This window comes from Cryptomeria japonica, chromosome 3 (assembly GCF_030272615.1).
Source record: "Cryptomeria japonica chromosome 3, Sugi_1.0, whole genome shotgun sequence".
NCBI lineage: Eukaryota > Viridiplantae > Streptophyta > Pinopsida > Cupressales > Cupressaceae > Cryptomeria > Cryptomeria japonica.
This window is the reverse complement of record NC_081407.1, coordinates 909,835,855-909,907,943: the sequence shown is the minus strand read 5'-3', so window position 1 is coordinate 909,907,943 and position 72,089 is coordinate 909,835,855.

The window sequence follows — 72,089 nt, the reverse complement described above, 5'->3', positions numbered from 1 at the left end:
CAAATAATAGGAAAAGACTAATTAATTTTCAACAATTCATAAATTGATTTGTTTTAATTAATTAGGGTGTAATGCCCCTACCCTAGTCGGACTTGTAAAAACCCATTTGACCTTGATTGACTTCCTATGTGGCATTCTTGAATGGTAGGTTAACCATGATGCAATGTGTAGTTTAGATAATATAAATAATTGTGCATACTTATTATTGTGTTTTTGCATCGATTCTTGCGTAAATGTAATTGTTTCCTAACCCTTGTGATAAATCTTGAGCTAACGCCTTCATTGAAAATGTATATGTATATGTATGCTTGTGTGATTCATGGGTGCAGGAGATTTCAGGTACGACACCACCTAAGGCGAGGTTCATCTCCTTCGAGGTTCGCAGGTTTGAGTAAACCTCCTCCATCCTTAGAATTCGGATTTGGGGGTCATTAAACTCTCGTCTTGCCTTAGCCATGGTCAGGTGAGCATTGTGTGTGGATTCGTGGGGCTTTTCTTGCATTGGGTTGCGTGTCATGTGATTTGGTGAACTTCCTCAGTTTGCATGCCTTGCGCGGGGTAAGTGGAGTTTGTTACCCTAAGTATTTAATTCAATTTAATGAGTAGAAGTACGCACTAGTATTTTGGAAATTTAAAATAGGTAGTTTCTTTTATATGAATAATCGTTAATTTAAAAAGAGATCACTTTAATTATAATTGTAGCAAGCTTAAAGCATTTTAATTGAAATAATGTGTTCATTTATGCATTAAAAGTTGAGGAATTAAAATAAATAGATTTCTTTCATAAGATTAGTCATTTATTAAAAAGGTCGCTTTATTATGTTATAGGGAGTTAATTTAATAGCTAATTTTAAAATAACGAATTTAATGAGTTATGCGTATTAGAAAGGAAAGATTTAAAGTCATTTGGGAAATAGAAATAAATTCATCATTTTCGCATTTTGGAATAGAAAGGATAAATTTTATTATTTAAAAGAAAATTATTATTCTTTTTACTTGCAAAATTGATATAGTATAAAGGATTGATTTTTGAAGTTTAAATTAATTTAAATACCTAACCCTTGTTAGTAGTTCAAAATATAAAGTGTTGGCTAAATTAATATGAAGGAATTTAAAATTAGAATTAAATGAGAAATAGAAGCATGTTAATTTTAATTAGAATAAAACAAGTTAGATTTATTGAGTAGTGGAAAATAATGATTTCCATTTTCATGTTTCTTTTATTTTCAAAAAAAAATAAATGCTTAAATTCGAAATTGAAAATTAGGGCAAAAAGAGAGGTTTCTCATTTTTAACCTAGTTTTTGAATATTTTTGGGGGAATTCTTTTCTGGGGAGCTTTTTTTTTGGAAAAAATGGGAGATTGGCTTGGAGTTGCAGGTGGAGCTCTTCGTCAAAAATCTCTTCCCGGAATGCGTTTGGAGGTAGGATTCCAATCTACCCTTTTGTTTATTGTTATGTTCTTCATGAAATGCTAGAAAAATAGAAAGGAATACTACCCATGAGTGATCTTAAGATTTAGTTTTCAGTTTTGTTGAAGGCTTGGTTGTTCTTGGTTTAAGATAGACCATGGTTTCTTGGGCTTTTTGGAAAGAAGAAAAAAAAATCTTCCTCAAATCTATTGCTTAAATAATCTGGAAAATATTTGTGGCTGTGGAAAAAAAGGGGTATGAGGTTTTTATGTATTTTTTTTATCAGTCCATTTAGTTTCATTCAAAGTTGTTTTTAAAAAAAAAAAAGAAAACCGAAACTAGAAACTGGATCAAAAGAATGCATACAAAAAATAAAATAAAATAAACAAAAAAAAAATATGAATTTGGGGTTAGGGTTTGGCGGGCGGAGGAGCCGAAGCTCAGCTCGCACCGCCACCCCCTCCCCCATTTCTTCCCCACGTCGTGGCCCACAGGGAATCCCCTACGTCCACAGCGGCCGCAGGGAACCCTATGTTCACTGTGGCCGCAGGGTAAAACCTGCGACCACAGTGGCCACAGAGAAGCCCTGCGTGCACTGTGAGTGCAGGGGGGAAACCCTGTGTCACAACAGGGCCGCGCGGGAGCTGCGGGACTCCCGCCTCTCTCGTGTTGGAAGGTGGGCCTGTAGCGTCCCCTCTTTTTTTTATTTAATTTAATTTTTAGTTTTTTTTTTTTTTTTTTTAAATTATAAAAAAAGAAATAAAATATGATAGTGCAATAAAATAAAATGAAAAAACAAGGAGAATTGATTTTAATAACAGTGTTTTTTTTTAAATATAACTTTTTTTAGTTAATAATTAATTTGTTTTATTGATGCATATATTTAACATGAAGGTGAATTTTCGTGTCAATAAATAAGTAATTTGAAATCGTACGTTTTTGAACAATACAATTAAGATATATATTTTTAAAGGGATTTTTTATATATACATTAAATAAATGAAGATTGCATAATCTTTTTATTAAAATTGTAGATTAAATAAACTTTATTAATCATGGATTAGTGAATTCATATTAATGAACATTTAAATTTGGAATCCCAGTTCTAATGGGAAGTAATTTTTGGAAATGAGGTTAAATAGTGCCTTTATTTGAAGATCCTTGAAATAAAACACTTTTGTTAACGTTAGATAATATATTTTTTAATATGAAGTTTTTCTTTCAGGTATAAGTATTGTCTTTCGATTTGAATGATTATGTTCATTCGGAAATTTTAGAATGAAAAACTAAAGTATAGGAGTGTATGGAATAGGAATCTAAAATTATCTTCGTATATTTTGTTGTTTTTTCTTCGGTATGCTAGTAGAATGAATGGAAGTTTGGTAACGTATCGATTTGGAAAGTTTGTAAGGTTAAGTGTTGTATTTGCTTTGTTAAAGTGATGGCAATCCTTGATGTATTAGTTTTGGAACCTGTTGTTGTGGAAAATGGGGCACCTGTTAAGTCTTAGGCCTCTAAATAGAGTACTGTTGGGCAATGAACCTTGTATTTCCTCTTTAGGATGCTCAGTTGGTTCTGCCTCTATGTGGAAATCAATTAGGATTTGTGGGTCAAGTGGTCACTTGTATATTGGTTGTGTTCGCCTAAGTGGCAAAAATGTAAAAGACATATTATTTATGTATTTCTAACTATATTAAATGCCAGAGGGGTCTTGCAGTTGAGCAAACCCGGAGATGTAGCCCTTTAGGGGTGAACTCCGAGATCATACCTGTGTTTTGCAATGTTTTAGCTTCCTTTGTTTCATGCTTTAAGTTATCATGTATGGTTGTTATCTTGTAGAAGTGTATGTTGGGAAACTAACGAATTTAAATCAAAGAGCATAAAATTATTCATCTTGACAAATGTAGTATTCAGGCTCATAGAAGATTGTAATTAAGCTTATGGAAAAGTATTTTGATAATGTAAATTAAAATTAGTAATAGTGGAAAGAATCTTGCTGGGTTACATCACTGGATTAACTTGTTATTAAGCATGTAAAGTGAACGAATGTGAATGGAGAACAAAGTTAGAATTAATGTTATAATTCCTAGATTGAAATCTAAAGGATGAACATCATATAGGTATATACCTGTCTATCTTAGTAAATGAGTAACGCCATGTTAATTATGTTACACTATATTGGATGAATTTGTTTAGTTATTCCACTTTTTTTTTATATCTCAACAAATAATCCTTACCAAAATTAACTTGAAAATTGGGTTAACTCAACTATTTATCCATCATTATAACCCTAACAAAGAACCTCTTTATGATTGCTAAAATGAACTAAAATGGGAAGTATTCGTATAGTTGATTATATCTAATCTTAGTAAGTGTATCTCTTCATATTAACTTCATTTAACTAAAAAGAGTGACATGCAATAAGATAGTTATATTCAAATCCTAAAGGGAGAACGTCACTATGAACTTATATTTTAATCCTGTAACAATGGGTAACATCTTGCTAACTATATTTTAAATTGAAGGATGAACTCATGTGTTCCTAATACCTTTTCACTTTAATGAATTGAACTCCTTCTATTAGCATTATTAAAACTTCAATGAATGAACCCTATGGCTAATTTCATTTTATCCTCCATAAAAGAACTACAACTCATTGGTTGGTTATGCATAAATTCAAATGAAGGAACCTCACTCTATTAATGGTAGTTTAAATCCTTAATGAATGAATCACATCTTATTAACCATACTTTTAATTATAAAGGAAGATATCAATTGTGGGTGGTTAACTTAAAACCAATGAATGAACTTCATTATATTGAACACTTGAACCTTAAGGGAGGCCTCTTAAATTAAATAGGTGTTAATGTGCATTGAGTAAATAACCTCACAATGACCTCCTAACCACCCAAAGTAAATGAACGCTTCCTAAAAATTATAAGATGTCAAATCATTGAACATATATATAATCATGTCATATGCATTATATCGTAATTAAGTTATCCAGCTTATTAGATCTATTGACGCAAGTTGAGTTAGGTGTAAGGTTACGTAATCGCGTTGGGAGACTCCTTAGGTTCATTTAGCCTTCTGCTGTGTTATCTAAGTTTTAGATAACTCCAAAATATATTAATGTTGTAACTTATTATTAATGCTCTTAACTAATAATATAGAAAAAAAAAATATTTACACTCTATTTGAGTGTTTTTAACTTAAACCCTTAGGGGTTTCCTAGCGGGGCATTACATAGGGGACTAGAAGAATTGTTTGAAATGAGGGGAGGATTAATTAATTTGAATTAATTAATCAAAGGGGACCATTGAAATGAACCTATTAGATAAATCCTTAGATTTATTAATAAGTAGATGAAAGGGATAATTTAATCAAATTGCTAATGAATTCAATTGAATTAGGGAGGAGGATTAATTAAATAATTGCTTATTTAATTAATTATCTTCAGACCATTTTTAGTTGTATACATTTTGCCCCTCTTTGAAGAAAGGTCTGATGATGCATTGATTCAAATAATAATCTCATTGTGATGATGTTGATGTGATATTGGTTCGATAGGATTCCCTTGCCATTGATTGCTAAATTATGATACGATGATGCCCCCTCGAGAGATCAATTGAGATAATTGACCTTTGGATTTTTTGGATCTTTGCAAAATTGATTTCCTGATAGACTATTGGATGATTCTTGCAACAATGGTTGATAAAAATGTGAGTTCTTTGATCACTTTGATGTGGTTCTTGATGTGATGATTGATAGAGTTTGATTGAATTGATAAGATTGATTAGATTGATGAGATCGAGATTTAATCTTGTTTCAGGAATGACACCTCCTGTATAAGACAAAGATGATCAAAGCATCTGGTTTCAGGAATGATATATCTTGTATAAGACTTGATCAGAACATCTGGTTCCAGGAAAGATACATCCTATATAAGATATGATAAAATAGATCAGATGAGATCGATTGATAGAATTGATAAGATTGATTGGATAAAGAACTGACATTTTGTTGATATCTTATTGCAGGAAGATTCAGATAAGCTAATGCTGGCATATTTGAGGGAGTAGCATAAGATTCTGATTGTGTATACACCTATGATGATACATTGATGATTCCTGCAATATATTTGGCCTTGGATAAGATGAGCTTTTGGGATCCCATGCAAGAATGAAATGCAAGCTAAATGCAAATGCAAATGCAAAGCCATGACCAAACCAGTCACTGGGTTATTCTGTTTTGTCATCATTGAGATTTTTTTTAAATGTGGGAACTGAGTGCAAACATCGATGGTATAATTAAACCATGATAACCTGAGCAATACTTTCCTAGATTTTGATATTGCAAGTTAGCACAAGCATCGAGGTATAATTGAACCGAAATGACCCGAGTATTGCTTGCGTAAAACATGCAGTATTAACCATTTCAATATGCAAATCAGAAATGTCTTCAATGATACTCTGATGATCATGTCCTCATATCTATTTACACATATTAATGATCAATTTTCAAATAGCAGACAAGAAAAATATCATGTTCCTTCCTTTTTCCTCTAGTCATAGACATCCTAGAGTCACTCAGAAATTATGATAGCGAAAATCAAAATAGAAAAGTTGAACAAGCATGTTAAAATCATTATCCAAAAGATACCATCCATTGAAAAGTGTGTGATGTGCTTAGACTGACATGTGATAGTTTGATGGTTGACAATTTGATCTTGTGTTCAACATTGGATGCATCTCAATTTCTCTTGTTAAGAGTTGCCTGACTATTGTTCTCCCTGTTTGATAAAAAAAATTGCCCCCAACTAGGTTCAGGATTTTGCCCCCAAGCCATAGAAACAAAGTCATTATGATATACCCAATGATCCAAACCATGACGAGAAATTACCTGGGATGCCTACGTATGTACAAAGGCTTTATTATGGATATGAATAATGCTGATGGAAAAGAAATGCAAGTGGAAGGATGCACGAACTAATAGATGGAAGAGCTAGTAGACAGATAGCGCCTATTTTCCAGGTTTTCACCATCTGTTTTTATTGCACTTTTCCCATATTTGATTTTTTGTTTGATTTTTTTTTTTTTGTATTTTCCTGCTTTTTCACTATTTTTGGATTTTTCTGCTTTTTCATTGTTTTTGGATTTTTTTGCTTTTTCACTATTTTTGAATTTTTTTGTTTTTTCACTGTTTTTGGATTTTTTTGCTTTTCACTGTTTTTGGATTTTTCTACTTTTGCAGACATAGAACTTCTTCAGATGCATGCTATTGATGGGTTCCTCAAGCTAATCTTCATCTTATGTTGATAGCTGATATGGTTTTGACCCAAATACTATTGTGACCACAAACAGACCTAACCGGTTTGGTTCAAACTTTCCTTTCTTTTCTCGATCTAACTGGTTTCATGGATTTTCCTTTAGTACTAGCTCCCCAATTTGACAGACTCATGGCTTGACCTTGTGATCAGAACTTTGGCACATTCTTTTCTGATATGCCTTTAAATGATCAAAGGCATTTTGTCTTTGTTCATGGATCAATTCTAACTCCTGTAATCTAGATACCCATTGTTCTTCATCTGGGATAAGACCTTTTAAAGATACTCATAGAGAAGGTATCTCTACTTCTATTGGTAGAATTGCTTCTGATCCATAGACAAGAGAGAAAGGTGTGGCACCTGTTGGTGTGCGAATATTGGTATGGTAGGCACATAGAGAAGGGTTCAATTGAATATGCCAATATCTTCTAGCATCATTCACAGTCTTTCTGAGGATTTTTCATAATGGTTTTGTTTGATGCCTCTGCTTTCCCATTCCCTTGTGGATAGTAGGGTGTTGAAAATCTTTTTTGGATCTTGAATTTCTCACATAGCTCTTGGACATCTTGGTTCTTGAATGGTCACCCATTATCAATGATAATGGTCATGGGTATTCCATAACGACAGATGATGTAGTTCAAGATAAATGCAACAATTTGTTTTCCTGTGATTTTGATGAGAGGTACTGCCTCAATCCATTTTGTGAAATATTTTGTAGCTACAAGGATGAATTTGTGACCATTGGATGAAGAAGGATTTATCATTCCTACTAGATCAAGACCCCATTGGCAGAAAGCCCAAGATGTTGCCAAAGAATGAAGTTCTTGTGTTGGTGCATGAATCAAATTCCCATGGATCTGACATTGTTTGCATGTTTTAGCTATCTGAAAAGAATCTCATTCCATAGTTGACCAATAATAGCCCAAGCGCATGAGTTTTTTTGAAAGGGTAAGACCACTTGAATGAGTGCCACAAATGTTGTTGTGGACTTGATTTAAGGCCTTCTCAGATTCTTTTTGTTCAAGACATCTTTAAAGAGTATCATCCAGACCTCATTTAAATAGGGTATCTGCGACAAGAGTATAATGGGAGGATTGGCAAATAAAGTTTCTCTTTTATTTTTTTGACAAATCAGGAGGTAGGGTGTTATCTTTCATGTATGTATAAGTTTGGCCATAATGAGAGGAATCATGCCCAACAAGGTGACAAATAGTTTGGGAATCACGACAATTATGAGTAGGGTAAAACAACTCTTCCACCAGGAATTCATAACGCTCTTGATTTTCCTGTGTCTGAAGTAGAGAAGAAAGTGTTGCCATGGCATCTACTGCTTTGTTGTCATTCCTTGGAATTTTCTCAAAAGTTATTTCTAAAAAATACTTCTTGAAATCATCTACCATCTTTTTGTAAGGCATTAGTTTGTCATCCTTTGTTTGGTAATCATCATTAATTTTATTGATGATGAACTGAGAGTCTCTAAAGACTTGGAGTTGTGTAATGTTCCATTCTACAGACATTTTGATACCTGTAACCGAAGCTTCATCTTCTGTTGTATTGTTGGTGCATGGAAAGCTTAATTTGTATGCTTTCAGAATTGTATGACCTTGTGGTGTGATGAATAGAATACCTACTCCTGATCTATGTTGTGTATATGAACCATAAAAGTATAATTTCCATGTTTTTGTGGTGACCGTTAGGATATCAGTATCCGGAAACTCAATGTGTAAAGGACGATCATCTTGAAGTGGTTCCTCGACTAGTTGGTCTACAATGACTTGCCCCTTGATAGATTTTCTATCTACATACCCAATATCAAACTCACTCAGGATCATGATCCATTTTTCTAATCGTCCTGTTAATGTTGCCTTACTGAGCAATTACTTCAATGGATCGATTTTAGCTATCAACTTGATGGAGTGAGATAACAGATAGTGTCTTAATTTTTGAGAAGCAAAAACTACTGCCAAGCATTCTTTTTTCTATTGGGGAATAGTTGAGCTCATATCCCACTAGTGTTCTTCTGATGTAGTAGATGGCCCATTATTTTCCTTCATTGTCTTGCTGTGCGAGCATAACTCCTAATGATACTTCGGTGGTCGATACATAGAGTAACAATGGATTTCTTGGAATTTGTGACATTAGGATAGGTGGTTGCATGAGATAGGAATTGATCTTATTGAATGCGTCCTCATATTGATGGTCCCACTTGAAATGAACATTTTTGTACAATAGATGAGTAAATGGTTGACATTTATCTTCTAGTTGAGAAACAAATCTTCTGATTGACTGGAGTCTTCCTTGGAGTGATCTGAGTTGACTGGTATTGTTGGGAGATTCCATTTCCATGATTGATTTGACCTTAGTTGGATCTACTTTGATACCTCTAATTGAAATAATGTATCCCAATAGTTTGCCTGAAGTGACACCAAAGGCAGATTTCTTAGGATTTAGCCATAGCTTGTACTATTCTAACCGGTCTAATATCTTTTCCAATATCTCTATATGTTCTTCTTTGTTGTATGATTTAGCCAAGATGTCATCCACATAGTCTTCCATGAATGTATGCATCATGTCATGGAATATCATTGTCATAGCTCTCTGATATGTGGAACCTGCATTTTTTAGTCCAAAAGGCATGACGTTCCAACATAAAGTACCCCACTGACATGTGAAAGTTGTCTTTTCTTGATCTTCAGGTGCTATTTTAATCTGATTGTATCTTGAGAAACCATCCATTCGAGAAAACATGAAGTGTCTAGCCGTTAAATCTACAATGATGTCAATGTTAGGAAAAGGAAATTCATCCTTTGGACATGCATTATTAAGATCTCTAAAGTCTATGCATACTCTGATACTTTTGTCTAGTTTTGAAATAGGAATGATGTTTGATACCCATTGAGGATATGCTATAGGTCTGATGAATCCTGCATCCAATAATTTCTTTAGTTCTAATTTGACCAGGAGAGAGATATGTGGATGCATCTTCCTTAATTTTTGTTTAACTGGTTTGGCTTCTAGACTAACATTTAAGTGGTGCATAATAAGCTCTGGATCCAATCCTGACATGTCTGCATATGACTAGACAAAATTGATTTGCCATCATTTGAAGAATTCCATATATTGTTGCATTTCTTGTTTTGACAGAGAAGTTGCTAGATGTAGGATCTTTGGTTGCACTGTTGTCCCAATGTTAACTGCCTTTGTTGGTTCGATAAAAATTGATGACCTTTCTTGATAGTACTCAGGTAAAGTGTCAAATATCCCATCTTTTGGCACCTTGAGGAGGTTTTCACCTTTAGATGCATCCTTTCTTTTTACTTTTTCCTGATCTAATGTTGCCAAGAAATGGTTTTCAGCATTAGACCTGATATTTTTTTCTTTATTTTCCTTTTTGTGACTGGGAGATTTGGCACCCACTTGACTGGAAGATGCATTGTTGGAATTCCTAGTGAAAGTTGTTGTGGGTTCGATTGCATTAAGATATACGGATATGGAATGGTCATTCGGAAAGGTATCAATGGAAGTATGTCCTTCATTTTCCCAATCAATAAGTTTGAGGTGGATTAGAGGTAAGGGGTCCTCAGGTTGAGATGTTTTGAGGGTATCAAGGGTCATGATAGATATGTCAAAGTTTTTGATATGTATGTCAATGTATAGAATGGTACTATCATCAGAATGACCTTGCACAAGGAGCTCCTAATTGTCTTCAATTAAGTCCAAGTCAGTCGAATGAGATTCTAATTCAAGTGGGCTAGCTCCTAATGTTTTTCCTACATACATGTGAACTACATCAACTCCTTCATATTCTTCAAAACAATTTTCTTCAGCTGATTCTTCAGAATGATAGGAATCCCATTCCCATTCATTAGAATCTGTCTCACTTGTAGCTTGCAATCTATAGATTTGTTCATATAGCGTTTGATTTGTTTCTTTTTTTTTTGTTGCTATATCTTTTCTTCTTTCATATTCAACTTCTTCTCGACTGAGATTGATTTCTGTCAACCTTGGTATGAGCTCTCCTTGATTAGTACTAGGTTTGTGCTTGTTTTGATTAAGGTTTAATGCTGCTTGGGAGATATCAGTAGTTTGTTTTGCCTGTTGATTTGAGTCTTTCTTCTTTTCCCATTTCATGTTTGCTTGTGCTTATTTCTTGGCAGATGCTTCTTCCCTTTCAATTGCAAGTTGTTCTTGTTTGTTTTCATATTATTCTTGGTGTTGGCTAGATGATGTGTCTTCTGGTAGAGTAACTTGTCCATAACCTAAGCCTGCTTTGTCTGTAGCCTGCTAAGTATGAGGTTGGATAGGTTTTGAGATACCTTTTTTTTTCCTATAGGACCTGTTCTAGTATATCCCATTTTTTGAACAATGTTAAATCCTTTTCCGTACTTTTCAATAGGTATTCTGACATTATTGATCTTTCGTTGGACTTCTTCATCCTTGTATAGCCACTGTAGCACATCTTTGTCTTTTTTTCCTCTGATAAGGTCCCAACACTAACAAATGCTCCATCAAATATTGGAAGATGTTTCAAAATTGGTTGTTGTTTAGAGTTTGTTGGTTTTCCATAGGACTTAGGAGAGAGTGGTAGTTGTGATATTGAATATTCTCCATTCCCTCGATCTCTTAGCTACATTTATTTTTCCATACTTGACAAAATTGAAGCAAATGATTTTTCTTTGGATTGTGTGTTCGAAGATGGTGCCTCCCTATTATGAGGAACAATGACTTCTTGAACTTGTTTGAGATTACTACAATATTGAGATGGATTTGAATCTGCCAAGATCATGATTTCTTTCCCATTGTAGGGAAACTTTAGGCACTGATGATATGTTGATGGAACAACTTGTATGTCATGTATCCAGGGTCTTCCCAAGAGTATGTTGTATGATAAGTCCAAGTCTATAACTTGGCATGTTGTGTCTTTCTGTAAAGGTCCCACTCTGATGGGTAACATCACAATTTCTTTAGTGGAACGTTCTTCTTCATCATATGCTTTGATGGTGATCTTTTTCTGGGGAACCACTGCATCATCTGAATAACCTAGAGAATGAACAAGAATCAATGAACAAATATTTAAGCCATCTCCTCCATCTATTAGGACACATTTAACTTGTATCTTATGAATGATGACTTCGATATGCAAGGGAGCATTATGGGGATGTTGCAAGGACATGTTGTCTTCTTCGGTGAATGATAAGCAGTGAGGGGTTGTGAGATGTCCCACCATGGTTTGGAATTGATCTATATCAAGATATTTAGACACTATTGTATCTACTAATGCTCATTCAAGAATTTCTTTGTGTGCAGATGAAAGCTTTAAAAGTTATAATATGGATATTTGCACGGGCATTTTCTGCAATTGCTCCATTAGATTATATTATTTTGTAGTGCATGACATGTTAGTGGTAGTACCCGGAAAAACACATTTATCTTTGCTTCTTGTGATAGCATGAGCAGGTTCTTGATTTTGCTTTTCTATAAGTACAATCACATTTACCACATTATCATGTGTATGAGTGTAGTTTACCTTTGCTTTACCCTTACCATTATTTGTTGTTGATGATTCACCCTTCTCATAGTTTGGAAATGGAGTTTTAAAAGTTGTATGCAATTCGTTTGTCATATGTCCATCCATAGTTATTAATCCATTATCAATCTGTAAGGCCCACCCCAACCAAGCTTTGATTAACTTTGTTGACCATGTTTGACCCTACTAATAAGTGCTATAATTCAATAGGATGGGCAATGTTAGATAGATAGATTTGGTGAGAAAAGTAATTGAACCAGGTTACAGAATCATTTCAACTTGAGGTGTACATTTTTATGCATTACGGATTTAGAACTTATAGGATCCCAGGATTTGGATAACATTGACGTATGTTGATGCTTCATTTATATGCATTATGATATAGAACTCTATATGATTCCAAAATAGGATAAATTTCAGATGATATCTGTCATTATTGGATTTGTAGGACTTCACTATGATGATAGAAATAGAATGTATGTTTTATGTATGGATTAAAATTATGAGGATTATGATAACTGCGTATGTGGATTTATTTGGATGTAAGATGTATCAATTTGTTTAAATGTATGTGGTATGCAGAGTGTTTGACGTGTATTCTTATTCATGTGTTTAAATATTATATGAGGTTATTTGGAAGTACTAATGTGTAATTGAGATGTGCAGGAAAATTATCCATGTCACCATAGAAATATTATGGAGAACCAAACCTAGACCTATGTACATTTGTAAAACCAGGGTTTATCTATTTGGAGAGACAACACCCCGTTTGTATAGTATTTTATTTGTGAAAGTGGATGTTGCATGTGTGTTAGATTGAATTTATGTATTTGTATAAATCCAACAAGAGAAAATTTCATGTATAATTTCGTAAAAGTATTTTTATTGTGTCACTTGACACATGTGCTGATTTATGTTTTAATTTTTGAATTGTCTCTTGGAGGGAGTTGTTTAACCATAGCTTTTTCAATTAATTTAATGTGGTTCTATATTTTCCTTGGGAAGATAATCTTTGGGGTGGTCAACTTAAGTTTGACCAGAAAATTAACTTTAGAGGGGTTTAAAAGGGGTTAAATGGACACCTAGGGGTAGTTTAAGAGTGTTTCCTAAAGCCCATAAGATATACCTAAGGGTTAGGAGTAATTTTAGGCATGTTTCGACTCCCATGTGACCATTTAGACACCCTAAAAAGTGGGTTTCCTAAGCTGAGCGAAAATTGAAAATTAGAAGTCATCACCTAAGTTGTTAACTTTCCTTTTTGGATGAGAGATCCTTTTGGATCTTTTTCTGACTTTTCCTTTTTCAATTTTAGAAACCTGTGAGAACTCTCACTGAGGCCTTTTTAGGCAAGAATGAGAGATTTTGCGGGTAATCACCCACTCTCCATTTTTGGAAACAGGGAATTTTGAAAGAAAAAGATAGTTTTGAATTAGGTATTTGGCTAAGCGTAGAGAAACAAGAGGTTGTGGAATTGGGTTGCTCATCCTCAACTAATCTAGCATACCTTTGGGCAGTTTGAAGGTTGGTTTAACTTTTCTTGTAATGTTTTTCATATTGCATGTTATGTAGAAAATAATTGCTTGTGTAAAAAGGCTAGTTTCTTATATGTTTTCCTTGGAAAATTATTTGTGTTGTATGTTTTACTTTTTGTATGCATTTTATGTGCTTTGGGAGTAACCAAGGCCTCCTACTCTTGGGAGAGAGGATGGTCTTGTGGGTGGTAGAAGTTTGACAGCCCTCAAGTGAGAGGCTCTCGTTATGAGAGTGATCACAAGGGATATTTATGTGACCCTTGTTGCATGGCTTGTTTATGCATTTGGGGGTCATAAGGAGGGAAATAAGGCATGAATGCCTTGGGGGGCATAAGGATGTGGGGTTGTTATACTTATGATGTATTTGGTTTTCCATGAGGTGGCTTTGTGTTTTACCATACTTACAGTCTCCTCAGGGTACTTGGTCCACTACCACCCTTGAAAAGACATCACAATGTGTGGTGCAGTGTAGCCTGGGTTGGGAATGTGTATGTGATTGTTTTTCTCGTGTTTATTTTGTTTGCATGTGTGTAACCTGTCTAGGGCTTGGCTCTCCAAGCTCAGGGGTGGCTACTAGTTAGCCTAAGCTGGGAGGTGAGCACTCCATGGTCATAGCTTATGATTTATTTGCAGGTTGTTGGAAGAAAGAAAGAGGACAAGTAGAAGTTGCAGGTTTTAATTGATTTCAGAAAAGATTTGGGAATGGAAAATTTATGATTTTAAGTTGCAGCAATGTAAAGGGGAACTATGTGTATCTATTTTCGAAAGGAAATGTATCTTATATTTTTTGTAAAAAAGATCCTCATTTAATAGAAATGAGAGATCCAGTTGTAAAGTTGACTATAATGTATTTTAAATATACTTCAGGGAAATACATTATTTTTATTAAAGTATTATTTGGTTGCAAAGTGAATTATTGATATTGAGCTTATGTTTTGAATTGTTCTTGAAATTTTAAATAACTGTGTGCATGTTACTTTGATAACAAAAGTTATTTGTAAACTAAGTAATGCTCCTACATTCATTTAATAATTAAAAGTGCATTCTAATAAAAAGATTTTAAAACCCTTGGGTAGGATAAACTCTTGGGAAAAATAAAATAAAATGATATGTGTAGGGTCAAGTTGGCTCTTTTAAATTTTAAATTTATAAGGCATTTTAATTGATGGAAATTTTATTTAATAGGTTTGTTTAATCTAATAACTAGGACAATATATTGAGACCCTAGGTAATTAAAGAACTATAAGAGATTATTGATCAATTAAATTTGAGATTATTTGTTAAGTTTGAGATTTTAATTATTTATTAATGGAAGACAATATTCTTTTGTTGGAGATTTTTAATCCACTTGTGACCTAGATGTTTTATTTTGCCGATTGGCTTAGTGGTTAGATTCACTCAAAAACATAGTTAAGACTAAACTAGTTTTGCATCAATTTAATAAGTTAGTTGTACTAGGTTAAGTATTTAAAAAAACAAAAATTGTTCCGTTCTGTTTGTGCCCAAAAGTTTGGGCATGACATTTATTTTGCATGTAAATTCTGAAAAAATAAAAGAATCTATTTATTTCCTATGCCTACCTCTAAGATTAGATTTAAATAATAACACATTTATTTAGTTGCTGCTAAATTAATTGAATTCTGTCGTTTATATAGTTACTGCTAAAATTATTAAATTATGTCATTTGCTTATTTGCAGAAAATAAAATCTAGAAGTTAAATAGACTATTTGTTTTAAATAATTTCATAATCTATAGTTGCTACTTAAATTTATTTGGATTACAATCCATCATTTATTACAGAAAATAAATCTAAGGAAATTAGTCTATTTCTGGTTTATGAAAATTAAAATATTGTAAAAAAAAACATTGATTTAATTCAGAATACTGTAAGCAATCTGTTTTAACAGTTTCAAAAAAAAATATATACATTATCAGTATTTTTGCATAGTTGAGAATCAGCCTGAGTTTCAAATATATATATATATATATATATATATATATATATATATATATATATATATATATATATATATATATATATATATATATATATATATATATACTTTTAATATATATATATATTTATAATTACTTCATATAAATATTTACAAAATGGTTATACATGCAAGATATATATATATAAAACTATATATTTTTATATATATAAGACAAATTTAAAAACAAAAAAAATATATTATCTATGTTTTGGCATGATAGAATTAGCAATATATATATATATATATATTATAAAATAAATAAACAAATTTTTTTAAAAAAATTGAAGTATGAAAAAAAGAAAGGGTTTCGGGGGGGGCGAACCCACTGTGTGTACACACAGTGGGCGATGCCGAAGCACCACCACTATGTGGACACACAGTGGGTCAGCGCCCTACGCCACCACTGTGTGGTTACATAGTGGGCGGTGCCTGACACCCCCACCGCCTCTTAAAAAAAAAACGCTGCTACTCATGTCCGCCCTACAACAAAAAAAAGGGGGAAAAAAATAAAACCCTAGCTCGGGTAGGGCTAGGGTAGAATAAAATGAAGATGTCTTTAAAAATATTAAAAGGGTTTAGTTTTATAATAATAAAATTTAGGGTTTGCATGGATAACTTATAATAAAGGGTAAACATTTTTATACATACATACATACAATATATATATAAAGTTTAAGTTATAAAAGATTAAGACAAATTTTAGGTTATATAATTTATTAAAGGTTTATAAATTATATATGCTTTAATGAACATATGGGCAAATAATTGTTTGATAACCATAAGGATAAATTACAAAAAAAATGATGTTCAAATTATATTATTATTATTTTGGAGTTTTAATCTGAGATTTAAACTTAACAGGTAAATATTCTTTAGGAATTTAATTGACATAAAATAAATTTTAGACATTATAAACAAAGTGCTAGGACTAATTTAATTAGTTCCTTAAAGCATTTATTGATTACTGAAATTAATAATACCTTCGCCAATTATTTTAGAGAGTTGTGATTTAATTAATCTATTGACTAAATTTGATGAGGTAATAAATAATCCTTTTTAGTTTTCCGCATTTAATTTTAAATTATTTACGTTTACTTAAGTCAGTGGTTTAAGTTAACTCAAACATAGTTAAGACGAAACTTGTTAAGTGCATTTCATATTATTGTTTTAATGTTATTAAGTGGTGATTTAAAAAAAAAATTATCCCGTTCATGCCCAAAAGTTTGGGCATGACATTTTGGTATCAGAGCCCTAGGTTCAAACATTGGTGAACATGGGCTACATTCATAACTTAGTTGAAACCAAACTATGGCTTGAAGTATAACACCTAGGTGAAGAATTGCGAAATAACAAAGTGAAACATAAGTGAAAATTCTTTTAAATCAATAGACCAACATATATCAATTCAAGGGGATTCCAAGGATCACTGTAAGCCTTGAAATTTAAAACTCATTAGTCATAATATTTATGGCTTAAATAAAACCCCAAAGGCTACGAAATTTTCAATTATTTATTTATATGAAGTATTTTCGGTGTTTAATCACGGAATTTAGCTCTTTAGTACTTATGGGGTACCATTCAATTGGAACCTAAACACAATAATTGCCCTAATCAAATCAAGTGTGAGGAGTTAATTCTTCACTAAAATACTCTTGATGGTAGCTAAGAGAATGCCTTCCATCGAGATATGTTCTTGACATGGCAAGTAAAGCAAGATAGTTAGACCTAAGATAAAGGCACAATAAACAAGATAAATAAGATCGAGACAATTCAAGTTAAGTTTTTTTAAAGCTATGTAAAATTATGATGGTTAAAAAAATCAAGGTCACCATTGGAGACATAAATGAAGAAGAGTTAAAAGGAACTCTTGCGAATCTCAGATAGAAGCATTAACCTATCCTAATGACTAAGTACCTTAAGAATGTGGTCATGCTAGATTTCTTATTAAGAGCATTTGTTAGACAATTTTTGTAGTAATGCAGTGAAGCTAGAGTTGGATAACCCTAAAGATTAGAACTAAAATGATGAATGACAAACTCCTTGATCAGAAAACCCTAGTAATACTATAGGTGAGTTAAATAAGGAGAAAGGAGACATGAACTTCTTGGGTGAAAACATTTTTTTACAATAAACCCTAAAGTTCATCTGTGGTTATATAATTGGGGAAACAAGCAGGTAAAACCTCAACTAGTTCCTTTATGGGAAGATGATCTTGAAAAAAAAAAAAAAGTAAATAATGGAAGAGAGAGTAGAGTTGATTTGGGGATCGTACAAAAATATCCATTGAAATACAAGGAGTATAAAGGTATTAGGATCTCATAATCTATGAATGTGTAACTAATATTCATTTAGAAACTAAGGAGAAAAGTGCAACCCAATCATGGTTAGTCGCTAGGTACAAAACACTATGTAACACAATTTAACTACTAGGCACAATCAAAAAAGTTTTGCAAATTATGGCACTCAAGTGTGAAAGTATGTGAAAACATTAAGTATGGATGAAGCAATATGCAGATGGAAATGGCTTATGGAAAGATAACATAACAGTAATATGATGCCAAAGCTTTAATGAGAATTAGTTGACAGTATAAAATAATTTATGAGAACATTGATAAGGAGCTGAATTATGTGGTTAGCCAAGGGAGAACTAGGAAAATTACGGGAGTCTTAAGACATTTGTAACTATTGGATGCCTTTAATTATACCATAATTGGGTAACAAAATATTATGAAGATAAGGTGGTTTTTGTGGATTGAAGAGATCGAAGGTTGTGATATGCTGGAAATGGGCTAGTAAGTAAATATAAATAAGTAATATGGAACGAGATAACTTCCCTTTTACTAAATTTTAATTAAAAGGATGGGTGTTGGTCACTTTTCGAGTGCACACCCCCTTGATTTCCTAGTTGCATAAGTGAAGTAGGAGAGAATAAGTCCACTCTCCGAGTTGTATGAAATATGTCATGAAATATATGAGTAGAAATTGTTGTCAACCGTTATCAATCCTTATTCCACCCCAAATGGTTCTTAACCATAAGTGTTAGTAATTTGACAAGCTCCTACCTAATGAAGGCAAGTGAATGTTAGAGGTAAAAATATAAGGAGCTAGCATAGGTTCTAAGAAACCAAATGATGTCCCTAGTAAAATTATATGATTACATTATACAAATCCTAAGTGGTTCTAAGTAAACAAGTGTCAATTTTGTACCGAACTATCAACAGTGTGTGTAAGACATGAGAGTGATGATGCTTGAGCTACCACGTAACATTGAATCAAGGTTTAGCATATTAAGATAATTAATAGAATCCATATTAAATTAAGTTATTAAGGAAGGATGTATTAACAAGATGGAGGAAACTGGATAATTATTAAATAATTGATATTGAACCAAGTAACTATATAAATGTCTATTTAGTAGAAGATGATCTAATTAAATACTACTAAATGCAACTGAAATGAAAGGGACTTTTGAGTGAAATTATTATTGCCCTTATAAACTTTATTCAATCCGCTTGATAATAGGAGTTATTGTAATTGTTATGTTAGTAATTTCCTTAACCCTATCACCTAGGAGTTTTATCGAGACCTAAGGTTTCGTTGGATCGGCTTGTTAAGCTTTAACCTCAAATTAAGTATAGATTGCGTATAATTAAGCGTTAAAAAAAAATTAGTGCAAGAGGAATGGACAGAGAATGGTAGAGTTAGTACACTCACCTGTTAGAATATAATTAAGGATGTTAATAACCCTACATAGATAGTGGATTATATCAAAAAGTGTTGCTTGAAATAGTAAGCACGTGAAGGTTAAAATGGAACATGATTTATTAAAACGAATGTGATCTCTTGCGTATAAGAATTTATTTCATAAATCAATAAAGGATTATAAAGAATCTAAGAACCTTAAGAGTCTAACAATCACTTCCTAACACACTCAAGACCTGTGATCTTGGGTGAGGTGTTGCGGTTACTCCCTAGGGTTTTGACCAGTATGGTCATCTTGTTTCAAGTTTTGATTCGTCAGTATTTTCAACTTTCTTTGAAAAGTATATTGTGACCTAGGGGCTAGTACTTTTCTTTATTTTTATTATTATTTATTTATGAAGAGAGGACCACTAAATTTATGTTTCTTTTAATTGGAACTATGGCACTTGTCATGTTTCTAGTTTTAATATCTTTCAATTGTTGGCATTTTTCTTCTTTTGAAGGGACTTGGTAAAAGTAATTGTTTTTTGACCTTTTAAAGTGTCAAGTGGTCATTTTGATGGTTGATATAGCTAGCCCTAGTGATGTGATTTGTGTAATGTCTATCATGTTCATTGAACCATTGATAGTGTGTCAAGGGAGAATACCGCAAGGAATGAAATTAGGCACAAAGAATTAACAAAGAATATATTTTATTAAATTAAGATAAAGGAAGGAATATCCTCCTAAGTAAAATTAATTGCGAGTAATCTGAAAGAGAAAATTTATAACAATAGTGTGACCTAGACCTAATGAATTGTGAAAGTGATGTTTGTCGATTGGTAAATTTGGCATGTGTATGGAGATGATTGCGTGGATGATATCTAAAATAAGTATTAATAATTTCCATCACTCCCTTAGAATGGGATTGTTATGTACCTTAATGTTTGGAAATTGCGAATAATGTACTCTGTGAAACTTAAACCTTGGTGCCTAGAAATATAAACATTGTAATCCCTAGTGGTAGAAAACTACCCTAGATAGGGGCGGATTTGAAGAACCTAAATTTGATTATGCCTTGTTGGAAGAAATTGTGCACCTAGGACGGTTTAACAAATATTTTATTAACACCCTAATGGGGTGCCTTGATGTAAAATAAGTAGATTCATTAAGAATAAACTGTGATGTCAATTCTCTTAGAGGCAAGCATGGATGACAATTGAGGTGGGATAAACATGTTTTACATGAACCCTTAATAAGTATGACTCCTAGAAAGTAATAAGTAAACTAACATGTGTAACCTTGATTGTGGGAGTTGATGTGTGCGATTGATATGTTTTGGATGGCGCATTAATATAAGTTGTTGAAAGATAGAACTTGTAAACACCTACCTGAGATCGAAGGGAAATGTAATAAAAATACTAAGAATTTAACCTTGTGAAGATAGTAAGTTAATTACAATAATAAGTTGATTTGGGTATTTCACCTTTCTAGTAGGCAAGATAAGATCTTGAATAACTTATTGAAAATTATGGGAAATGTTATGTCCCTACTTTGGAAATCTACTCATGCGACTTCCAGGAGTAAGTCGAACTCTAGGGGAGGAGGATGTAAGGCTCACCCCAACCAAGCTTTGATTAACTTCATTGACCATGTTTGACCCTACTAATAAGTGCTATAATTAAATAGGATGGGCTATGTTAGATAGATAGATTTGGTGAGAAAAGTAATTGAACTAGGTTACAGAATCATTTCACCTTGAGGTGTACATTTTTATGCATTATGGATTTAGAACTTATAGGATCCCAGAATTTGGATATTATTGACGTATGTTGATGCTTCATTTATATGCGTTATGATATAGAACTCTATATGATTCCAGAATAGGATAAATTTCAGATGATATATGTCATTATTGGATTTGCAGGACTTCACTATGATGATAGAAATAAGATGTTTGTTTTATGTATGGATTAAAATTATGAGGATTATTATAACTGCGTATGTGGATTTATTTGGATGTAAGATGTATCAATTTGTTTAAATGTATATGGTATGTAGATTGTTTGACGTGTATTCTTATTCATGTGTTTAAATGTTATATGAGGTTATTTGGAAGTACTAATGTGTAATTGAGATGCGCAGGAAAATTATCCATGTGACCATGGAAATTCTATGGAGAACCAAACCTAGGCCTATGTACGTTCGTAAAACCAGGGTTTGTCTATTTGGAGAGACAACACCTTGTTTGTATAGTATTTTATTTGTGAAAGTGGATGTTGCATGTGTGTTAGATTGAATTTATGTATTTGTCTAAATCCAACAAGTGACAAAATTTCATGTATAATTTCGTAGAAGTATTTTTATTGTGTCACTTGACACATGTGTTGATTTATGTTTTTATTTTTGAATTGTCTCTTGGAGGGAGTTGTTTAATCATATCTTTTTCAATTAATTTAATGTGGTTCTATATTTTCCTTGGGAAGAGAATCTTTGGGGTGGTCAACTTAAGTTTGACCCGAAAATTAACTTCAGAGGGGTTTAAAAAGGGTTAAATGGACACCTAGGGGTAGTTTAAGAGTGTTTCCTAAAGCCCATAAGGTATACCTAAGGGTTAGGAGTAATTTTAGGCATGTTTCAACTCCCATGTGACCATTTAGACACCCTAAAAAGTGGGTTTCCTAAGTTGAGCGAAAATTGAAAATTAGAAGGCATCACCTAGGTTGTTAACTTTCCTTTTTGGATGAGAGATCATTTTGGATCTTTTTCTGACTTTTCCTTTTTCAATTTTAGAAACCGGTGAGAACTCTCAGTGAGGCCTTTTTAGGAAAGAATGAGAGATTTTGCGGGTAATCACCCACTCTCCATTTTTGGAGACAAGGAATTTTGAAAGAAAAAGATAGTTTTGAATTAGGTATTTGGCTAAGTGTAGAGAAGCAAGGGGTTCTGGAATTGGGATGCTCATCCTCAACTAATCTAGCATACCTTTGAGCAGTTTGAAGGTTGGTTTAACTTTTCTTGTAATGTTTTTCATATTGCATGTTATGTAGACAAGAATTGCTTGTGTAAAAAGGCTAGTTTCTTGTATGTTTTCCTTGGAAAATTATTTGTTTTGTATGTTTTACTTATTGTATGCATTTTATGTGGTTTGGGAGTAACCAAGGCCTCCTACTCTTGGGAGAGAGGATGGTCTTGTGGGTGGTAGAAGTTTGATAGCCCTCGAGTGAGAGGATCTCGTTATGAGAGTGATCATAAGGGATATTTATGTGACCCTTGCTGCATGGCTTGTTTATGCATTTGGGGGTCATAAGGAGGGAAATAAGGCATGAATGCCTTGGGGGGCATAAGGATGTGGGGTTGTTATACTTATGATGTATTTGGTTTTCCATGAGGTGGCTTTGTGTTTTATCATACTTGCAGTCTCCTCAGGGTACTTGGTCCACTACCACCCTTGAAAAGACATCACAATGTGTGGTGCAGTGTAGCCTGGGTTGGGAATGTGTATGTGATTATTTTCCCCATGTTTATTGTGTTTGCATGTGTGTAACCTATCTAGGGCTTGGTTCTCCAAGCTCAGGGGTGGCTACTAGTTAGCCTAGGCTGGGAGGTGAGCATTCCATGGTCACAGCTTATGATTTATTTGCAGGTTGTTGGAAGAAAGGAAGAGGACAAGTAGAAGTTGCAAGTTTTAATTGATTTTTAGAAAAGATTTGGGAATGGAAAATTTATGGTTTTAAGTTGCAGCAATGTAAAGGGGAACTATGTGTATCTATTTTCGAAAGGAAATGTATCTTATATTTTTTGTAAAAAAGATCCTCATTTAATAGAAATGAGAGATCCAATTGTAAAGTTGACTATAATGTATTTTAAATATACTTCAGGGAAATACATTGTTTTTATTAAAGTATTATTTGGTTGCAAAATGAATTATTGATGTTGAGCTTACGTTTTGAATTGTTCTTGAAATTTTAAATAACTGCATGCATGTTACTTTGATAACAAAAGTTTAAGTTTATTTTGCATGTAAATTCTGAAAAAATAAAAGAATCTATTTATTTCGTATTCATACCTCTAAGATTAGATTTAAATAATAACACATTTATTTAGTTGCTGCTAAATTAATTGAATTCTGTCGTTTATATAGTTACTGCTAAAATTATTAAATTCTTTCATTTGCTTATTTGCAAAAAATAAAATCTAGAAGTTAAATAGACTATTTGTTTTAAATAATTTCATAATCTATAGTTGCTACTTAAATTTATTTGGATTATAGTCCATCATTTATTACAGAAAATAAATCTAAGGAAATTAGTCTATCTCTAGTTTATGAAAATTAAAATATTGTAAAAACAAAAAACAAAAAAAAACATTGATTTAATTCAGAATATTATAAGCAATTTGTTTTAACAGTTTCAAAAAAAAAAATATACATTATCAGTATTTTTGCATAGTTGAGAATCAGCCTGAGTTTCGAATATATATATATATATATATATATATATATATATATATATATATATATATATATATATATATATATATATATATATATATATATATATAACTACTTCATATAAATATTTACAAAATGGTTATACATGCAAGATATATATATATATATATATAAACAGAATATTTTTACATAAAACAAAATTTAAAAAAAAAAATTAAGTATGAAAAAAAAGAAAGGGTTTCGGGGGGGGGGGGGGGGGGGGTTGAACCCACTATGTGTACACACTGTGGGTGGCCCGCGGCCCACCACTGTGTGGACACATAGTGGGCGGCGCCCATGCCACCACTGTGTGGTCACACAGTGGGCGGTGCCCAGCACCCCCACCGCCTCTTAAAAAAAAACACCGCTACTCTTCCATGTCTGCCCTGCAACAAAAAAAAAGGGGGAAAAAATAAAACCCTAGCTCAGGTAGGGCTAGGGTAGAATAAAATGAAGATGTGTTTAAAAATATTAAAAGGGTTTAGTTTTATAATAATAAAATTTAGGGTTTGCATGGATAACTTATAATAATGTATGTATATGTATGTATATACATATACATATACATATATATACATATATTTATTTATATATGTATATGTATATGTATATGTATATACATATATATATATATATATATGTATATATATGTATATGTATATGTACATATACATATACATATACATATACATATACATATATATACATATATATATATATACATATATTTATATATATACATACATATATATATATATACACACACACACACACACACACACACACACACACACATATATATATATACATATAAAGTTTAAGTTATAAAAGATTTCGACAAATTTTAGGTTATATAATTTATTAAGGGTTTATAAATTATATATACTTTAATGAACATATGGGCAAATAATTGTTTGATAACCATAAGGATAAATTAAAAAAAAATGATGTTCAAATTATATTATTATTATTTTGGAGTTTTAATCTGACATTTAAACTTAATAGGTAAATATTCTTTAGGAATTTAATTGACTTAAAATAAATTTTAGACATTATAAACAAAGTGCTAGGACTAATTTAATTAGTTCCTTAAAGCATTTATTGATTACTAAAAATTAATAATACCTTCGCCAATTATTTTAGAGAGTTGTGATTTAATTAATCTATTGACTAAATTTGATGAGGTAATAAATAATCATTTTTAGTTTTCCGCATTTAATTTTAAATTATTTACGTTTACTTAAGTCAATGGTTTAAGTTAACTCAAACATAGTTAAGATGAAACTGGTTAAGTGCATTTCATATTAGCATTTTAATGTTATTAAGTGGTGATTTAAAAAAAAAATTATCCCGTTCATGCCCAAAAGTTTGGGCATGACACAATCAAATCTTGGATGACATATTTCAATAACTGACAATTATCTATGTGATGTCCCTTGTTTCAATGGAAATCACAATAATGGTTATCATTCCACCGAACCACCAAGGGGGTTTTACTTTAGGTTTGTAGTTCCTTCCTTCTGGAAAAATAATCAATTTGTTTTCTAGAAGTGTCTTTAGTGCTGACCCAAGTGGTTCACCAATGTTTATAAATTTCCTTCAAAAGAAATTGTTGAAAGTTGATTTTTGGTGATTGTTGTTTTGTTGAGCTGCTGCTGAGTGAGTGGATAAATTGAAAACTGGTTGTTTTGGTTTTACATTGTTGTTATCCACTATTCCATTGTTGACGAAATTTTGATTTCTATTCCAAAATTTAGGCTTATCATTGTTATTGCTGCTAACATTATTGTTAGGAGGATTAACGCCTTCTTTGTATAGCTTCAACTCACCCTTGTTTACTATAGCTTCTTCTATTTTGATACCATTATCAATCATCTTTTCAAAATTTTGATGGCATTGCATTTTTAGATGATAATTCATTTGTCCATTTAGGTTGTCGATGAATATGTCTATCTTCTCATATTCTAGCACCATTCAAGGATGTTATGAAGCTAATCGTCTCCATCTCTGTAGAAACATCATGAAAGGTTCTCCACTCTTTTGTTTAGTGTTACATAAATCAAGCATTGTTACCTCATGTTGAATGTTATAAGAGTACTATGAAACAAACTTATCCACCAATTCTGCGAATGATTTAATTCCAGGTGGAAGTTTCGAGAACCATTCCATAGCTAGTCCACTTATGCTTTTTGGAAATAATCTCATCAGATAGGTATCCTCATGTGCAAACTCCATACTCAGCATGAAAAATTCTCATATATGATCCCAGGGATCATTGCTTCCATTATATTTATCATATCGAGGAGTTTCACAACCTATAGGAAATGGTATCATGTTTAGATTTCTATCGAAGGGGTAAGGACATATTTCTTGAAGCGAGTATCTTATAACAGTTCCTCTTTGCATATCTTGGATTTGTGTTTGCAGTGTTTGTATTTGTTGTGTAAGAGCTGTGATAGGATTATCAACATGATTTGTCCTTGCATAACCATGAGTGTGCATTCTATTATGATCTTGATCTCTTCTTGTGTCATCTCAAACCCTTCTTGCATCTTCATTAGATTTAAGATGGTTGGGAATTTCTACATCATCCTTTTTGGGAATGGAATTTTCCTCATTAGTTCTTGTGTTATCAGGAATTGATGTGTCATTAATTTTGAGACCAAAACTATCCTCATGTCATTCGTTATCAGGGGAAGAGTCACTTCTCTTTTGTGCTAACTTGCTCACATCAAAATCTTGAGGGAGTGTAGCACCAGATTTAGCTAACATTAGGAAGTATTTTTCTTTTTCTACCTCCAATATTTTCTCCATAAATTTATCAAATTTAGGATCTTGTTTGATTTCTCGAAGATGTTGTTCTGTTATTTCTCCTTCTTCTTGTATTTCATTTTTGGGTTCCATGTTCCTATAATCTTCAGTTATTTCTAATGTTTCAATTTCTGTTCCTGTGATCTTTCGTCTATGTGCTCTAGTTAAAACGGGCATACATGTGTGTTAGATATTGTTCTAGGATTCGATCGTCCAAAAGTTGTTTCGATAAGTGATTAACTATCAATGTAAATGTAAAAGAGTGATATGACACAAAAAGATGATTCAAGTGTTTAAAATTTTGCAAGTTTTTCGATCTTCGGTTTTGGAGTGCAAAGATGATGATTTTAATAAAACCAAGTCCAATAGGAACGATATATCCTACGACGTGGGACAAGGTTATCCTGACCAAACATTGTAATTTCATGATAGTGAATGATAGATCCTGATAAGAAACTATGTTTTGAGTGATCAGTTTATCAAAGAGGGTGATAATTCACTTTGAGATGTTTAGATCTTGAACTTGTTGAAGGCGAATACTTAAAAATATTGAGGTGTCTATTTCTAGAATCTGATTTGATAGATGATAACTTGACCAAGCAAACCAAGGAGACAAACTAAGTAGACAATGACAAATATCATGTGTTTATGCTCACTGTAAATTGACCAAGAAAATATGACAAATCTGAAAAAGACATGCAAGAAGATAGCTCTGGACAGACAGAGATATAAATTTGTACGACACCGTATACAACCCCGAATGACAATTTAGACAAGCCCATACGACAAACCAGAAATCTCGCATGACAAAAGGCATAAACTCATACGAGCTTTCTCATAGAACCGGATGAAAAAAGATGACATAAAACTCTCTGATAAACTGACTTGTACGACAATTACCACTGGACCAGACGATAAAAGATGACATAAAATTCTCTGCTAAGATGACTCGTACGACAATTCCCACTAGACCAGATGATAAACTAGATGCTTCATACGACAAACTAACAAACTCATATGACTGAGGATAGAACAGAGACAAAAAATTTGTTTGGACAAATTTTTTATCAATGAAGTTTGATGTTTTTCTTCTATTTTCCAGTTTTTAGATGTTTGGTCTTCTATTTTAGGGATGAAGACACAACAAACAAGTGATATGATAAGTGACCTCAAACACAACACGCTAAATCCTAAGGAAGTTGGTTGAGAGAGAAAAACTTTGCTTGCAAACTTAGGTACACACCCAATAGCTAATCAAAATACGACCGTTGAGTCTCATGCAATGGATTCTCAACGCCATATTATCCGACTCCAAATGCTAATGGGGGCAAAATATGGCAAGTGTCTCGAGAGAGTTACTATCTCTCTTGTACAAAGATTATCCCCCTTTCGGAGGTGAATCAGGTAGCTTCTATCTTAGGGTTCATAGTAAGGGTTTCTGTTTGAAATTACCCCTTATAGTTGCACAAGCGTGATTGAGGCTTATAGCCCTATAAAGTACCGAAACAAGAAGTAGTCACGCAGGAGTGATTGAGACTACGAGGCCCTACTAAATGTAAGATATGAAAGATCTCAAAAGAGAAAACTCAAATAATCCCATCCTCCGAGACTTTAATCCTGAGAGGCCTATTTTTTAGAGTGAGTCAGAAAGCTTAGGTCTAGTTGTACTCACTTGGGTTGTTCTCACAGGGTGATTACTTTTTCCCACTGTAACAGGCCCGCTAAAGGTAATCAAATCTCAAACATAGAAGCGCTTCAAGGGTTAGGATTTCTGATTGTCCAAATGGACAAGAGCATACTCTCCTACCTTTTAGAAAACTTCTCAAGCATAGATAACAAAATGTTCATTTACCATTATCAAAATAAGTGTGCCTAGAAAACTTAAAGAAGACACAAAGTTTGGTTGAGTCCTCCTAGGCAACCTGCAAAACAGATACGTTAGTAGTCATGATGTGTTTTGATGAAATGAAGCTTTGACAAGCATAATCTTCGACATCCATCCTGCAAAAACCAGTTAGGCTATCAAAAAAATCACAAATAGACCAGGGTTAGCATTAGTAATAATCAAATTGAAGCATGAAAACCCTAAAATGCAATCTGTTTTGAAAACATGGAAGCAAAAATTTGTATGACAATTCTCACCTACTCGTATGAGGGCACAAAGGATCTTGTACGAGACAGAAAGGGAACTCGTATAAAATTCTGAACAAGACACAACCAGAAACCTACTAGATTGAAAATTTGATGATGTTAAGAGGCCAAAAATGAGATTTTTGGCCCCACGGTGGGTGCCAAAATGTCGTGCCTGTGAAGTGTGATACCTACAGTTGCAACACAAACACTCAATAGATCATTACAAGAATTGTTAGCAAATTAAAATAAAATGAAAGATGAACCATCACAAAGTGACCTATCACCTCCTAAGAGATGCGAGTGTGGATTTTCTCTCAGATCAGGATAAGCAATCCTAGTGACTTGACTACACCTAGACGAAGGATTTGAAATGATGAAGATATGCAAGCTATATGAGATTGATTATGCTAGACTGATCCAAGAGTCTAATTAAGCTAATGATATTCATGATTAAGCTATGATGATGATGCAATTAAGCTAAAAAAGAGATTGATTAAGCTACATGATTCAACAATTATGCTAGAAAATGATCAAATTAAGCTAAATCTAAGATGCAATTGCCTATAATAACAATTCTCAAATGATATTCTAGAATGGATATGCCTATAGAAACAATGCCTAAATTGATAATGAGATGGGATCCTTTGTGCTCCAAAATGAGGGATATTTATAGGATTTCCAAGGCTAGGGGTGAGGTGGCAGGAATCAATGGTCAAGATTGAGTCTGAAGATATCAAGGATGAAATTGGAGGAGGTTGTAGAAGAGGTTGGAGGAAGGGACACTTGTCAACTTTGTGGTGACAATTGTCAAGGAGCCTTTCTCATGAGAGGGCAAGTGTCCAAGAGAGGAAATATGTGGCCAAAGTGCCATGTGTCTCAAGGGAAGAATATCCACACCATAGGAGGTTAGGATAAGGAGGTTATAATATGCAAGATAGGATAGGGTTAGGTAAACCCAAGGTTAGGTGGAATGAGTTAGGTTAAAGGGATGGTTAGGTTAGGTGGTTAGAAGTTAGGAGGCATGTGGGTAATTTGAATTTAAAAATTCAAATAATAGGAAAAGACTAATTAATTTTCAACAACTCATAAATTGATTTGTTTTAATTAATTAGGGGATTAGAAGAATTGATTGAAATGGGAGGAGGAATTAATTAATCAAAGGGGACCATTGAAATGAACCTATTAGATAAATCCTTAGATTTATTAATAAGTAGATGAAATGGAGAATTTAATCAAATTTCTAATCAATTCAATTAAATTACAGAGGGGGATTAATTAAATAATTTCTTATTTAATTAATTATCTTCAGACCATTTTTAGGTGTATACAACACCAAGATCAACTACAACACGCTACACCACCAGAAATACCGCATAACATGAAAATCAATACCAGTTGACAAAAACCATCAAAAAATTACACAACGTTCAATGTGGATTGCCAAAAAAAATAGAACATGACTAGGAAACACTAGAAAGAACGTTATAATCATCATCAACAACTGCTCCAATGACACTTATCAAATCTTCATTGATCAACATCTAGAAGCTCAAGAACACAACCAATCAACAACTATCACGAAGAAAGATAACTTGCAGAGCACCAAGTCACAAACCATCTGAAATGAAGATACAAAAGATCATCCCAAACAATATACCAAAACCTCAGCACAAGATCTGATCATACTGGAATATACCAGAGGAAATATCGGATTCTGCAAAATAATGATCAGCAAAACCAAACTACAAAACCGAATCAAAAAATCTTGTCAAACTCACCAGAATAAGTCACAGGAATATGTTAACATCAATGACAAAAACATATCCTAGCAGCAACAATGATCAACCAAATCCATAAATCTTCCCAACAATCCAACAATCTCCCCCTTTGGCATTGATGGCAACATATGAATGTGAAAAACAATCAATGCAAAGAAAGAAGATATCATCAACAAACTCCCCCTAAGATCAAGATAGATAAAGTATTTTTTCACGTGATCTCTCTCCCCCTTTGACAAAAATTCCAAAGATCTCTAGAACATAAAACCAAACTCTCTCCCAAAATAGAAACATGAATCTCTCTCCCTTGGGATACACAACCAAATCAACAGACTGCTCCAGCAGAGGAGCATCACCAACACACCAATCCGGATAAAATAATAAGGCTCTGAAATCCATCAAATTGATGCAACTCAATGCATCTAGTTCTCATTAGGAGGGGTGGATACCCCTAGCTTGTCTCTCAAATAGACAAATGTATCTGCAAGAAAAGGCTTAGTGAAAATATCAACAATTTGTTCCTTTGTAGATACATATTCCAGCTTCACCTTTTGTTCACTGACTTGCTCTCTCAAGTAATTGTATTTGATTTATATATGCTTAGTCCTTGAATGTTGCACTAAACTCTTTGACATGTTTATAGTGGTGGAATTATCATAGTAAATGAGAGTAGGCTCATGATGAATAACTCTGATATCTTTCAACATGTTCTTCATCCAAACTATCTGAGTGCAATTGCTAGCAACATCAATGTACTCATCTTCAGTAGTAGATAAAGACACTGAATCTTGTTTCTTACTTTCCCAAGAAACCAACTTATTTCCCAAAAAGAATGTTCCACTGGTATTACTCTTTAGGTTATCTACATCACCAACCCAATCTACATTAGTGTAGGCACACAACATGAAATCATCATTCTTTGGATACCATTAACCATAATCCACAATCCCCTTTAGATATTTGAATATCCTCTTAACAACAGTGACATGACTCTCCTTTGGATCAACTTGATATCTAGCAGCCATACACACAACATGCATAATGTTAGGCCTAGTTTGAGTAAGATAAAACAATCCACCAACCATAGATCTATACAAGCTATGATTAGCTTTAGGAGATTCATCATTTTTAGACAATTTACAACCAGTCACCATAAGAGTTCCAACCGGTTTGGAATCATCTAGTCCAAACTTCTTCAACAGTTCCTTCACATACTTAGTTTGAGATATGAATATATCTTTTTCTGTTTGTGCAATTTGCAAACCTAAGAAAAAAATCATCTCACCAATCGTAGACATCTCAAATTCTTTTTGCATATCACTGAAAAACTTCATACTCATATCGTCATCACCACCAAAAATAATATCATCAACAAAGACTTCAACAATCAGAATGTTATCATTTTCAATTTTAAAGAACAGATTACTATCAGCAACACCTTTAGAAAATCACAATTTCAACAAGTATTTGTCTAATCTAGCATACAAGGCTCTAGGAGCTTGTTTCAATCCATAAAGTGCTTTCTTCAACTTGCATACCATGTCTCCATCATCCGACATTGAAAATCCATCAAGTTGTTCAGTATAAACTTCTTCCTCTAGATCACCATTTAAAAATGCAGATTTGACATCCATTTGATATACCTTGAAATCTTTATAAGCAGCGTAAGCAAGTAACAGTCTAACAACTTCAATTATGGCAACCGAAGCAAAATTTTCTTCACAATCAATTCCTTCTTGCTGTGAATATCCTTTGTAGACTAGTCTAGCTTTATTTCTGACTACTTCATCTTCTTCATTCAATTTGTTTCTGAATACCCATTAGTACCAATAACATTTTTATCCTTAGGTCTAGGCACAAGTTCCCAGGTGTTATTCTTTTAAATCTAATCTAACTCTTCTTCCATAGCTCTCATCCAATTTTCATCTTTATAGGCTTGAGAAACATCTCTAGGTTCAACTTTAGAAATCAAACATACTTCTTTTGTAGCTAACCTTCTTCTAGTCATCACACCTTTACTCTTATCACCAATAATCTGATTCTCAGAATGATTCAATTTAACATACCTTGGAGTCTTCTGAATGATTTGATCCTTAGGTTCCTACACATCATCACCAGTAACAACAACATCTAGATTAATAGTCTCTATCACATCATTTTGCTTAGGCTCTTTAGGCTAAATAGGAGCTAAAACAACATATTAACCATCATCATAAGCTCTAATCTCCTTCCCAAAGTCCTCATCCACCTTCACATTTTCACTCTCAACTATCTTCATCAGTCTCTTATTGTAACACCGGTAGGATTTACTCTTTGTAGAATATCCCAAAATGATATCTTCATCACTTCTAGCATCAAACTTTCCAATATCTTCATCTCTCTTGATATAACATTTGCTACCAAAAACTTTGAAATATCTCATAGTAGGAACATGATCAAACCAAAGCTCATAAGGGGTCTTACCGATATCACCTTTGATATGAACTCTATTAAATGTATAGACTGTAGTGCTAATAGCTTCTCTCCAGTAGACCTTTAGAACATTTCCTTCAATCAACATAGTTCTTGCAACATCCAAAACAATACAGTTCTTTCTCTCAACAACTCCATTCTATTGTGGGGTTCTAGGAGCAGATAGTTGTCTTCTGATTCCATCCATCTCATAGAATGAATTGAACTCACTCAAACAAAATTCTCCACCTCTATCAGATCTTAGACACTTCAGCTTCAATCTAGATAGTTTCAACTTTAGCTTTGAATATCTTAAATTTCTCAAATGCTTTTGATTTTTTTCTTCAAAAAGACAACCCACATCATCCTGGAATAATCATCATTTAGCACATAAAGTATCTATCACCCTTCACACTTCTAGCATTTGTAGGTCCATGCAGGTCAATATGCACAAGATCTAGCAGTCCATCAGATGTATATTGTTTACTCTTGAAATAAATCCTTGTTTTATTACCCAACACATTCCTTACATACCGAATTGACAGGTTTAACAATCTTAGGTAGATCTCTAACAACTTGTGTAGAACTGATCTTAATCAATGAATCAAAGTTTACATGACACATCCTTCTATGCCACAACCAACTCTCATCTATCTTAGCAATCAAACAACTTTTTCTCACTAGCATTCAAATGAAAAATGTTACCTTCAATCTTAGTTCCGGATGCAATCTCTATACCAGAGGCATTCAATATCTTGCATTTACCATCCTTTAATTGTAGATCATAACCCTTATCAACCATTTGTCCAACACTCAAAAGATTATTATTCAAACCTTCAACATACAAAACATCATCAGTGTTATGCTTACCATCAAAAGAAATAGAACCTCTCCCATGAATTACATAGGCTTTGTCATCTCCAAATCTAACTATTCCACTACCATCAAAAGAAATAGAACCTCTCCCATGAATTACACAAGATTTATCATCTCCAAATCTAACTATTCCACTGTCATACCTTTCCATGCTTACAAATTTTCTTTTATCACCGGTCATATGATGTGAAAAACCACTATCAATCACACATTCATCCTTTTCTTCTACCTTAGCAGTCAAATCTTTCTCCTCAATAGAGAAGCTAGTGGAATCAATAGGTACAGGTTTGTCTTCTTTAATGACAATAAACACAACTTCATATCCTTTTGATTCATCATCCATAAAACCTTCATCTACAGCATAATAATAATTCTTTTGGTTCCTAAACTTTTGGTTAGACTTATAAGGCTTATCATACTTCTCATGCTTGTCATATCTATCATTCCTATCATGCTTATCAAACTTATCATGTCTGTAATACTTAGCCATTCTCTTCGGACATCTAGAAGCAAAATGTCCTATCTTATTACAAGAAAAACATTTCAAGTGAAAATTTCCATCATACTTACGAGCACCTTTAGGCAATCTCTGGGCAATCAATGCTTCAAGCTCATCAAGCTCTCTTTCTTGCTCTGCTATTTCTCTTCTTTCTCTTTCATATCTAGATACCCTACACTCATCAGGGTCATATTTATGCTTATTAGATATAAATGTTGATGCTCTAAATGTTGTCTCAGACTTTCCATGTGATTCTCCAAATTCGCTCAGCTCAAATGTAGCAAGTTTACCAACCAACACATCTCTTGTTACTGTAGTCACACTCTAGATCTCATCAATAGCGGAAACCTTATATTTATATGCAGGAGGAAAAGATCTTAGCGCCTTAGCAACAATCTCATCTTCCAAAATCTTCCCATCGACACATCTGGTACCAAGGACAAGTTTGTTCACCTTAGTGATGTATGAATGTATGTTCTCATCATCTCCCATCTTCAATGTCTCATACCTTTCTTTCAAGCTCTACAACTTAGAAAATTTCACTTGACTATCACCTTCATACAGGATCTCAAGGTTCTCCTAGATCTCATGTGCGATCTGAAGTCCCATAACATTTGTCATTTCAGAATCAGCTAGGGCATTAAGAAATGCTTCCTTCGCTCTGATGTTATATTCTGTTTCCTTAACCTCAAAAGGAGTGGATGGTCCATTCTGAGGAACAACATAGGGATTCTTAGTAATCTTCCAGTAATCCTCTCCAAGACATTTCAAGTGCACCTCCATCCAACTCTTCCATACAGTATAGTTACTTCCATCAAACCTCGGACTGTCCTTCTTGAAAAGAATACCTTGAGCCGCCATCCCGGATCTCCTTAAGAGATTAAGATTCTATCAGAGGATCTAGCTCTGATACCAATTGTTAGCAGCAATCAAGAAGGAAGATTGAGAGGGGGGAGGCATGAATCAGTCTTCACTAGATCTGAAAATTAAACTCTAAAATAATAACTAATAAACTGCATCAATGAATAGATAAGCAAATTAACAACACAACACACAACACCAATATTTTTGATGTGGAAAACCATGTTAAGGAAAAACCCACGGTGGGAACCTACCCACAGTAAGATGATACTCTACAGTAGTATGTGAAAATATTACAATGGGGAATGCACATGCATTCAGGCACACTGCCTAGAGCTCACTACTCAAAATATATTTTTCCAAAAGGCTACAACCCTCAGGGAAGTCTCATTGACTTAGAATAAGATTCAGACTACAATCTAGAAGAAATGAACTACAATTATAGCATCTACAAATGCCTGATGACAGTTCCAGTTAAGCACAGTTGTCTGCTCTACAACACTGATCTCACCTCAACACTTCACTGAATGATAAGTCTCTTGTTATCTCTCTGATAATACAAACACAATACCGACACCAAACACTAAGTGAATAACTCACCTATATATACAATTCATCAACCTTGGTAACAAGGTCGGCTAAACCCTCAACCTGCAATTACAAAAATTACATTACACGATCCAAATATCAACCACCACACCAATATTATGATTTACATTATATATCATGGGCCTAATTCAAATTTCCAAATGGTCACATCCACCGAAAATCATCCCAAGATCAACTGCAACACGCTACATCGCCAGAAATACTACACAACACAAAAATCAATACAAGTTGACAAAAACCATCAAAAAATTGCACAATGATCAATGTGGATCACCAAAACAAATAGGACATGAATAGGAAACACTAGTAAGCACATTATAATCATCACCAATAGTTGCACCAACACCACTTATCAAATCTTTATCGATCAACATCTAGAAGCTCAAGAACACAACCAATCCGCAACTGTCACGAAGAAAGATAACTTGTGGAGCACCAAATCATGAACCATCTAAAATGAAGATACACAAGATCATCCCAAAAAATATCCCAAAATCTTAGCACAAGATCTAATCATATTGGAATATACCGGAGGAAATACCAGATTCTGCAAAACAGTAATCAGCAAAACCAAACTACAAAACTGGATCAGAAAATATTCCCAAACTTACCAGAATAAATCATAGGAATATGTTGACATCAATGACAACAACATATCCTAGCAGCAACAATGATCATCCAAATTCAACAATCTTCCCAACAATCCAACACTGCTCAGGTTTGTTCCTTCCTTGCGGGGTAGACAAGGGAGGGAGTTTCTCCCTTTATTTTTATCCTGCAATCCCTCTGCTTCTTGTGGCCTACTACTATGGGATACAATATGAAAAGAATTTATAAGTCTTTTAATACTTTCCCTTATGCTAAATCATGTGGGACCTGGGTAGATTCCATCTCTTCTAAATATTAGCTTGGAGAAATAATATACATTCGCACAACATTTTTAATCTCATATTTTAAAAACTCCCCCTCTTGTAGCTTGACAATTTACACTCTAGACTGCATCTCCTTCACAATGTTAATATTGACAAATTTTAAGCCAATATTACAATGGTTCAAGACATGTATCTATTATTTTATTGTTCCCAGAAATGATTTTTAAATTCTTTGACATGGCCCCTTCTCACTCACATTAAATCAAATGTAATATTATTTAATTCAAGAGGATTTAAATAATATATATTTTCTTTTGGCAGGCTTCAATTGACCCCATTGGGTACTATCATTAGTCGGGCCCCAATTGGGCCTAGCTAAAAAAATTATTTCTGCACAACCGACTAGTTGAGAATGCATCGAAACATATGCCAGATGTGTTCTAGATGAGAGAAACTGACAAAGCAATTATTAAATCTGATACTTGCAATTTTGGCCAAAAACACCTGAGTAGCCTCTAGAATTGGCTTCAAAAATTGACCCAAACACCTGATTAAAGCCTGTAAGTTGGCACATTGATAGAATGTCTTATATAGTGTCTACAAAATTAGACAGATCCTCATTATGACTCTTGAGGCAAAAAAATTAATCCACAAAGTGGCCTACTCAAGCTTATTTAAAACTGATCTTGTTAAATCAACTTGAGAGCCACTCAAAACCTGAGTCATAAAAATATCAAACCTTTTCTTTAGGAGCCACCACCTAGCATGCTAGCACATCTGGTTACCTTTAATATGTCTGCAAGAGGGTTTGACCTTATTAGGTCACATGTGAAAAATATTAACCCTCAAAGTTGCCTCCTTTGAAAATCTTAAAAGTGTTGCCTGCTAACCCTGGAAAAGTTATTTCTAAATGGGTCTTGAAAACTGATCAAATGATGAGTTGGGGAGCTACGAACTGGGAATGTGGTAGATAATTTTGTAGACAAACATTGGGTAAAACCATTTTGATGTGTAGGTCAACTGGATGCGAAATAAAAAAATTCACAAAGAGGTCTACAAACTGTTGTTTGACACAACCCAGTTTACAAAACTGAACTTTTTGCAAACATAATTAACTTTTAAAACTCATCAAATGGATTCATGGGGCTCTACCACTTATCCTAAGGCTTCAAAATATTTCAAAGAAATATGGGAAACAATCAGCTGAGTTTGACAATCAATTTGCACAAATATACAATACCTCAAAGAGGGATTACTTAGAAAGGGGTAAAAATTGCAAACAACAAACCTAACTCTTGGACCTCCAAAGGAGACTTCACAAACTCATCAAAACTAATCTAAGGAATCTATAAATGGAAACATAGCATATCCAATAGGTTCTTGAAAATATCCCAAGTGCATTTTTCATAACAATTCATAGGTGCTGCCAAAATATGAGGTCTCAAACTGAGCCACTCAAGCTTATTCAGTAGGGTGCATTCTAAGTGTAATTAGGCAAAAATTTTGAGGTCCCAACACCACCAACAAACACAAGGAACTCATTTTCTTTAGAACATTCTAAGCATAAAATATCATTAAACTCCCTGTCCTAACACTTGGCATTGATTAGAAACCACCAACAAGGGTACTTCCTTCACACAAGGCTTCTAGGCCTACTAAGCCTCCCTAACTGGTTTTTTTTGGCTTTAACTTCCCAACCCTTTACTATGGGAACAAAACAAAAACATTTTAAGATGCACTTTTCAAAGCCACACAACATATGAAAAAAACCCTATATGTTACTGTATACACATAAAAATGACTGAGCAATTAAATAATTTTTTTAATTTATTTAATAATTATTCTTCTATTAGATAGTTAATTTGAAAAGATTAATTTATTTAATTCATTTTATATTCTTCTATTAATTAATTTAATTGAAACATTTTATCGATTAATTTGTTATATCTTTTTTTCTAATCAATTAATTAAATATCTAATATTTAATTATTCCTCTATCTACTATTAGAATCAATGACAGTCACAGGGACATTGAGAGGGGGGGTGAATCAGTGTCCAACTGATTAGTAGAATATTTAAACTTATTTAGAACTTTGTATCCCAAAACAGTGTACCGGTAAATAAGAATTAATACAGTAAATAAGAATAACAGAGAGAACATAGAGAACACACCATAACACAAGATATTTAACAAGGAAACCCGGTGTGGGAAAAACCTCAGTGGGATTTGTGACCCACAATATTCACTCACTGGCCAATGAATAAATATTACTTACAATGAGGGGCCTACACATGCAGGAAGGCTGATAGCCTAGAGCTCACTGCTCAATTACAAAATAGAAGTCTCACTAACTTAAAAATGGATTAACAAAATCCAATACAATGTACTGCTTCAAATTAGCATCAACTATGCCATATTTAGTACCAGTTTAAGCTCAGTCTATTACCAAAAACCTTCACTGTCAACTATATCACCTTATACAAAAATCTCATCTATATCATATCTTCTTATCTATCCTCTATACAAGTGACCTATAAGATCTCACACATATATATGAATCTTTTACAATATGCCATGTCGGCTTTTACAAAAGATAATTATAATATAAAACAATAAATAAAGTCTATTCCATGTTGGCTTGAGTGTTGGTATGCATTATTTCCACTGCCGGTGTATGTAAAAGTCTATTGTCAGTGTCGGTAACTACCGGTGGGTAGCCAGATGCTTTCCAGTTGGTTGTCATCAATGAAAACATCAACTATTCTCATAAGAGTGTAGAATGCCAACAATCTCCCTCTTTGGCATTGATGGCAACACTCATGAGAAAAATCCAAAAATTGTTCCAAAAACTGAAGTCCAAAAAGTTTCCAAAAAGATGTGCTCCCCCTGATCAAATGATCTCCTTTGAATAAGCATTTTTCTCTCCACTACTCCCCCTTTGACATCAATGACAAAGGTTGTAAAAAATTATCAAATGAGTGCAAAAATTTCATCTCAAAGTCTGTAACCGATTGGTTACAATCTGAAATATATCTGCTAAAACCAAATTTAAACTTTGCATAAACCTTTTGTTGTCATTCAAGGTTGCCTCAATCTATTGGATCACGTCAGTGAGATGATGCATGTGATCTTCTGGTGATCGTTCTCCCTGAAGTAATGCCTTAGTTATTTCAATTCTCTGGAAAATAAGAGTTTCCAACTTAGAACCAAGTTTATCCTTAAGCTCTCTGGCATTAGACCTTATCCTTATCTTTTCTTTCTCAAGTTTCTCTAATTTTTCCTCAAAACCTGCCATCTCTTGCTCAAAAATTGATGTGACCAGATGAACCTATTATGTTATTAGTTATATCATCAATTTCTTTTTGTATTTTGCTGATCTCCTTGTCTATGTCTAATGTCAGAAGGTGAGGTTTGCATGTTCCCCTGTATAGCTCTTTGTACTCCAAAATAGTAGAGTTCGGTGTCGGTAATAATGTATTTAGATGTTCAGTGCACTTCTTTATGGTGTCATCAAAGATTTTGTTCTTCTCTCTCTCAACTCTCTCCTTTATTGTATCATCGTTCACTTTATCAACCATTATTACATTGTCAACAATAAATTTGGACAATGTGTCCAATTTACTTAAAGAATCCTTAATATGATCTATGTTACATTTTGGTGCAATCAATTGAAGAATTGGTACAGTGTTATGAATTGCCTTGTAGGCCAAAGCATTGCAATATGTTATCTTTTTTATTGAATCCAAGAGTACCTCTATAACATTGGTAGGTTTGAATTCACTTGTTGATGTGTCGGATGTCTAACCAATTGCCTTAATTACCTCTATGCTTCCATCAAATGTAACCATTTTGCTTGTGTTTACCTCTGGTGGATCAGTTTGTGTTTGCATCTCAACTAGCAAGGGTTTCTCAGACTTCTTTGATGTCATGGTGATTGTCGGTTTCTCTGCCTCAGTATGTACCTCTTCCTTAGTGTGTACCTCTACCTCAGTATGTACTTCTACCTCAGTGTATACCTCTACCTTAGTATGTACTTCTGTCAGTATCTCAGTCTCTGGTGGCCCAATGCCAGCATCTATTCCACTAGTAGGTTTTTCTGTTTCTAATGGTTGCTCTGTTTGGGTTGGGATCTCAACCTCAATAGTCTCTACCAGTTTCTCAGTCATGTTTCCACTGTCAACATTGTCTTCCTTAACCTCTGTAGTGTCCTTATCTAGAACAATATTCACTTCCTAAGTATCCACATTCATGGTGAAGAGTATCTCAGATTTAGGATTTGTGTCATCATGTGTAATACCTTCAGTGTCAATAACTGGTGGATCATTTGTATGTACCAGTGCAGTATCCAAAGGTGGCGGTAAATTGTGAGTTATCTTGATGTTTGGAATACCACCAATTTTACCTTTGCCTTTGTCCTTATCCTTCTGGTATACTTTAAATGTCTTCTTTGGTCGGTTCATTTCCTCTTGTTTTTCCTTCTCCACAAAAAATATATCCCAGTTATCAACAGTTTCATCTGCAATCTCTTTTACTCTTCCTGCCATTAAATTTACTTGTCGGTGTCCACTGGCAAAAACAAATTGATTAACTTCAGAAACTAACTCATGAATTTCCTCTTTTGAATTTATAGGATGTACAGCTAGAAGTTTTTCAACTTTCAGTCTCTTATCTAATTCCATCACTGCAATCCTTTTTGCTTCTAATCTCCTATACAAATCATTGGGTAAGTCATCCACAACTTAAATTAAAACCTTTTTGTATATGTCCAGATGTAAAATTATACTGTTTTCAATGCTTTCCTTGTTAGAATCATTAAATTTGTTATACAGTTGGTGTACATTGGCTAAATTTCCATCATCGGTTATCTTATTCAATAAGTCATTCAAAGAAGGGGTAACAGGTTGTTGTTTCTTCTTTGGTGGTAGTTTCTTTGGTAGTCCTCTTGCTTCCTGTTGTTTCTTCCTCAAAGTCCTTGTTCTCTTAGGTGAAGGAGAGGGTACCGGTGAAAGTTTTCTCTTCCTCCTTTCAACTCTTTTAAACTCTACTTCCTTGTCACTATTGGTTCTAGAAGATGTGCCAACCCGTGAAATGTGTGCCTTGTTGGCATTCTACACACTTATGAGAATAGTTGATGTTGTCATTTATGGCAACCATTTGGCAACCATCTGGCAACCATTTGGTAAGCCACCAGAAATTACCGGCACCGACAATAGACTTCTACATACAATGGTAGGCACTTCACCGACAGTGGCAACAATGCATACCGGCACCCCAGCCGACATGCAATAAACTTTTGTTTATTGTATTTTAATGTAATTATCTTTTGTAAAGCTGACATGATATATTGTAATAGACTCATATATATGTATGAGATCTTATAGGCCATTTTATGTAGTATGGTATGAGAGAATGTAGAAAATAAGAAAAAGGAAGGATGTTATATGCGAATGCATAAGGCAAATTTTGTATAAGGTTTTGGTTATAGACTCAGCTTAAACCATTACTGAACCTAGCATAGTTGATGTTGATTTGAAGTAGTACATTGTATTGGATTTCATAATCCACTTTTGTAGTCAGTGTGACTTTTATTGAGTAGTAAGCTCTAGGAAGTTGGCCTTCCTGCATGTGCAAGCCCCTCATTGTAAGTAATATTTATTCATTGGCCAGTGAGTGAATATTGTGGGTCACAAATCCCACCGAGCTTTTTTCCACACCAGATTTCCTCGTTAAATATCTTGTGTTATGGTGTGTTCTCTATGTTGTCTTTGTTATTATTATTTGTTGCATTAATTCTAATTTATCAGTACACTATTTTGGGATGCAAAGTTCTTAATAAGTTTAAATATTCTGCTAACCGGTTAAACACTGATTCACCCCCCCTCTCAATGTCTTTGGGATTTTCATTAATCCTAACAATTGGTATCAGAGCCTAGTCCTCTATTTTCAAAAGCTTAACAACTTGAGGAAGATTCCAACACCAGTATAGATGGAGAACTTAAGAAAACAATTGGAAGGAGCTCTTGTAGACTATGATGCAGAGAAATTGAAGAATATCAAACTTGAAGATGATCTAAGGACTGCACAAGAATTCATTCAAGGACTTCAGGAGAATCTTACCATAGCTCGAAATAAAAGAAAAGAACTTCATGAGAAGATGCAGAAAGATGATGATGAAAAAGAAACTCTTAATGAACTTGTGAACAAGTTGAGAATAGAGAACAGTAACATGAAAAATGAAATGCAAGATATGACTATGAGGTTATGTAAAGATATTGAAGACAGGAAGAAGAATGAAAAAGACTTGACTAGGAGACTTAATGATGCTGGAAATGAAAATCTAAGACTCAGTCATGAAAATGACATGTTGAAGACAAATCTAATTCACATGCAGCATGATATAACTAAGCTTATGAGACAAAAGGGAATTCTAGAAAATGAGCTGGATACTGCAAATAAACATAAAGAGAAATTCAAGAAAAGTTCAGAGGAACTTGATGATATGCTAAAAAATTAGAAATCTAATGGAGATGCTAATGGACTTGGATTTGAAGTTGGAGAAATTTTCGATACTGCAAACAATCATGATCACAGTAAACTGGTTAGACAACCTAGTGCTTATAAATTTAATGGGAAATGATTTAACTATAACAAGTATGGTCATAAAGAAAATCAATGTAGATTTAGAAACAATTAGAACATTAATGCACCCACCAGTCAATGCTCCAAATGCAACAAAGTTGGTCATAATTTAGAAAACTGCAGAATGAATGTGAAATGCTATGTTTGTGGAAGATTTGGGCACTTATCTAATCAATGCAGAACACAAACCAACATAGGATATGGAAAGGCTATTCGGAAGAATAATGTAACTTGTTATGCTTATAACAAGATTGGACATTTTTCAAAATTTTGTAGAAGCAAGACTTCACCGGTAAACAATAAAGGATCTAGTTTGAAAGGTAAAGAAAAGGTAGATGAGGTAAAGCAAGAATTTTCAAAACAATGGATTAGAAAGAGAGATCTAAAAGTTGATGAAACTGTCTTTGCACCGGTAGAATAGAGTAATACTCCACCGGTAGGAGACTCTTCATCCAACTGAGAAGTAACCCATTTTGGGGGTATTGCAGAAAATTGAAAACCATGCAGAGTACCCTCGATTGATGGTGAGAAGATAGATTTCTTCCTTACCGACAGATGTGTTAAGTTTTCACTTAACTGGTGAGCATTTAATATGGTTGTTGAGAGAAATTTCTTTATAAATCAGCCGATTTCCCTCTTTTTTGACACACCAAACATTCAAATTAGCAGAGAGTGTGAAAACTAAGCGAAGACATTCAAGGAAAGGTGCGAAGTGATTTCTCCAAGCATTCAGAATATTTTCAGGAAGCTAAAGGTATTTTTCAATGGCTTCCTCTTTTGCTCCCAAATTTGTTCAGAACCCTACTATTGTGGAAAATGTGAAACGCCCTAGGCTTGTGTTTAAAATAATTCCTGAAGTAGCTAAGCAAGATGATTCCATAGGGCCATTTTCAAAAATTCCTAAAGGTGTAGCTTTTGCTGAAGACCCTAGGATTTATATACATTTCTGTTAGGTCCCGATGACAACTGAGAGGGGGGAGGGGGGTGAATCAGTTGTCAAATAAATTCAAACCAAAAACAACTTAACCAACTTAATGCTTAATACAAGTAAACTAGTTAAGTATGTCGGTAGACAGTTTTAACAGTTAATTGCTATACTGGTAAAGATTAATGCATGAAACATAAACACAAAGTCATCCACACCACATAACACCAATATTTGTATGTGGAAACCCTGTAAGGGGAAAAACCACGGTGGGAAACCTTACCCACAATCAGATGATACTACTGCAGATAGTAAGTGTACATAAATGGGGTCTACACATGCAGAAAGGCCAACAACCTAGAGCTCACTGCTCAATCACAAAAATGGGAGTCACACTGACTACAGTTGGATGGTAAATTCCAATAAGAATGTACTGCACAAAATAGCATCTTCATATGCTAGATTTAGTACTGATGTAATGCTGATATGCTTTCACAAAAACCTAACTTCACCTTCAAATGATGTCTTTGTGTATAGCTCTACTTAATCTCACATATACCTTCACATAATCCTTTTTCGCATTCCACACTTGATCTTACACATAAGATCTTACATTTATACCATAACCTAAGACCAATTTTTGTAGGTCGGCTCTACAAGATATTACAATAAAAACAATTTACAAACAATATAATATCTGATGCAATAACTGATTGAACATGTTGGCTTAATGCATTTATAACAATAATTAATCATCTCCATAGCATGCCATGTTGATCTGGAAAAGATAAACCTACCGGTGTAACCCTAGACCTATTTGTCGGTAACAACAAATATGCAACTGTGAATATACCAATGAACAAAACTATAGGACAAGATGTCCAAATGATGTCTTCAACATAACCATGTGTCTTCCATGCCATTCCAAGTGTCAATGATCATTATATCTTGCCAGTGTACCATATACCAGTAATTGTGCAATAGTTACTTGCTTGTCGGTGAATGTTGTTGGATCTCCAAAGTGCTAGTGTTTTAGTAGGTGTTGACATCAATGACAAAACCATACCAAAATACCAACAATCTCCCCCTTTGGCATTGATGGCAACACAAGATGGAAAAACCATCAAAGTGCCAAAACAGAAATGCCAAGTATCAAAAACCAACAACCCCCAAAAATATCATAACCATAAATCAGAGAGTAATAATCTCTCCTAAACAACAATCTCTCCCCCTAGGAGAAACATGTGTTTTCCAAAGCTTTTCATACCAATCTCTCCTCAAAAGAACATGTGTTTTTCCATATATATCTCTCCCCCTTTGGCATCAAATGCCAAAGTCATATACAAAATACCAATCAATTCAATATACCAGCTACTCCCCTTGAGAAGTAGCTTCCTCATCAAAGACTGGAGTAAAAGATTTCTCTATTAATTTTGTCGGTTGATGACAATCATCAAATGTCTAAGTCTCTACCGGTGGTGGTATGACTCCAAGTTGATCTCTGAGATATTCAAAAGTCTCCTTAGGCAAAGGTTTAGTGAAAATATCTGCTATCTGCTCTTTAGTATTCACATAAACCAATTTTATCTCCTTAGCTTCAACTTTCTCCCTTAGAAAATTTAGTTTGATAGAAACATGTTTGGTTTTAGAATGTAATATCGGATTCTTAAATATATCTATTGCTGCAGTGTTATCACAATAGATAGTAATAGGTTCCTTGCATTTTACCTTTATATCTTTTAACATTTTCTTAAGCTATAGTACCTGTGTACAGTTAGTTGTTGCTGCAACATATTCTGATTTTGCTGTTGATAAAGATGTACAACTCTGTTTCTTACTTAGCCAAGAAACTGGTCTGTTTTCAAGAAAGAATGCTCCGTTGGTGGTGCTTTCCCTATCATCCACATCTCTTTCCCAATTTGCATCCGTGTATGCACATAATTCAACGTTTTCATCTCTAGGATACCATAATCCAAGATTTATAGTGCCTTGTAAGTACCAGAAAATCCTTTTTACTGTTGATTCATGATTTTCTCTAGGATTACTTTGAAATCTTGAAATAATACATACTACTTTCATAATATCAGGTATGGTTTGTGTCAAATACAGTAAACCTCCTATCATAGATTTGTATCTAGTTGGATTAACAGGTGTAGATTCATCCCTTTGAGATAATTTGTCATTTGTTGTCATAGGTGTGCTTACCGGTTTAGAGTTCTCCATCCCAAATTTCTTTAGTAACTCTTTCAAGTATTTGGATTGACTCAATAATATACCTTTATCAGTTTGTGAAATCTGCAATCCTAAAAAGAATTGTATTTCTCCAATCATAGACATTTCAAATTCTTGTTGCATTTTAATAGAAAATTCTTTACATAAACCATCTTCTCCTCCAGAGATTATATCATCAACAAATACTTCTATAATCAAGATGTCATCATTATTTATTTTGTAATATAAATTATTGTCTGTATTTCCTTTAGTAAAACCAATCTTTAAAAGATACTTATCCAATCTTGCATACCAAGCTCTTGGGGCTTGTTTTAGTCCATATAGATCTTTCCTTAACCTGCATACCATATCATTGTCATCTGTCAAAGAAAATCCATCAGGTTGTTCAATGTATACTTCCTCTTCAAGATCTCCATTCAAAAATGCACATTTAATACCCATTTGATAAACTTTCTAGTTCTTGTGTGCTGCAAAAGCCAAAAATAATCTGACTGCCTCAATTCTAGCTACCGGTGCAAAGGTTTCATTGTAATCAACCCCTTCTTTCTAAGAATATCCCTTACACACTAGTCTTTCTTTATTTCTGACAACCTTACCATCTTCATTAAGTTTGTTTCTAAATACCCATTTGGTTCGAATTACATTTTTATCTTTAGGCCGGGGAACTAATGTCCAAGTGTTGTTTTTCTCAATTTGTTCTAATTCTTCTTCCATAGCTTTAATCCAAAATTTATCTTCACATGCCTCATTAACAGATGATGGTTCAATTTGAGAAATAAGACATACCTCTTCATTTTCCAATCTTCCTCTTGTCATAACTCCTTTAAACTTGTTTCTAATTATCTGATCTTCAAAATGATTCAGACTTATATACCGGGGTGTCTTAGTTTGTTGTTGTTCCTCAATTACCGTGGAATCCTCAGATGGTACCGGGGTAACTGGATCTTCATTCTGTAGCAGTGGATTTAGAGTAGGTTCATTTGTCAAAAATTTTGTTGCTAGTTCAGAGTCTATATACCTTGAAGTTCCTCTGAATTGTTCATCAATCTTTACATTTGTACTCTCAACAATTTTCTGCAATCTTTTCTTAAAACATCTATATGCTTTTCTCTTAGATGAATAACCAAGAAATATTCCTTCATCACTTCTAGGATCAAATTTGCCAATATACTCATCTCTTCTATTATAACATTTACTTCCAAAAATTCTGAAATACTTAAGAGTAGGAGTATTACCAAACCATAGTTCATGAGAGGTCTTACTGGTTTCACCTTTGATGTGAACTTTGTTAAATGTATAGACCGCTATGCTGACTGCTTCTCTCCAATACACATGTGGTAAATTTTCTTCTGATAACATACTTCTTGCTGCATCCAAGATAGTTCTGTTTTTCCTTTCAACAACTCCATTCTATTGTGGTGTCCGAGGTTCTAATAGTTGTATTCTGATTCCATTCACTTCATAGAATGTATTAAAGTCTCTAGATGTAAATTCACCTCCTTGATCTGATCTTAAACATTTGATTTTCTTACCAGTTTCATTTTCAACCATTGCTTTGAATAGTTTGAACTTTCCAAGTGCTTCTGATTTTTCTCTAAGAAAAGTAACCCAACACATTCTAGAATAGTCATCAATAATTAGCATGAAATATCTATCACCTTGTAAGCTTTTAGTTCTAGCTAGACCACATAAATCAATGTGAATCAAATCAAGAGCATTATTTGATTTTTTTGGAATGCTTTTGAAACTAGCTCTAACTTGTTTTCCAAATTGACATTCCTTACATACTGTATTATGAGGTTTGACAATTTTAGGTAAATCTCTAACTACCTTAGTAGTACTGATCTTTACCATGCAATCAAAGTTTACAATCTTGACTGTGGAATCTTGACTCGGAAGCTTTCAAGTTTTTCAATCTTGACTATGGAATCTCCTTCATTCAGTGTTTCCAAATGATCCCAAAAATCTTTAGCAGTAGACCTATCTGATAGTCCCATGATTTTTTGATCTAATAATGTGCTCAAAAGTGCTTCTCTTGCTTTGCAATCATTTTCCTCATCTTTTGTCAAGTTAGCTGGACTGGGCTGACCAGGTATAGCAGCAATATAACCATTCTTTGTAACTTCCCAGATGTCTTTTCCAATGCAATTTAGATGTGTCTCCATTCTGATCTTCCATATGCCATAGTTGGTTCCATCAAGTTTAGGACTATCCTTTCTAAAATAGTTAGTAGACATTGGATCTCCTCAAGCTGTTAAACTTCTACAAAAGAGGACTAAGCTCTGATACCAATTGTTAGGTCCCGGTGACAACTAAGAGGGGGGGTGAATCAGTTGTCAAATAAATTCAAACCAAAAACAACTTAACTAACATAATGCTTAATTCCAGTAAACTAGTTAAGTATGTTGATAGATAGTTTAAACAATTAATTGCTATACCGGTAAAGATTAATGCATGAAACATAAACATAAAGTCATCCACAACACATAACACCAATATTTGTACATGGAAACTTTGTAAGGGGAAAAACCACAGTGGGAAACCTTACCCACAATCAGATGATACTACTGCAGATAGTAAGTGTACATAAATGGGGTCTGCACATGCAAAAAGGCCAACAGCATAGAGCTCACTGCTCAATCACAAAAATGGGAGTCACACTGACTACAGTTGGATGGTTAAATCCAATAAGAATGTACTACACAAAATAGCATCTTCATATGCTGGATTCAGTACCGGTGTAATGTTGATATGCTTTCACAAAAACCTAACTTCACATTCAAATGATGTCTTCAAGTATAGCTCTGCTTAATCTCACATATACCTTCACACAATCCTTTTTCGCATTCCACACTTGATATTACACATAAGATCATACATTTATACCATAACCTAAGACCAAATTTAGTAGGTCAGCTCTACAAGATATTACAATAAAAACATTTTACAAACAATATAATATCCGATGCAATAACCGATTGAACATGTTGGCTTAATGCATTTACAACAATAATTAATCATCTCCATAGCGTGCCATGTTGATCTGGAAAAGATAAACCTACCAGTGTAACCCTAAACCTATTTGTCGGTAACAACAAATATGCAACTGTGAATATACCAATGAACAAAACTCTAGGACAAGATGTCCAAATGATGTCTTCGACATAACCATGTGTCTTCCATTGCATTCCAAGTGTCAGTGATCATTATATCATGTCGGTGTACCATATACCAGTAACTGTGCAATAGTTACTTGCTTGCCGGTGAATGTTGCTGGATCTCCAAAGTGCTAGTGTTTTAGTAGGTGTTGACATCAATGACAAAACCATACCAAAATACCAACAATTTCAACATTTAAGAATTAGGTTCTGAGGAATTGTTGAAAATGTTTAAAACCATAATTTATGATGAAAATGGTGTTGTTAAACCTGAACACAAGATTGTAGAAACTCTAGGTTTTGTTGAGATATTGAATATCCCTGAATTTCTGGAGGAAGTAGTCAGAATTGTTTTAAGTAGAGCACATGGATAATTCTTATGGTTGGATTCAATCTACAAAATAACCAGACAAGTAATTAGGGTAGCAACTGGTTTACCCTCAACCGACAAAAGACCTGATAAAACTAAAAAGATTTCCAACAACACAGTGATAAGCCTAACCAGAGAAACATCTGATAATAGATCACTAAGAGTGAATGATATTAAGGACATCAATGTGATATTTGTGAGTATGGTGCTAGGATACAAGACTACACATGCTAATAGGCTAAATTCAGTTTCTAGTCTTTGTATACACAGTGCATATGAGATGGTCAACAACAATGCAATGATTGATGTATGTGAATGGCTGAAAGATGAACTTATTGACAACCTGAAAAAGATCAAAGGTAACAAGAAAGGCACACTCCATTTTGGAAACCTTTTGGTATGTTTAATGTTGTATTTCACCAGGGAAATTCCTGGTACAGGACCCAAAGACTTTGGATATGATATACCGGTAGGAAAACAAATACAGGAAGCTTTCACCAGCATGGGAACTGCAAACGAAAACAACATAATTGAATGCTTTAAAACTTTCCAGGCTAAGATGAGAGCTAGAGAAATATTACCACAAAGTATAGTAGACAAGTATGACAAATATGTTTTGTTATCAAGAAAGATGAGACATGGATGGAAGTTGTACTCCCTAGGACTATATGGGTAACTATTGAAAGTGGTGTAAGAACAATGAAGCAAAGGAAGAAAAAAGAAAAAATTATCAGATATGCTTCTAAGAACGTAAAAGAAATCAAGGAAAATGTAATGAACATCAGTGGTATATCAGCCAGTGAGCTTGAAGGACTTCAACCGGAGGCACACATTTCATTGGTTGGCACATCTTCTGGAACCAAGAGTGACAAGGCATCAAAGTTTAAAAGAGTAGAAAGGAGGAAGAGAAAACCTTCACCAATACCCTCTCCTTCACCCAAGAGAACAATGACCTTGAGGAAGAAACAATAGGTAGTAAGGGAGTCGACCAAGAAACTAACTCCTAAGAAGAAACAGAAACTGGTCACACCTTCATTGAATAATTTATTAAATGAAATAACTGGTGATGGAAATTTGTCTAATGTGAGTAAACTATATAATTCATTTAATAATTCTGACAAGGAAAGCATTGAGAACAATATTATTCTATACTTGGACATATATAAGAAAGTCTTAATTGAAGTTGTGGATGATTTACCAAATGAATTGTATAAAAGATTGGATGCAAAAAGGATAGCAGTGATGGAATTAGATAAGAAACTAAAAGCTGGAAAACTTGTAGCTATTCATCCTATGAATTCAAAAGAGGAAATTGATGAATTGATTTGTGAGGCTAAAAGATCCTTTGCCAGTGGTCATGGGCAAGTAAGTTTAATGGCAGGTAGAGTAAATGAGATTGCAGAAGAGACTGTTGATAACTGAGATATATTTTTTGTGGAAAAAGAAAAACAAGAGGAAAGGAACTGACCAAAGAAGACATTCAAAGTATATTAGAAGGATAAGGATAAGGGCAAAGGAAATATTGGTGGAATTCCAAACATCAAAATTACTGATAATATAATGCGACTACCTTTGGATACTACACCGGTACACACAGATGATACATCGGTCTTTGACACTGAAGGTATCACACATGATGATACAAATCGTGAATCAAAGATACTTTTTACCATGAATGTGGATACTCAGGAAGTAAATATTGTTGTGGATAAGGATAGTATAGAGGTTAAGAATGATAATATTGATAGTGGCAACATAGCTGAGAAACCGGTAGAGACTATTGAGGTAGAGATCCCAACCCAAACAGAGAAACCATCAGATACAGGAAAACCTACTGAAGGAAAAGATGCTAGAATAAGGCCACTAGAGACAAAGATACCGATAGATGAACTTACTAAAAAACCTACAGAGGCAGAGGTACATACTGAGGTAGAGAAACCGACAATCACTAGGACACCTAAACAATCAGACAAACCTTTATAGGTTGAAATGCAAACTCAAACTGATCCATTGAAGGTTAACACTAACAAAATGGTTACTAATGTTGGAATCATAGAGGTAGTAAAGGTAATTGGTCAGACATCCAACACTTCAACAAGTGAATTCAGACCTACAAATGTTACTAAAGTACTTTTAGATTCAATTAAGAAGATAACAGACTGCAATGCATTGGCCTACAAGGCAATTGATTACACTTTACTAGTTCTGAAGTTGATTGCACCAAATTGTAACACAAATCACATCAAGGATTCTATAGGAAAATTGGACACACTATCAAAATTCATTACTGATAATGTAATAACCATTGACAAGGTGAATGAGGACATCTTCAGGGAAAAAGTTGAAAAGGAAAAGGACAAATTCTTTGAAGACACAATAAAGAAGTGCATAGAACACATGAATACACTATTATCAGAACTGAACTCTACAATTTTGGAATACAAGGAGCTTTACAAGGAAACATGGAAACCCCATCTTTTGACAGAGGACTTAGAAAAGGAAATCAGCAAAGTACAAAAAGAAATAGATGACATAGCTGATAACACAGCAAGTTTTGAGGAAAAATTGGAGAAACTTGAGAAAGAGAAGGCAAGGATTAAGTCTAATGCTAGAGAACTTAAATATAAACTTGGTCCTAAGTTGGACAATCTTATCTCTATGAGGAATGAAATATCTAAGGCATTACTTCAAGGAGAGTGATCATCGGAAGAACACATGCACTATCTCACTGACACGATCCAATAGACTAAGGCAACCCTGACCGACAGCAAAAGATTCATACAGAGTCTAAATTTGGTTTTGGCAAACATCTTTTAGATTGTAACCAACCGATTACAAACTTTGAGGTAAAATTTTGCACTCATTTGACTATTTTTGACAACCTTTGTCATTGATGTCAAAGGGGGAGTAGTGGAGAGAAAAATACTTATTCAGAGAAGATCATTTTCTCAGGGGGAGCACATATTTTTGGAAACTTTTTGTACTTCAGTTTTTGGAACAGGTTTTTGGATTTTTCTAATGAGTGTTGCCATCAATGCCAAAGGGGGAGATTGTTGGCATTCTACACTCTTATGAGAATAGTTGATGTTGTCATTGATGGCAACCATCTGGAAACCATCTGGTAAGCCATCGGAAACTAACTTCTACATATAGCGGCAGGCACTTCACTGGCAGTGGCAACAATGCATACCGACACCCCAGCCGACATGGAATAAACTTTTGTTTATTGTATTTTAATGTAATTATCTTTTGTAAAGCCGACATGATATATTGTAAAAGATTCATATATGTGTATGAGATCTTATAGGTCTTTTTATGTAGTATGGTATGAGAGAATGTAGAAAATAAGAAAAAGGAAGGATGTTATATACAAATGCATAAGGCAAATTTTGTATAAGGTTTTGGTTATAGATTGAGATTAAACTGGTACTGAACCCGGCATAGTTGATGTTGATTTGAAGCAGTACATTGTATTGGATTTCATAATCCACTTTTGTAGTCAGTGTGACTTTTATTGAGTAGTGAGCTCTAGGCAGTTGGCCTTCTGGCATGTGCAGGCCCCTCATTGTAAGTAATATTTATTCATTGGCTAGTGAGTGAATATTGTGGGTCACAAATCCCACTGAGGTTTTTCTCACACTAGGTTTTCTCGTTAAATATCTTGTGTTATAGTGTGTTCTCTATGCTATCTTCATTATTTTTATTTGCTGCATTAATTCTTATTTACCGGTACACTATTTTCGGATGCAAAGTTCTTAATAAGTTTAAATATTATGCTATCCGGTTAAACATTTATTCACCCCCCCTCTCAGTGTCTTTGGGACTATCATTAATCCTAACATGCCTCCGGTTGTAGTCCTTCAAGTTCACTAACTGATATGCCACTGATGTTCGTTACATTTTCCTTGATTTCCTTCACTTTCTTAGAAGCATCTCTAAAAAAAATTTCTCTTTTCTTCCTTGCTTCAATGTTTTTACATCACTTTCAATATTCTCAGCGCTACCAAAAACTTGTTCTGATGGTTCTCTTGGTGCATCTAGTAAAGCCTTAGCATATGTCTCAAGAATGTTAAGATCTACCTCATATCCCATTTCAGTCACCCATATAGTCCTAGGGAGTACAACTTCCATCCATGTCTCATCTTTCTTGATAACAAAACATATTTCTTTGTTATATTTGTCCACTACACTCTATGGTAGCCTTTCTCTAGTTTTCATTTTAGCTTGGAAGGTTTTGAAGTATTCAGTTATGTTGTTGTCCTTTGCAGTTCCCATGCTGGTCAAAGCTTCCTGTAATTGTTTTCCTACTGGTATGTCATATCCAATGTCTTTAAGTCCTATATCGGGGATTTCCCTAGTGAAATACAACATTAAACATACCAAAAGATTTCCAAAGCGGAATTTCCCTTTCTTATCTCCTTTAATCTTTTTCAAATTGTCAATGAGTTCATCTTTTAGTCATTCACACACATCTATCATTGCATTGTTGTTAACCATCTCATAGGCATTGTTAATACAAAGACTAGAAACTGAATTTAGCCTGTTTGCATGTGTAGTCTTGCATCCTAACACCATACTTACAAATATTACATTGATTTCTTTGATATCATTCACTCTCAGTGATCTATTCAGATGTTGCTCATGTTAGGGTCATCACTTTGTTGTTAGGAATCTTGTTTGTTTTATCGGGTCTGTTGTTGGTTGAGGGTAAACCAGTTACTACCCTAATTTCTTATCGGGTTATTTTGTAGACAAAAACCAACCATAAGAATTCTCCATGTGCTCTACTCAAAATAATTCTTACTACTTCCTCCAAAAATTGGGGAATGTTCAATATCTCCACAAAACCTAGAGTTTCTATAATCTTGTGTTCAGGTTTGACAACACCATTTTCATCACAAACCACTTTAGTAAACATTTTCATCAATTCTTCGGAACCTAGTTCTTCTATATTGCAATGTATATAAATCCTAGGGTCTTCTGCAAAAGCCTCACCTTTAGGAATTTTAGAAAATGCCCCTATAGAGTCATCTTTCTTAGCTACTTTGGGAATTATCTTAAATACGAGCCTAGGGTGTATCACATTTTCCACAATAGTAGGGTTCTGAATAAACTTGGGAGCAGAAAAAGAAGCCATTGAAAAATACCTTTAGCTACCTGAAAATATTTTGAATGCCTGAAGAAATTACTATGCACCATCGCCTTGAATGCCTTCACTCATTTTCACGCTCTCTTCTAATTTGAATGCTTGGTGAATCAGAAATGAGGGAAATTAGCTGATTTATAATGACATTTCTCTCACCAACCGCATTAAATTCTCTTTGGTTAAGTGAAAACTTAACACATCTGTCGGTAAGGAAGAAATCTATCTTCTCACCATCGACCGAGGGTAATCTGCATGATTTTCAACTTACTATATTACCCCCCAAGGGTTACTTCTCAGTTGGATGAAGAATCTCTTGTTGGTGGAGGATTACTCTGTCCTACTAGTATAGAGATAGTTTCATCAACATTCTGATCTCTCTTCCTAATCCATTGTTTTGAAAATTCTTTCTTTACCTCATCTACCTTTTCTTTGCCTTACAAACTGGATCCTTTATTGTTTGTCGGTAAAGTCTTGCTTCTACAAAATTTAGCGATATGTCCAATTTTGTTACAAGCATAACAAGTCACATTATTCCTCTGAATATCCTTTCCATATTCTATGCCAGTTTGTGTTCTGCATTGATTAGATAGGTGTCCATATCTTCCACAGATATAGCATTTTACATTCATTCTGTAGTTTTCTGAATTATGACCAACTTTGTTGCATTTGGAACATTGACCAGTGGGTGCATTAATATTATGATTGTTTCCAAATCTACACTGATTTTTTCTATGACCATATTTTTTGCAATTGAAACATTTTCCATTAAACTTATAAGCATTAGGTTGTCTTACTGGTTTGTTCTGATCTAGATTGTTTGCAGTACCAGAACTTTCTCCAACTTCAAATCTAAGTCCATTAGTATCTCCATTAGGTTTCTAACTTTTCAGCATGCCATCAAGCTCCTCTGAACTTTTCTTGAATTTCTCTTTATGTTGATTTGCAGTAGCCAACTCATTTTCCAAAATTCCCTTTTGTCTCATAAGCTTAGTTTTATCATGTTGCATGTGAATCAGATCTGTCTTTAACACATCATTTTCATGACTAAGTCTTAGATTTTCATTTCTAGCATCATTGAGTCTTCTAGTCAAGTCTTCTTCATCCTTTTTCATGTCTTCAATGTCTTTACATAACCTCATAGTCATATCTTGCATTTCATTCTTCATATTACTCTTTTCCTATCTCAACTTGTTTGCAAGTTCATTACGAGTTTATTTTTCCTCATCATCTTTTTGCATCTTCTCATGAAGTTCTTTTCTTTTATTTTGTGCTATAGCAAGGTTCTCTTGAAGTCCTTTAATGAATATATGTGCAGTCCTTAGATCATCTTCAATTTTGATATTCTTCAATTTCTCTGCATCATAATCTACAAGAGCTCCTTCCAATTGTTTTCTTAAGTTCTCCATCTGTACCGGTGTTAGAATCTTCCTCGAGCTGTTAGGATTTTGAAAATAGAGGACCAGGCTCTGATACTAATTATTAGAATCAATGAAAGTCCCAAAGACACTGAGAGGGGGGGGTGAATCATTGTCTAACCAATTAGCAGAATATTTAGACTTATTTAGAACTTTGTATCCCAAAATAGTGTATCGATAAATAAAAATTAATGCAGTAAATAAGAATAACACAGATAGCATAGAGAACACACCATAACACAAGATATTTAACAAGGAAACCTAGTGTGGGAAAAACCTTGGTAGGATTTGTGACCCACAATATTCACTCACTAGCCAATGAATAAATATTACTTACAATGAGGGGCCTGCACATGCAGGAAGGCTAGCAACCTAGAGCTCACTGCTCAATTACAAAATAGAAGTCTCACTGACTTACAAATGGATTAACAAAATCCAATACAATGTACTGCTCTAGATCAGCATCAACTATGCCAGGTTTAGTACCGGTTTAAGCTCAATCTATTACCAAAAACCTTCATTGTCAACTATATCACCTTATACAAAAATGTCATCTATATCATATCTTCTTATCTATCTTCTATATAAATGACCTATAAGATCTCACACATATATATGAGTCTTTTACAATATGCCATGTCGACTTTTATAAAAGATAATTACAATATAAAACAATAAACAAAGTTTATTCCATGTCGGCTTGAGTGTCAGTATGCATTATTGCCGCTGTCGGTGAAGTACCTGCCAGTGTATGTAGAAATCTATTGCCGGTTCTGGTAACTGCCGTTGGGTAGCCAGATGATTTCCAGTTGGTTTCCAGTTGGTTGCCATCAATGACAACATCAAATATTCTCATAAGAGTGTAGAATACCAACATCTACTATCCTATAGTCTCATTAATTAAAAAATTTCTTAATTATTTAATCCCTTTTCCAACTCACCTTTCCATCTCCACTGCATCTTTCCTTTGCCAACTCATCTATCATGTGGCTAAATTAATTCAACAAAATTAAATTAAATAAATCATTTATTAGCCACTTATCTCCAACTTCCAAAATAAATGAAATATTGTGTATGTACACATATTTCCTAACCTTGATCTATATTCTCTCCATCATTCCTATATCTTAGGAGGACTTGAGTCCAATTGTAATCTCATTCCTACATCTTCTATCCTATATCCTCTCAAGTCTTCAACTCAGTCAAGGTGAGATGAGTGACAATTGTCTTCTCCTTCCCCATTTCTCTCAACCTTCAACTTCTTGCTCATAGCCATCCAATTTGCAAGATTTGATCATGACCGTTGAATTCTGCCACCTAAGCTCATGCACTCAAAAATATATAAGAAGAGGTCTCCAAAGCCATTTTGAAACTAATAGCTAATCATATAGTCATTCTAGGAGTTTTTATTTTGCATCCGTGAGTTTGAGTTTGAAGAAAATAGAAATTTTAGAATTTTTATCATAGCTTAATATCATGTTAGCTTCAATCATTTGCATATGCATATCATAGTATTGGTTAACTAATAGACCATTCTTCATATGCCATCTTGGAAGCTATTTGTACTTGTCTAAGAGCAAAATTATCTGCAACCAAGAACAATGGAGTTAGGACACAATGAGACATAAATCATGAAGGTATAATCTCTTTTATTTATTTTTATTTCATGTTGTTTCATTGGTTGAAGCTAATTTTTCCTATAGATTTCTTTTATATCTCATGATGGACTAACAAGTTTTAGGACATTTCTTTGGAGTTCAACTTTAGCCTCAACATTTTTGGCACCAACCATGGGGCTCAGGCCTCGCAGTTACCTTTCTAATTGTTGGTATTATGGATGTGTTGCATTGGTTTTGTCATTGATGTCAACACTTGTCAACACTTGTCAACACTTATCAGCACCAAAGATCTTTGGTTATGTTCATCGGCATGATCAGTGACTTATGCATAGTCACCGGTATTTGGTTCACCGATAGGTTATATTGTTCACTGGCATTGAGGATGATCTGTTATCATCTGGAGATTACTTGGTTATATCAAAGACATGGTTTGGACACTTGGTTTTGGTTATTTGGTTATTGGCCTAATCGATTTTGCATATTTGTTGTTACCGGCAAATAGGTCTAGGTTATGGACTGGCAAGTGTTATCTATTCTAGATCAGCACGACACGTTATGGAGATGATTTATTGATTGGTTATTATTGTAAATGCATTGAGCCAACATGATGCATGCATATTGATTCATTTGTAATTGATTTAATTGTAATATTCTTAGTGAGCCGACCTACACATTTGGTCTTAGGTTTTGGTATATATGTAAGATCTCATTTATGAGATTATGTAGAAGGTGTGAAAAAGGATTGTAATAAGGTATATGCGAATATAAGAAGATCTATACACATAGACATCATTTGAAGATTCAAGGAAGGTATGAAGAAAACAATTAGAGCTTAACCGGTACTGAATCCAGCATATGAAGATACTATTTTGAGCAGTACATTATCATTGGATTTAACCATCCAATTGTAGTCAGTGTGACTCTCATTTTGTGATTAAGTAGTGAGCTCTAGGCAGTTGGATTTTTTGCATGTGCAGACCCTATTTGTACACACATACTATCTGCAGTAGTATCATCTGATTGTGGGTAAGGTTTCCCACCGTGGTTTTTCCCCTTATAGGGTTTCCACATACAAATATCTGTGATATGTGTTGTGGATGTTATTTGTCTTTCTGTTTCATGCATTAAATACCAGTACTGTTATTAACCGTTAAACTGTCAACTGACATAAAGTTTGGTTTACCAGTATTATGCATCAAGTTTTATTAAGTTATATTTGGGTTGAAATTAATGGACAACTAATTCAACCCCCCCCCCCCCCCCCCCCTCAGTTGCCTCTGGGTCCTAATAATTGGTATTCAAGCTAAGTCCTCTTTTTGCAAAAGTTAAACAGCTTGAGGAGATTCTATCGCAACTAACTATTTCAAGAAGGACAGTCTAAAGCTTGATGGAACTAACTATGGTATATGGAAGATCAAAATGGAGACACATTCGAATTGCATTGGTAGAGACATATGGTATTTTACAAAGAATGGCTATGTTGGTCCTACATAGAGTCAACCTAATCCACCTAACTTGGCTAAAGATCAGGAGAATGATTGCAAAGCAAGAGAAGCACTTTTGAGCGCATTGTTAGATCAGAAAATCATGGGATTATCAGACCGATCTAATGCTAAAGCTATTTGGGACAAATTGGAGACATTGAATGAAGGTGATACCACTGTCAAAATTGCAAAACTGGAATGCTTCTGGGTCAGGTATGAAAATCTAAAAATGGAAGAAGATGAAAGGATTTCTGCTTTTATGGAAAGAGTCAATGAAATTATTTTGGGTATACAATGTTGTGGAGGATCCTTAAGTGAAGATGAGATTGTTTCTAGAGTTTTAAGAGAATTTCCATTGGCATACAAAATGAAAGTAATTGCTATTAATGAATTAAGAATAATGCCTAATACATCAGTATCTAGAGATACTTTGGTTGGAAAACTTTCAGCTTTTGAACTTGAGGAATTTGGTCCTGTTGCTACAATTAAGATAGATTTAGCTTTCAAAGCATCATCATCTGCAGCATCATCATCATCATCATTTCATAAATCTAATTGGAAAGCACTTTATGCAAGAGAACTTGAAGAAATCAGAAGAGAGAATGAAGAATTGGAAGAGCTTGAAGCACTCTTTGCAAGGAAAATACCTAAAGGTCTAGTTGGAAGTAAGTATGAAGGTAAAGCACCATTTAAATGTTTTAACTACAATAAAATTGGTCATATGGAATCTAGGTATCCTGATAGACATGCAAGATTGAAAGAAGAAGCTAAAAGAACATATAAGCCTAACCCTGAATATAAGAGATATAGATTTAAGAAGAATAGAGACAAATCATGTTACTATGTTGATGAAGGAGTTATTGATGATTCCGATGAAGAATTGATAGACAATGGATGGGATTCTATTGCAATAACAGAAGATCAACCGACACCTACTGTACAACCGGTAGAGCAAGCCCTGGTAGCTAAAATTAAAAAAAAGGATGAATGGATCATTGATTCCAGGTGTTCACATCATATGACTGGTGATAAAAGTAAATTCTTAACCTTTCAGGAATACAATGAAGGTCTAGTAAGATTTGGAGATAATAAAGTTTGTTTGATCAGAGGAAAAGGCACTATATCTTTTGATGGTAAGCACAATACTGACAACATTTATTATGTTGAAGGTTTGAAGCATAATCTTTAGAGTGTTGGTCAATTAATTAGAAAGGGATTTCAGTTACAATTCAAGAATGGAAAATGAAAAATCATGAATAGAATTGGTTTGGAAATTGCAACTGGTAATCAGACTAGAGGTAATATCTTTCACTTGAATAACAATGCGAAAACATGCTTGATTGCACATATTGATGAAAGTTGGTTATGGCATAAAAGACTTTGTCATGTAAATTTTGATTGCATTGAAAAGATCAGTACTACTAAGGTTGTAAGGGATTTACCTAAGATTGTAAAACCTCACAATCTGGTATGTAAGGAATGTCAATTTGGAAAGCAAGTTAGAGAAACTTTTAAGAGTATTTCAGAGAAATCCAATAATGTTCTTGATTTAATTCATACTAATTTATGTGGTCCAAAAAGAACTAGAAGTTTACAAGGAGATAGATATTTTATGCTAATCATTGATGATTATTCTAGAATGTGTTGGGTTACTTTTCTCAGGGAGAAATCAAAAGATTTTGGGAAATTCAAACTATTCAAGGTAATGGTAGAGAATGAAACCGGTAAGAAAATCAAATGTTTAAGATCAGATCAAGGAGGTGAATTCACATCTAAGGAATTTAATACATTCTATGAAGTGAATGGAATCAAAAGACAGTTATCAGCACCTCAGACACCTAAGAAAAATGGAGTTGTGGAAAGGAAGAACAAAACTATTTTGGATGCAGCTAGAAGCATGATATCAAAAGAAAACCTACCTCACATGTATTGGAGAGAAGCAGTCAATACAGCGGTTTACACATTCAATAGAGTTCACATCAAAGGTGAAACCGGTAAGACCCACCATGAACTATGGTTTGGTAATACTCCTACTCTTAAATATTTCAGAATATTTGGAAGCAAATGTTATATTAGGAGAGATGATTATATTGGCAGATTTGATCCTAGAAGTGATGAAGGAATATTTCTTGGTTATTCATCTAAGAGAAAGGCATATAGATGTTTTAATAAGAGATTGCAAAAAATCATTGAGAGTGAAAATGTGAAGATTGATGAATAGTTTAGAGGTAATTCAAGGTCCATGGACTCTGAACCGGCAGTGAAGATAATCACAAATGAACCTACACCAAGTGCACCAGTACAGAATGTTGATCTAGTCACGCCAGCATCATCTGAGAGTTACATAGTGACTGAAGAATGGCAGCAAGTGAATACACCCAGGTATGTAAGATTGAATCACTTTGAAAGTCAGATAATTGGGATAAGTATCAAGGTGTAATGACTAGAGGAAGACTAGCAAATGAAGAGGTATGTCTAATTTATCAAATTGAACCAAAATCAGTTAATGAGGTATGTCAAGATAAACATTTGATTAAAGCTATGGAAGATGAATTGGAACAAATTGAAAAGAATAACACATGGACATTTGTTCTCCGGCCTAAAAAAAAAAATGTAATTGGAACTAAATGGGTATTCTAAAATAAACATAATGAAGATGGTAAGGTAATCAGAAACAAAGAAAGATTAGTGTGTAAGGGATATTCACAGAAAGAGGGAATTGATTACAATAAAACCTTTGCATGGGTAGCTAGAATTGAGGCAGACAGACTATTCTTAGCATTTGCAGCACACAAGAACTATAAAGTATATCAAATGGATGTTAAATGTGCATTTCTGAATGGTGATCTTGAAGAGGAAGTTTACATTGAACAACCCGGTGGATTTTCTTTGACAGATGACAAAGATATGGTTTATAAGTTAAGGAAATCTTTATATGGATTAAAGCAAGCTCCTAGAGCTTGGTATGCTAGATTGGACAAATATCTTTTGAAGCCTGGTTACACTAAAGTTAATGTTGACACCAACTTATATTACAAAGTGACTAATGATGACATCTTGGTTATTGAATTTTTTGTTGATGATATATTTTTTTTTGGAGGAGAAGATGGATTGTGTAAAGACTTTTCTAATAAGATGCCAGAAGAATTTGAAATGTCTATGATTGGGGAGATAAAATTCTTTTTAGGATTGTAGATTTCACATACTGATAAAGGTATATTCATATGTCAATTAAAGTACTTGAAGGAGCTATTAAAGAAATTTGGTATGGAAAACTCTAAACCGGTAAGTACTCCTATGACTACAACTGATAAACTATCATTGAAGGATGAATCAACACTTGTTAATCTGACAAGATATAAATCTATGATTGGAGGTTTACTGTATTTAACACAAACAAGACACGATATTATGAATGTAGTATGTATTGTTTCAAGATTTCAAAGTGATCCTAAGGAAAAGTATGAATCAGCAGTGAAAAGGATTTTCTAGTATCTACAAGGCACAACAAATCTTGGTTTATGGTATCCTAAAGATGTAAATTATAATTTATGTGCATACACAGATACAAATTGGGTAGGAGATGTAGATGACAGAAAGAAAACCACCGATGGAGCATTCTTTCTTGGTAGCCGATTGATTTCATGGTTGAGCAAGAAACAAAGTTGTACATCATTATCAACAACAAAATCAGAATATGTTGCAGCAACAACTAATTGTACTTGGGTATTATGGATTAAGAAAATGTTGAAAGACATAAAGGTAAAATGCAAATAACCTATAATCATTTACTGTGATAATATGGCAACAATCGATATATCAAAGAATCTGGTATTTCACTCTAAAACTAAACATGTTTCTATCAAATTCAATTTTCTGAAAGAGAATGTTGAAGCAAAAGAAGTGAAATTGGTTTATGTGAATACTAAAGAGCAGATTGCAGATATCTTTACTAAGCCTTTTCCTAAGGAAACTTTTGAATATCTTAGAGAGCAGCTTGGGGTAATACCCTCACCAGTAGAAACTTAGACAGTTGGAGCATGGCATCAAATCAGTAGGAATTAAACACAAAAATCTTTTTTCGGCTTTGATGAAGGAGAGCTGCTTCTCAGGGGGAGTAGTTGGTTATAACAATTGATATTTGTAATTAGTTCTATGAACTGTTTGTATCTGGTTTTGTATTTCTTTGGAATTTGATGTCAAAGGGGGAGACATATCTATGGAAAAACACATTATCTTTTGGGAGAGATTATTCCTAGGGGGAGAGATATTATGTATTTTGATTTCTGGTAATTGATCTCTTTGAGAGATTGTTGGTTTTTGGTTTTTGGCATTTCTGCTCTGGCACTTAGATGGTTATTCTATCTTGTGTTGCCATCAATGCCAAAGGGGGAGATTGTTGGTATTTTGGATGTGTTGCATTGATTTTGTCATTGATGTCAACACTTGTCAACACTTGTCAACACTTATCAGCACCGAAGATCTTTGGTTATGTTCACTAACATGTTCAGTGACTTATGCACAGTCACCGGTATTTGGTTCACCGGCAGGTTATATTGTTCACCGGTACTGAGGATGATCTATTATCATCTGGAGATTACATGGTTATGTCAAAGACATGGTTTGGACACTTGTTTTTGGTGATTTGATTATTGGCCTAATCAAGTTTGCATATTTGTTGTTACCGACAAATAGGTCTAGGTTATGGACGGACAAGCGTTATCTATTCCAGATCAGCACAACATGTTATGGAGATGATTTATTGATTGGTTATTATTGTAAATGCATTGAGCTGACATGATGCATCACATATTGATTCATTTGTAATTGATTTAATTATAATATTCTTAGTGAGCTGACCTACACATTTGGTCTTAGTTTTTTGTATATATCTAAGATCTCATTTATGAGATTATTTAGAAGGTGTGAAAAATGATTGTAGTAAGGTATATGCGAATATAAGAAGAGCTATACATGCAAACATCATTTGAAGATTCAAGAAAGGTATGAAGAAGACAGTCAGATCTTAATCTTTACTGAATCTAGTATATAAAGATGCTATTTTGAGTAGTATATTATCATTGGATTTAACCATCCAATTATAGTCAGTGTGACTCTCATTTTGTGATTGAGCAGTGAACTCTTAGTAGTTGGCCTTTCTGCATGTGCAGACCCCATTTGTACACATATACTATCTGTAGTAGTATCATCTGATTGTGGGTAAGGTTTCCCACCATGGTTTTTCCCCTTACAGGGTTTCCACATACAAATATCTATGTTATGTGTTGTGGATGTTATTTGTCTTTCTGTTTCATTCATTAAACTTTACAGGTACTGTTATTAACTGTTAAACTATCAACCGACATTAAGTTTGGTTTACCGACATTATGCATCAAGTTTGATTAAGTTATATTTGGGCTGAAATTAATAGACAACTGATTCACCCCCCCTCTTAGTTGCCTCTAGGTCCTAACACTAATATCCTGTCTTATTCTTGTATAATAAATTTAATGCTTTTGTAAGTTAGTTTCACGCATTTGTGAAATTTGACAGTGCATTTGTTAAGTAGGTCAGTGCTTTTATCACTTAGGTTAACACCTGTTTTAAATAAAATAGTGTTTTTAATCATGAATTCATGCATTCAAGAAATAGGTTAGCGCCTTTTTCGTACAAGTTAGAACTTTTGTTATTTAGGATAGCGCTTTTTCCATCTAGGATAGCGATTTTGCTCATTAGGATAGCTCTTTTTCAAATTTAGCACTTATGTTCTCTCAGTGGGTGAAATTTGAATTTATATAATCTGAAAGCTAACAATTTTGCAGGTCCGAATGTCCAAGACTTAAGAATTTGAAATCTACTGACATTTGTGGGTGCAAGGTTTATTTTGAGCAAATTTCATGTATTTCCTCACTTAGCTAAATTAAGGGGTTTTCAAGTAAAACATCATATCTTTCTCATCTAGTCTAACTAGGAGGATAATCAATAGCATGCAACTTACATTTGAGTGTTTTCCTTAAAGTAGTTGAACATAGATTCTTAGAAGGCTTAAAATAAACCTTTGTCTTTTGTGTATGTTGAAGTAGTAGGCGAGTATGCTCTCACTCTCATACGGTGATCAGAAAACTAGATCTATTTCCTTTATGTGTAAAATTTAGAGGGCCTGCCTTCCTGAGTTGCCTTGAGGGGGCCAATGAGAGGGGAATGACCCAAGTGGAAATGGGCTAATACCGAGTCCTTCTGATCCACTCTAAATAAAGCGCATCTCTAACAAAAGTAATAAACAACATGTGTTGATTAGTTCATACCGAGACTATGTTTCCCCATAAACCCTATGGAGTGTAACATCTATAGGTAGAGAACCTTCTATATTTATAGAGTTTAAAGTGTCACATGTATGGCCACATGACCGGAAGCCCTTACTAAAAATCTTTTGTATTTGCTACAAAAATTCTTCTAATTCTTGGTGCAGGAGGTCAGACCTCTGAAGTGGCTCACACACATATGGTTCTTAATAGAGATATGAAGTTTTCCATGGGGATTTTTCATGGAAACTAGTGCTTGCCTACCTCGGAGAAGTGAGTGCCAAGGGTGGAGCTAGTCGGGTCAAGCACCTAAATATCCGCTCTGAATAGCGTAGCCTCGGGGGAAACCCCATGTGAGATTCAACAATTATTGTTTCAACCTACCATAGGCTTTGTTCTTTCTTGTGCACTTTGATTTCCAAAACATTGTGTCTTTTGTGTCTACAAAAGCGTTCTCAAAATGGTCAAAAACTTGAAAAATCATCAGTCTGAATTGAGCAAAAATCTGACAACTTGCTGAAAAAATTGAAAAATATTTTTAACACGGTCATAATCGCACATTTTTTGCACAAAATAATCAAGTTTAGCAATCTTAACTGTAGGGTCACCTTTATTAAGAGTCTCAAACTTTTCCCATATAGCCTTTGCTGATGATTTGTCAGTTAATCCCATTATTTGCTGATCAAAAAGTGCACACAAGAGGGATTATGTATCTCTACAATCATTGTTGAGCTCCTTATCCAATTTTGTCAAAGGCGGATTACCAGATGCTAGATTAAAAGGTGTAACACCATTCTCTATGATTTCTTGAATTTCTTTACCGAGACATATCAGATGAGTCTCCATCCAAATCTTCCATACTCTGTAATTTGTTCCTTCAAGCCTAGAAATTTCTCTTTGAAAGATAGCAGCAGATGAACTAGATGAACTTGAACTGTTAGTCGCCATAGGATCTTCCTCAAGCAGTTAAGCTTCTGCAGACAAGACCAGAGCTTTGATACCAATTTTTAAATAGTTCAAATAATCGGAAGACAACTGAGAGGGGGGTTGAATCAGTTGTCACCAGATTACTGGAACCTTAATAAATTAAAACTTTAATACCAGAACCCAAAAGATCAATACTGGAATGCATAAATCAATTACCGAAATAGTAGATATACCAATTAAGCACAATCAACAATTATAGAATATATACCATCCACATGACACCAAGATTTGTACGTGGAAAACTCGGTAAAGGGAAAAACCATGGTGGGAAGCCTACCCATAGTTAGATAATACTTTGTTAGTAAGTATGTGATTACAAATTGAGAGGCCTGCACTTGTAGGAAGGCCAACAACCTAGAACACACCTCTCATTACAAAAGGAATCTCACTGACTATATAAATATCCAGACTACAATTTGGAAGAGAGAATGAAGTGCAATGATAACATCTCCTATGCCTGAGTATAGTTCCGGTTAGGCTCAATATTGGAGGACTAAATACTCTTACATAAACCCAACTCGATCACCAATGATCAACCAAATCCTCTACATAAATGATTAATACATTATTCGCTCATATATCATCCTCATATGATCTACAATGAGATCTTACATCATATATATATACAAACCCTCGACCATAAACAATAAGGTCGGCCACCAGACAATAAAGCAATTACATAATTATAAAACATTTTGGCTTGAGACAAAACAAATAATATCCAACCCATAAGACATCCCAGAAACACATCAAGAAGTCCAATCAACACGTTATATTAAGTCGGTCCATAACTTAGATAGATCCGGACCCAATTTATGTCCACACACACTATAACAATGATCCCAATCAGCCAAGTCTTGAACACGATCACCATCAGCATCCTAAATCTCTACTAGAAGTCGCACCAAAACCACTTATGCATAATATCAAAAGATCTTCAACAAAGCTCTGTTGGTTAAACCCTCACCGGATCAACAAACCAAGCTTACCAGAATACAAGATAGCATCCAATCACCAAATCAAAACCAATTGTCTGAACATGAATCTAAGTAGCATGAATAGAAAATCTAAGCCAATTCCATAAGCCAAAACATACTAGACCATACCAGATCATCATGATCTAATCCAACCAGAAACCAAACAACCTACAAGGACCAGAAGGATACCGGTAAATAACCAAAATAGCTAGTGTTGACATCAATGACAAAACATCAATGCAACACATAATCAATTCCTCCAAATGGCCAACACAATACAATTTTTTTGTGAAAATTATTGATTAACCAATTAATTAAATAATTTGATTTGTGAATTTGAAGATCATATAATATCATATAGATCTGAAAATTGATTTAAAAAATTATGCAACCCAAAAGTAAATTTTAGAACTATAAATTAAGGTTTTTGTAAATTCAACCACTAAATTTATGTAATTCCATTTTAAAATTAGATCTATGATTGCACAATTAAATTTGAAGTTGTATGAAAATACTTAGTGTAGTTCGTGTGAAGTGTGATTCCTGCAGCTGCAACACAAACACTCAATAGATCATTACAAGCATGGTTAGCAAATAAGAAGCAAATAAAAGATGAACCATGACAAAGTGACCTATTGCCTCCTAAGAGATGTGAGTATGGATTTGCTCTCAGATCTAGATAAGCAATCCCAGTGACTTGACTACACCTAGATGGAGGATTTGAAGTGATAATGATATGCAAAGATGAGATTGATTAAGCTAGATTGACCCAAGAGACTAATTAAGCTAAAGATATGCATGATTAAGATATGTTGATGATGCAATTAAGCTAGAAAAGAGATTGATTAAGATACACGATTCAACAATTATGATAGAAAATGATCAAATTAAGATAAATCTAAGAATAAATTGCCTATAGTAACAATGCCTAAATTGATAATGATATGGGATCCTTTGTGCTCCAAAATGGGGGATATTTATAGGATTTCCAAAGCCAGGGATGAGGTGGCTGGAATCAACAGTCAAGATTGAGTCTGAAGATATCAAGGGTGAAATTGGAGGAGGTTGGAGAAGAGGCTGGAGGAAGGGACACTTGTCATCTCTATGGTGACAAGTGTCAAGGAGCCTTTCTCATGAGAGGGAAAGTGTCCAAGGGAGGAGACATGTGGCCAAAGTGTCATGTGTCTCAAGGGAAGAATATCAACACCATAAGAGGTTAGGATAAGGAGGTTAGAATGTGAAAGATAGGATAGGGTTAGTTAAACCCATGATTAGGTGAAATGGGTTAGGTTAGAGGGATGGTTAGGTTAGGTGGTTAGAAGTTACAAGGCATGTGAGTAATTTGAATTTAAAAATTCAAATAATAGGAAAAGACTAATTAATTTTCAACAACTCATAAATTGATTTGTTTTAATTAATTAGAGAATTAGAAGAATTGATTGAAATGGAGGGAGGATTAATTAATTTAAATTAATTAATCAAAGGAGACCATGGAATGAACTTAATGAATAAATCCATAGTGTAGATCAGGAAATTGAAAATCATCAAAACAATAGCAATTAGGACAACCACAAAACCTAAAGCTACTATGAAAGCAATCCCAATCCAATCAATGAAGACATAAAGACAAGATATTCAAATCAAATGAAATCGAAACAAATCGACGCATATATCTCCTTCATGTGGCTCCATTGTTCTTCTTTCACCTTCAAATTTGATGTGGATCTCACCTACATGTGCAAAATGCATGTGGAAAGCAAGTTGTTGATGAAATTCGTAGTATAAGGTTACTCAAAAATGTGATTGATCCCCTTTCATTGAAGAAAATCATCCAATTTATAGACAAATTCGAGAGAGGACAAGATTAGCATGAAGAGATTTGAAAGGAAATTCAAATCAAGAATGGCAAAATTATGACAAATGTATGACAATTTCTATGCAAGGTGTATGACAAATTATGACAAGATTGAAATGCCATTCCCATGACAAAAGGGAAGAGAGAAAATAGCCTCCATGATTGCAACAAATGGAAGCATAAACATAGGAGAAAATGAGGGAATGAAATTAGGGGAAAAATTAGAAAAATAAAGAAAATAGGAGAAATAGAAATTAGGTGAATTAATTAATAGGTTTTCATCCATTAATTAATTCATGAAAGAGACCTAGGACTAAATAAATAGATTTATTTAACCCACAAAGAAGAAGAAAAGGATTAAATGAACAAATCATAAAACCCTAGAATTAAGAGGACAAGGAATTAGGTCAAGACAATAAGAAATTAATGTAGGTTCGATCATGATTCTGATTGACAAAGGACCAATATTGATAAATGATTGAGATTGGTTGACAAAAAGCAATGACAAATTGACCAAGATTGACAAGGAGATCAAATTGATAGGAGCCCATTGACGAGGAACAATGAATAATCAATCCAAATTGACATGATTGAAAAGGACAAGGATCGATGACAAATCGATCACAAAATGACAAGATTGACAAGGACAAGGATTGATGACGAATCGATCGCAAAATGATAAGATTGACAAGGACAAGGATCGATGACGAATCGATCGCAAAATGAAAAGGCTGACAAGGACAAGGATCGATGACGAATCGATCACAAAATGACAAGATTGACAAGGACAAGGATCGATGATGAATCGATCACAAAATGACAAGGCTGACAAGGACAAGGATCGATGATGAATCGATCGCAAAATGACAAGATTAACAAGTTGATAATCGCAAATGATTACTAACAAGATAAAGATGATTGAAAGATTGACAAGAGGAAAAAACCCTAATTCTATCATCGATTAGGATTGACGATGTCCAAAATGATGATAAATGAGCACACACCATGATGCAATTAGGACATTGAAATGTAGATCAGGAAATTGAAAATCATCAAAACAATAGCAATTAGGACAACCACAAAACCTAAAGCTGCTATGAAAGCAATCCCAATCCAATCAATGAAGACATAAAGACAAGAAATTCAAATCAAATGAAATCAAAACAAGCCGACATAGATATCTCCTTCATGTGGCTCCATTGTTCTTCTTTCACCTTCAAATTTGATGTGGATCTCACCTACAAGTGCAAAATACAAGTGGAAAGCAAGTTGTTGATGAAATTCGTAGTATAAGGTTACTCGAAAATTTGATTGATCCCCTTTCATTGAAGAAAATCATCCAATTTATAGACAAATTGGAGAGAGGACAAGATTAGCATGAAGAGATTTGAAAAGAAATTCAAATCAAGAATGACAAAATTATGACAAATGTATGACAATTTCTATGCAAGGTGTATGACAAATTATGACAAATTATGACAAGATTGAAATGCCATTCCCATGACAAAAGGGAAGAGAGAAAATAGCCTCCATGATTGCAACAAATGGAAGCATAAACATAGGAGAAAATGAGGGAATGAAATTAGGGGAAAAATCAGAAAAATTAAAGAAAATAGGAGAAATAGAAATTAGGTGAATTAATTAATAGGTTTTCATCCATTAATTAATTCATGAAAGAGACCTAGGACTAAATAAATAGATTTATTTAACCCACAAAGAAGAAGAAAAGGATTAAATGAACAAATCATAAAACCCTAGAATTAAGAGGACAAGGAATTAGGTCAAGACAATAAGAAATTAATGTAGGTTCGATCATGATTCTGATTGACAAAGGACCAATATTGATAAATGATTGAGATTGGTTGACAAAAAGCAATGACAAATTGACCAAGATTGACAAGGAGATCAAATTGATAGGAGCCCATTGACGAGGAACAATGAATAATCAATCCAAATTGACATGATTGAAAAGGACAAGGATCGATGACAAATCGATCACAAAATGACAAGATTGACAAGGACAAGGATTGATGACGAATCGATCGCAAAATGATAAGATTGACAAGGACAAGGATCGATGACGAATCGATCGCAAAATGACAAGGCTGACAAGGACAAGGAT